General features: G+C 45.6%; 1 protein-coding gene across 2 annotated transcripts; it reads right to left on the reverse strand.

The window, feature by feature from the left end:
* Positions 1–14464: 14464 nt before the first annotated feature.
* STX16 (syntaxin 16) lies at positions 14465–44322 on the reverse strand. 2 transcript variants are annotated; one of them, XM_069751235.1, is made up of 8 exons: positions 44013–44322; positions 29397–29504; positions 27905–28045; positions 27667–27829; positions 27304–27395; positions 20662–20805; positions 17506–17586; positions 14465–17089 (listed from the first exon to the last, which is right to left on the reverse strand). In XM_069751235.1, exons 1-8 carry the CDS (start codon positions 44136–44138, stop codon positions 16985–16987), a joined length of 960 nt encoding a protein of 319 aa, XP_069607336.1. In that variant the 5' UTR covers positions 44139–44322; the 3' UTR covers positions 14465–16984. The 2 variants fall into 2 exon arrangements, with proteins under 2 accessions (XP_069607336.1, XP_069607338.1); XM_069751237.1 differs by having other exon boundaries at positions 44058–44293.
* Between the last annotated feature and the right edge of the window lie 27767 nt (positions 44323–72089).

Genomic DNA, 72089 nt, shown 5'->3' on the forward strand with positions numbered 1-72089 from the left:
ATGCGACTGATGTCATGTTGTCTGACAAAATTCTGGTATGTGTTCTGTGTAGCGGCGGAAGGAATTTACACACAGCATGATAGATAGCTTTTAGCTCTCTTTTATTAGATTATTATTATTATTTATTTATATAGCACCATTGATTCCATGGTGCTGTACATGAGAAGGGGTTACATACAAGTTACAAATATCACATACAGTAAACAAACTAACAATGACGGACTGATACAGAGGGGCGAGGACCCTGCCCTTGCGGGCTTACATTCTACAGGATTATGGGGAAGGAGACAGTAGGTTGAGGGTTGGTTAGATGAATTGTTTGATTCTCTGATAGACCATAGACCTTGAACTATCTGATCCCCTAAGTGTGCTCCCCAACCACTAGGACTAGCATCAGTAAAAATTGCCTTTGAGGGTTTAACCACCCAGGGGACACCACTAACAAAGTGATTCGGTTCTAGCCACCAGGTCAGGGATTGGATTACTTCTGTTGGAAGGGATAATCGACCATCTAAATGACCCTGTATAATTGTATACTGTAATCGCCTAGTATGAAATTGAGCCCATGGGACAGCCAGAATGCATGATGTGAAAGAACCAAGAAGGGACATACCTTCTCTTAGGGAAATTAGGGTGTTATTAATCACTGACTGTACTTTTTTCTAATTGTTAATTGTTTAGATTCTGGAAGAAAACATCTTTGGCTTACGGAGTCTAATATAAGACATAGGAATGTTTGGCGAGTTGTTGGAGACAATCTGGATTTTTCCCAATTTATTAACCACCCCAATTCCTGCAGGGATGAAATTATATTAAACAGACGTTGCAGACATTGTGAAGGAGAATTCCCCACAACCAACAGGTCATCTAAGTATGGTATTATGAGGGTGTCTTTTAACCTTAAATATGACATCACTTCTGACATTAATTTGGTGAAGACTCTCGGAGCCATCGACAGTCAAAACGGCATTGCTGTATATTGAAAATGCCGTATCTGCCCTTTCAGCATGATCGCCACACGCAGATATTGCTGATGTTCGATAAAGATTGGTAGATGGTAATATGCATCTTTTAGGTCAAGTACTGCCATAAAGCAATGGGGAAACAGAAGTTTTATAGTGGATCGATAGACTCTGAAAGTTTGATTTTCTAAAAAGATATTTAATTTTTTAAGGTTTATTATGGTTCTGAATGACCCGTCTGGTTTTGGAACCAAAAGCAAAGGGGAATAAAATCCCTTTCCTTTCTGATGAAACGGAACTTCCGCTAATACCCCTTTGGATGGGAGATTTATTATTTCTTGCTCTAAAGCCTCCTGTTGTGATTGAGACTTTAACCCCTTAATGACAACCAATACGTCTTTTAACTGACCTGAGATATAAGAGAATAGCGTGCCCATACAGGTGACAGTCCAGCAGCTGTCGGTTGTACACTATAGCTGACAACTTGTTGCATCAGCCATGATCAGTGTTTGCACCCTCCAAATCTGTTTAACCCCTTAGTTGCTGCTATCAATAGTGACTACATCAATATAAATGGTTAACAGAGTGTGGGGGCTTCCTCTTTATCACAATTGGTGCCCTCAGATTATGATTGTGTGGTCCTGATGTTTGCCGTGGCAATTCATGACCAAATAGCGGCCTTAGAGTCTGCCGGCTGTTGTAATCTGTTCAGAAGTTAGAGGCATTTAGGTGGTAAAAATACATTTTCATTTCTGTCATGCCACTTTGCATTAATTCCTGATAAGCACCTGAAGGGTTAATAAACTACCTGACAGCAGTTTTCAATATGTCAGGGGGTGCTGTTCCTAAAATGGTATCACTTTTGGGGGTTTCCCATTATATGAGACCCCTAAAGTCACTTCAAACATGGATAAGTTCGTATAAAATAAATTTTGTAAAATTTCCATGAAAAAAATGAAAAATTGCTGCTGCTACATTTTTAAACCTCCTAAAATGCTAAAAAAATAAAATAACATTTTATAAATGGTGCTGATGTAAAGCAGATATAAGGGAAACGTTATTTATTAATGTTTTGCTGTAATATGCTTATCTGAATTAAAGGGATAATCATTCAAAGTTTGAAAATTGCTAATTTTGTAACATTTTTCTCAAATTTCTAATATTTTTTATAAATAAACAAAATATCAAACTAAATTTACCATTATCATAAAGTATAATGTGTCACGAAAAAACAATCTGAAAATCACTGGGATTTGTTGAAGCGTTCCAGAGTTATTACCACATAAATTGACACTGGACAGATTTCAAAAATTTGGCTCCGTCACTAAGGGGTTAAGGAAGTCAATAACAATGAGTTTGTGGGACTCGGGCAAATTTTAATTTTAAGCCAGAAGTTATGAGGCTAGTTGCCCAAGAGTTGGAGGTTATTGCTTGCCATTGCCTAGAGAAAAAAGACAATCTAAACCTACGGGTAGACCTGCTCTAACGGGGTTTCTCTCCAGTTTTAAATGTATAGGAGAAAAACAGCCGCACTCAAGTCTTTGCGTTTATGTAGAAAATGTAGTTGCTTTTATTCACGTGTACAAGCACCACCAAAAAGTTTTCAGAGAAAAAGAGAAGCGATTGCGGGCAACAAGGTTAACGTTTCCACCAGGCACGGTCTTTCTCAAAACCTCACTTTTGGGAGAGGAGTAGATAGGAAAAAAGGGAAGAAGTATAGGAGTCTCCGAAGGCGGTTATAAGCAGAGTACAAGGTAGAGTTTCCGTGCACCACCAATGAAACGGACACTCTACCTTGTACTCTGCTTATAACAGCCTTCGGAGACTCCCCTCCTATACTTCTTCCCTTTTATCCCTATCTACTCCTCTCACAGAAGTGAGGTTTTGAGAAAGACTGTGCCTGGTCAAAACGTTAACCTTGTTGTCCGCAATCACTTCTCTTTTTCTGTGAAAACTTTTTGGTGGTGCTTGTACACGTGTATAAAAGCAACTAAATTTTCTACATAAACGCAAAGACTTGAGTGCGGCTGTTTTTCTCCTGTATATTTGACTTTGAATGTCCAGCTGGTACCTCCTTCCCTGAATTCTACAGTGTGCGCATCATCTCTCTCTGGATTCAGTTTTAAATGGGCGCTTCCCGAAAAATTCACCTGTCTGGTGTCTCTATTGGCCCTGCGGTCCTGGTTTTTAAAATCCTTCCTTTTATTAAATACGGGCTTCCGGAATGCTCTCCTATAGGATGGAAAATAATTATTAGGGAACCCCTTTTTCCTTTCACCCGCTTTGGTTAGGATTTCATCTAGTTTAGTACCAAACAGGTACTCACCCTAACATGGAAGGCCACATAATTTAGAATTTGTTTGGGGATCTCCTTTCCAGCCCTTTAGCCAAAGAGCCCGGCGTGCTGCGTTTGTCAGGCCTGCCGATTTGGCTGCTAACCTTATGGAGTCAGCAGATAATCCGCCAAGGCTGTAGCACCTCTGATCAAGGTTATAGAATATCGTAGTTACTTACCGATAACGGTATTTCTCTGATCCCATGACACCACGGAGAGAGGGATCCGCCCTCAGGGACAGGAAACCCACAGGTTAAAAAGGCGGGACCTCTCCTCCACCTCAGTTTGGTTTATAGAGCCTTGCAGGGACTTTCTGCTGTAACTTAATTGGTTATTTATACACAAGAAATCATAACTACATATGTATCTATATAAACTTTTTTTTTTCTCTGCGACACCGCGTGACTTAAAACATTAGTAGTGTGAACACCCATACGTGAAGGGAGGGAATGTACGGGTGCCGTCATGGGATCAGAGAAATACCGTTATCGGTAAGTAACTACGATATTCTCTTACCCCACGACGGCACCACGGAGAGAATTTCAAAGAATCAGTATTTAGGGTGGGACTACTGCCTCAAGAACTCTCCTACCAAAAGTTAAGTCTGAGGAAGAAGATAGATTAAGCTGATAGTGCTTGAAGAATGTAGAGGGGGAAGACCAAGTGGCTGCTCTATATATCTGATCTATTGATGCTCCACCACGTTCTGCCCAAGAGGTTGCCACCGACCTGGTTGAATGGGCCTTAATGGTGTCTGGAACTTGTTCCCCGGATGAGGTATACGACATCGTGATGGCATCTCTTACCCACCTTGCCAACGTGGCTTTCGATGCTTTGTGACCCTTATTTGGTCCCTGAAAGCAGACAGAGCCCTCCCTTTCCTACACTGCCTTGTATCTGATAGTGTGTTAGGCATCTCTTTATATCTAGTGTGTGTAGAGCTTCCTCTTTTTTTGTTTTTAGGATTTGGGCAAAAGGATGGTAAAGCTATCTCCTGAGATCTGTGGAATTTTGACGCCACTTTGGGGAGGTAGGATGGGTCAGTTCTAAGGACCACTCTGTCTTCTAATATTTGGGTTAGAGGTGGGTAAGCTGATAAGGCTTGCAGATCACTAATTCTGCGAGCTGAAGTTAGGGCCACCAACAAACAGGTTTTCAGAGATATTTTTAAAGAAGCCTGAGATAAGGGTTCAAAAGGTGCTTTAGTTAGTGCCGAAAGGACTAGGTTCAGATCCCATGGAGGTGCGGTGAGATGTATAACTGGTCTGGTCCTAGTTGATGCTTTAATAAACCTTTTTACCCAGTGATTCCCCGCCAAATCCTGGTTATAAACGGCACCTAATGCTGCAATCTGAACTTTCAGAGTGTTTGTTGCCAGGCCTTTCTCTAGCCCTTTTTGAAGAAATTCTAGAATTTCCTGAATTGGGATCCGTTCTGATAGTGTAACCCCTGAAGTGGAGAGGAACTTTTTCCAGACTGTACCGTACGCTCTGGTAGTTATTGGTTTTCTACTGGCCATCAGGGTTGAAATTAGATTTGAAGAAAACCCCCTTTTTGTTAACCCTCTGTCACATACAACTGATCTGACAGGCGCTTCTCTTTTACTTTCATTTCTCCTTCCTCACCAGATTGTGAGGAAACCCCCTCCCTCCAGGTAGTCTCCTGTCTCTTGAAGGTCTGTGAAACCTGATATCACAGTTGGATTTCAGAGCTTCAGGGGAGAGGATATAGCTGCACAGATCTCTCAGGCTCATTGTATGTGAATACGTCACATTCAGTAAGGTTGGTATTTTATGTTTTTATTCATCACAATAGTTTATTTAGCTTGTTTTATGAATGTATAGCACAAAATGTGAAGATATTTCATAGAAATAAGGGAGATTTTATAAAAGAAAGTGTGCTGCTCAGGCATATACAGTAGTTCCCTAACATATTCCTTCTCTTGCTTCAGATTATCTGCTGAAATGGAGAGGAAAATGTACAATTTATCCAAACAACTTGATGTTGAGGAAGTAACAAACATGCTGTTAGATGATAGAGACCTCACACTGAATGAGGATTTAGGAGAGGAAAGTGAGATTGATTCTCATGATGAGGTGGAAGAATGTGTCCTGGATTCTGAAACAGAGCAAGATGGTGACAGTGGTGAGGATGAAGAAGTTGGATCATATTATATTGGAAAAGATAAAAATACTAAATGGAACAAGAAGCCATTCCAGAAAAAACGTAGGGAACCTTTAAACATTATTACTCACCTTCCTGCAGTAATAGGAACTGCACGTAATGCAAAAACTGCAGTTGAATGCTGGAACAGTATATTTACAGATGACATTCTGGACTCTATTGTCACATATACCAACCAATATATAGACATTATAAAGGACAAGTACATCTGCAACAGAACCATCAAGCCCACAGATGAAATAGAACTGCGTGCTTTTTTTGGATTACTGTACCTTGCAGGAGCTTATAGGGCAAATAGACAAAGTTTGGAGGAACTTTGGGGTAAAGATGGGGATGGAGTTGAAAAATTTAGCCTTGTTATGTCCATAAACAGATTCAAGATTCTAATTCGTTGCCTTCGGTTTGACGACAGAACTACCCGAACCGAACGCAAAACACATGACCGACTTGCTCCAATTCGTGATATATTTCAAAGATTTGTTGTAAACTGTAAACAAAGTTATTACCCTGGAGAGAATCTCACTATTGACGAAATGCTCCCTGGTTTTCGTGGTAGATGTGCCTTTCGTCAATATATTCCATCAAAGCCAAACAAATATGGAATAAAAATTTATGCCCTTGTTGATGCCAGTAAGACCTACACTTACAACCTGGAAGTTTATGCAGGAAACCAACCAGAAGGTCCTTACTGTGTGAGCAACAAACCCATTGATGTTGTAAAAAGACTGGCTGAACCCTTATTTGGATCGGGTCGCAATATTACAGCTGACAATTGGTTTACAAGTTGTGATCTGATTGATTATCTGAAAATTCAGAAGCGGTCATATGTTGGAACTGTAAGAAAAAACAAAAGGGAATTGCCGCCACAGTTTGTAAGTGTGAAAGAGAGACAACAGTACAGCAGTATGTTTGCATTCCATAATGGAAAGGCTTTAGTTTCCTATGTACCACATGCCAAAAAAATCGTACTTCTTCTATCAACACTTCATGATGATGCTGCCATCGATCCTGGGACTGGGGCAGAAAAAAAACCGGAGATAATTACATTTTACAATGCCACCAAAGGGGGTGTGGATACAGCAGATCAAATGTGCTCCACTTTCAACGTCAGCAGAAACATCAAACGCTGGCCAATGGTCATATTTTTTGCTATGTTGAATTTGAGTGGTATAAATTCACAAGTAATTTATCTTGAAAACAAGCTTGAACCACTCCGTAGACGATTGTATCTGAAAAAATTGGCCCATGAACTAGTACTTGGAGAGCTACGCAGGAGAAGCGTGAAAACAATCGGTATCCCCTCTCGCCTTCAAGTTCAGCTCAAAAGGTTCCGCCCAGAAGATGATGGTGAAAAGTCACCATCTGCACCACCTCACAAAAGAAGGAGATGCACCACCTGCCAAACGGAAAGCGGCTTTCAAATTATGAATGTCTCAAATGTCATAAAGCAATTTGCCTGACACATGCAAAAATGGTGTGTAATTCTTGCTATTTGCTCTGCAAGTGTGACTTTTCTGGGGAAACCTCAGCATATAATTCTGATTGAATATGTTTTTAATAGTACTTAAGGTACCTTAAAATTAAGTTTGTGTTCAAAAATTTTCTTTGTACATTTTTTTGAGAGAGTCGAACTGGGGACTATTTGGCGGGAGTTTTGAAAAGTTTGTATTTCATAGTTATTAGTTTTATGTTAAGTAAATGTTTTTTTTTGCAACTGATTATGTGTAGTCTCTTTTATTACATCCCTATGAAGGTCACTGATCACTTTTAGAGCACTGAAATTGCAAACATTAGATATTATAGGTATTTTTCCAGCAGGCGCCTGACAGGCACATTGTATGTGAACTCGTTAGTCCGAATATTGTATGTGACAGAGGGTTAACAGTTCCCTTTCAAAAGCCAGGCCGTCATATGTAAACTTTTTATTTGTGGGTGATTCACCGGCCCTTGGTGCAGAAGGTCTGGGATATCTGGGAGTACCCATGGATCCGCTATGGACATTAGGCGTAGCCATGGGAACCATATTCTTTTCGGCCAGAACGGGGCTATCATTATCACTTTGGCTCTGTCCTCCCTGATTTTTTTCAAGACCAAGGGAATTAGAGCTATCGGAGGAAAAGCATAAGCTAGATGGAAACTCCATGGAATTAGCAACGCGTCTAGAGCCACTGGACTCCCTCGTGGATCTATTGAGCAGAAGGCCTTCGTTTTACGGTTTTGATGGTTTGCGAATAGATCTATATCCGGGACCCCCCATTGATCCACTATGCGTTTGAATATTTCTGTATTTAACTCCCATTCCCCCTGTTTTAATTGTGTTCTGCTCAAAAAATCTGCAGTCTGATTTTCTGACCCTTTGATGTGAAGGGCTGTCAGGGAGGACAAGTTGGCTTCTGCTTGTGACAGGATGACATTTGTTACTTTCATTAGGGATTGAGACCTCGCTTCCCCCTGATGATTTAAAGGGACACTGTCACCTGGATTTGGAGGGAACAATCTTCAGCCATGGAGACGGGGTTTTGGGGTTTTTGATTCACCCTTTCCTTACCCGCTGGCTGCATGCTGGCTGCAATATTGTATTGAAGTTCATTCTCTGTCCTCCGTAGTACATGCCTGCGCAAGGCAATCTTGCCTTGCGCTGGCGTGTACTATGGAGGACAGAGAATGAACTTCAATCCAATATTGCAGCCAGCATGCAGCCAGCGGGTAAGGAAAGGGTGAATCAAAAAACCCCAAACCCCGCCTCCATGGCTGAAGATTGTTCCCTCCAAATCCAGGTGACAGTGTCCCTTTAAATACGCTACTACCACCCTGTTGTCTGTCAGTACTCTCATGTGGTGGGAACGGAGGGAAGTTAAAAAGTGATTGACGGCGTACTGAACTGCTAAAAGCTTTCATGTTTGAAGAGCCTTTTCCTCCCTTGACCAAGGACCTTGGGCAATTTGACTGTTTAGGTGGGCTCCCCACCCCCAAGGGCTTGCGTCTGTGGTCAGGATTACTGAAACCGGCCACACCCATGGAACCCCCCTCCTGAGATTGGACGGATCTGTCCACCAAGCTAGCGAAGCTTTTGTCCGAGAGGATATTTTTAATCGCTTCTCTAAAAATCCTCTTGTGCGGGGTTCCGCCTCTAGTATCTCCCACTGGAGATCTCTCGAGTGGCTCTGAGCCCACTGAACCGCTGGGATACACGCTGTCATTGACCCCAGTATGGACATGGCTTTCCTTAAAGTGATCAGTGGAGAGAGACTTAAATGGTCCACTAGGTGTATCATGTTGGATACTTTTACTTCCGGCAGACGACACTCTTGCTTTGTTGAGTCTATTATTATCCCTAAGTACTGTTGTACTTGAGACGGGATAAGTCTGGACTTTTCCAGGTTCAATAACCATCCTAGATTCGATAGGGCTACCATCACTCTGTCTAGTTGCTGACTGCAATGCAAAGAGGAACTGCCCATCACTAGGAGGTCGTCCAGATAAGGGACAATCAATATATCTTGTTCCCTTATGTGGGCCATTACTTCCGCCATTAACTTTGTAAACACCCTCGGGGCAATGGCTAGACCAAACAGAAGAGCCCTGGTATTGGTAATGTTTTAGTTTCCCTTGTATCATCACCGCCACTCTGAGGTATTTTTGGAAATCCGGATGGATTGGCACATGATAATATGCGTCTTTTAGGTCTATAACAGTCATGAAACAAGATGGGATAAGGGATCTGACACATGATTTTATTGTTTCCATTTTGAATTTCTCTATCACCAGGTATTTGTTTAATTGTTTCATATTTATTATTACTCTGAAAGTTCTGTCTGGCTTTGTTCGGAGAAAGAGCGGAGAATAGAATCCCGTTGTCTCTTCCTGTTGTGGTACTTCCTGTATAACCTTCTTTTCCAGAAGACTGAGAACTTCTTTCTGGATGCTCAGTTGCTCGACCTCCGACTTCCTTTGTGGTGTTACCACAAACTGACTGTGTGGTATTGTGTGAAACGTTAGCTTTAGGCCCGTCTTTATAATATTTAAAGTCCAAGCACTTCCAGAAATTTTTTCCCAGGTTTGAAGAAAGTGCGTCAGTCTCCCTCCTACCTGGGGCGCACCCTCATTGTGGCTGTTTTTTATTATCCGGTTTGTTAAACATAAAACCTCCTCTTTTGAATTTCCTGTCTTCCCACCCCTCCTTTTGGTTTTTTGGGGGGCGCCTTTGTGTGAACCTTCTCCCTCGAAAGGGTCGCCTATTGCAGGGGTCCCCAACTCCAGTCCTCAAGGCCCACCAACATGTCATGTTTTCAGGATTTCCTTAGTCTTGCCCAGGTAATAATTGCATCACCTGTGCAATGCAAAGGAAATCCTGAAAACATGACCTGTTGGTGGGCCTTGAGGACTGGAGTTGGGGACCCCTGGCCTATAGGACTGATTTGGAAATCCTGGAAAGGCTTTCTTTTTATCTACTGCTTTCTCGAGGACATCATCCAGGGTGGGTCCGAACAAAAATTCACCTTCACACGGTATGGAACATAACTTAGCCTTAGTCTGCAAGTCCCCCGGCCAGCACTTCAGCCATAGTGCTCTCCTGGCCGCATTTGAGAACGAAGCTGATCTTGCCGTCAGTCTTAACGAATCTATGGAGGCATCTGCTAAATATGCAGCAGCTCCTCTCATAGCAGACACGGAGTCCAATATAGACTCTCTAGGGGTTTTATTTTTTAATTGAGTTTCTAAGTGATCCAACCAGACCATCAGCGCTCTAGCTGTATATGTAGCAGCTATACCGGGTTTCAATCCCCTGCTGGCGGCTTCCCAAGACCCTTTTAAGAAGACGTCGGCCTTCTTATCCATAGGATCCTTGAGGGTCCCCATATCCTCAAAGGGCAGGGCGAATTTTTTAGAAGCTTTCACAATACCGATGTCTAATTTTGGCGCCTTTCCCCATGAGGCACAGGCTGGGTCATCAAATGGATACTTCCTTTTAGGTGTCAATAATACTTTTTTATCCGGCCTTTTCCACTCCTTTTTTATTAGGGCCTGTATTTTTTCGTTTAATGGAAACACACTATATTTCTTTTGTTCCAGGCCACTAAACATAAGATCTTGCACAGATTTTTTAGAATGAGTGTCTGCCAGACCCATGGTTGCCCTAACCATTTTTACCAGCGCATCTGTTTCTTCAATTGGGAAACAGTTGCGGCCGCTTTCTGAAGATGCGGAGGAGGACGCTGAGGCTGAAGAGCTATCCGAATCATCATTCGTGCTATCTTCCTCGCTGGAACTATAATCTGGGTTTTTTTCTTTAGGTTTCCTCTTACGGCTTTTTACGCTTTTTAGTGCGTCTGCCACTTGGGTTTTAATTAGGTCTTTAAGCTCAGACGTGAATCTCGGAGTCTCCTCATTAATGGTGTTCTCTATGCATAAAGCACAGAGTTTTTTGACCCAAGTATCTGGCAAATCTACTAAGCAAAGCGGGCATACTCTATGCTTATTTTTCGTCTGGCACTTCTTTCCCTAAGAAAACAATAAACCCCTATTAAAATATACACTTTCACGGAGGTCACTTACCCTCCTAACGTGAGGAAGATACCGGTTCTGGTCTTGGGGACGCCTCCTCCATTTGAACCACGGTTTTCCTCCTGGATCCCTCAGAGCCTCTGCTGCGCTGGGATCCTGAACTGCTGCGCTGTGTAGGCCTTCCTTTCTGCGAAGAACGGCGCTCCTTCGGGTCTTTCCTCACAGGGGTCTGTGAAATTTCTTCCACCAACTGCTCTATTCCACTCATGGTGGTGTTTTTTTTGAGCAGCGGTATGCCTCTTCCCTTCCGGTTATATCCTAATAGTGCGGCGCAAGGCAACATCCGGATACCCAGAGGTACCCTGCGCCGCCCCGGAAATGACCCCCGCGCCTGCGCAGTAAGTATCCGGGCCTCGCGCGCGCTCACTATCTGCTGGCTCACAGGAGGAACGGAGCTGCCACAGCCGCCGCTGCTTCCTGCATTAGGCCACCTGTCGGTGACCGGCGTCACCTTCTCCTGTGAGCCCCGTGGACCGGCGGAGTTACTCCAGGTAACCGCCGCTACCTATTACCGGCCGCTTTAAAAGAAGAGGAGAGGCAGACTCGGTCCTCTTCACTGCCTCCCCTCCCGCACATATCTACGAGGCCCGCCGACCCCGGAATGCGCCCTCAGGGAGGAATCCACCCGCGACCGTGGCAAGGTCCCCCGCTGCCTGTACTGGTCCCTGGAATCCTGGATGTGAGCTGTGGGATCCCCGTCAGGGACAGGAAACCGAACTGAGGTGGAGGAGAGGTCCCGCCTTTTTAACCTGTGGGTTTCCTGTCCCTGAGGGCAGATCCCTCTCTCCGTGGTGCCGTCATGGGGTAAGAGAAAAGATCAGTTTATCTCTGGAAAGCCCGCTTTTTAACCCCTCTTCCAGGTCGTTTAACCAGACTAACATGGACCTAGCCGTACATGTAGCTGATATAGCCGGTCTGAATGCTCCTGTACAAGATTCCCATGCTTTTTTTTTTTTTTAAGAGAGAGTCAGCTTTACGGTCCAGTGGGTCTTGTAAAGGACCTAAATCCTCTACTGGTAGCAAGGATTTTCTAGACGTGGATGCTACCGCCGCATCTACTTTTGGTGCTTTTGACCATGTGGAGAAATCTTCATCATTAAAGGGATAACGTCTTTTTGATGATGGTGGTAACCCTCTTTGCCCCTGGCCTCCCATTCTTTTTTGACCAAATTTTTAATTGCTCCTATTACTGGAAAAGAAGGTCTTTTCCTTTCTGATAGGCCAGCAAACATTATGTCCTGTGGCGTTTTAGGGTCTTTAGTGTCTTCAATGCTCATGGTGTTACATACAGATTTAACTAGATTATCAACGCTATCTGTGGGAAAGCATGTACTGTATCTTGTTCGCCGTCTGAGGAAACGTACAAATCTCTATCGTTAATATCAGTAGATTGGTCAGATTTAGGCGAATTGTATTTCCTCCTATCTTTACTTTCAGGAATACTCTCAGAACCACGTAAGGCTCGTAATTCATCCCTAATCATTTTTCTAATGTTGTCCGACCTTACTGAGGATTCTTCACGTAATGTGGAATCAATGCATGAGTGACACAATCTCTTTTTATGACTATCCGGGAGGGGCTGGGAACAAAGCACACTGTTTGTGTTTTGTTTTTTCAGTTCTTTTGCCTAGGGTGTACAGAAGAAGAGGGAATAATAATCAGCTTAATTAGGGTAGATACACACTCACCCCAGAGAAGCTATTTGCCAAGGTACCGGCTGACGAGGAGGAGACGGAGGCACAGGCTGAGGAATAGATCAGTCCGATCTCTTATCCTTGGTGCTTTTTGTGGAAGACCTGCTCTGTTTGGAGAGTCCGCTGCTTGTACGGCTGCCAGGCGTAATTGCGGTGACTTCTATAGAAGACATTGCAGGGTCCTGTGGAGACTCCATATTGGACGCCGGAGTATCAGCGCCGGCGTCCTTTTGATAATGGGGGCCACCATCTTCTTCCTGTTGCACCCGGAAGTGATAGTCTTCCGGGTCGCGGCCATGCTGTATGCACCTGCGCGCCCACCGGTGTCAGCGTAGGCGCCGTCTATCCTCCTTCCCCCCCGGAAGTTCTAGCTTTCACTTCTGGGGGAAAATACACTTGGGCCCCACGCAGCCTGTGCGCCCGCCGAGGAAGGCGCAACGACACACTCACCCGAGCGCTTTGCTCCCCGCAGACTACCCGGATGGATCTCCGTGAGCCAGGTGACTCCCCCGGTCCTGGCCTCACGGCGCCTGCCAGCAGGGGGGGAAGCTGAGACCAGGACCCCCGACGCTGCTTCCAGCTCTGGAGCCCTTGCCGTCCTCAAGGTAAACTGCGCAAGCGGCATCCAGGCTAGACATACTCTTCTCTCCATGAGTTCCCGTAGGAACAGGAAACCAACTGTGGGAGCGAGGGGGATCGCCCCTTTTATCTCTCCATAGGGTTTCCTGTTCCTAGGGGCGGATCCCCTCTCTCAAGTGGGTGCTGTCGTGGCGAAGAGAAAAGATCAGACTGAGATCTGGGGAACATGGAGACAAGTAATCACCTTTGGCTTAAACGGACACGTTCCTAAAACCATTAATGACTGATTTCATCATTGTGGCAGGTGCATAACCGACTGAACGAGGTCATGCATTTACAAAATACCCATGCCATAAAGGGGTGACTTGGTCAGTCAGTTTAGTTAGATGGTACACGTCAAAGTAACTTTTCCATGAATGCCAGGGCATGAGGCTTCCCAGCTGATCATTGCTCAGAATATCATGATGCTGCCTCCAGCTTGTCCTCTTCTCATAGTGCCCTGGTGCCATCTCTTCCGCACCCAGTCATCCACCTAATGATAAAGAAAATGTAATTTATCAGTCCAGACATCTTCTTTCATTACTCCGGGGTCCAGTTCTAAAGCCATCATGCCGCTAGAGGCGCTTTCGGAAGTGGAGACGGGTCAGCATGGAACTCTACTCTGCAGGTTCCCATCAGCGCCAGAATTACCTTCTCAGCAGTTTGCACTTCCGTAGCTTTCCTATGGGATCAGAGAAGTCAGCAGCTATCACTCCCACAAGAGCGAGTGAGTCTGGAGCGCCCATTACCCTTATTGCTGGTCACTTTTGGTGGGTACCAACCACTGAATACTGGACACAACCAACATGGGCTTGTGCTTTGTAAATGTCCTGACCATCACAATTTGGTCAAAGTGACCACATCCTTACCCCTTGCTCATTGTTCCTGATTACAACACATCTACTTCAAGAAAAAAACTGTTCACTTGGCGTGAAATAGATTCCATTACTTGAGCAGTGATAATGTCCTTCACACTACCAATTTTAATCAATATCCAATTATTGGAGTTAAAGTGCTCGTCTATACTGCAGATTTCCACAAATTGCCACCCAGCACCTGCCCTTGCAACATGGACTGACATTAAGTAAGAGAAAATACACATGGACGACAATCACTCCAACAGTTTAATGAGAGAAATAAACGAGATGATAAAAGAAGAGGCTCCGAGAACGATCCCGCGAACATTAGGGGCATGCACTCTGCAGGGCACTACTCCCGCTATGCACTGAGGATTTCATCATCTTGTACATTTTTTTTTTTTTTGCTACACGGAACATACAGCAGCTTTTCCCAATAAAATAGGCTTGTTACCCCCCTCAATACTTACAGTTTTATAAATTACAAATATACAGACATCTCATCACCACCTTTATGGGTAAAGCCACAAACTGATCCAGAAATGGGAGTCACCATTTTTTGGTTTAGGATTTGCAGCCACAAAGAGCAGATGTGAAAATGACAATGAAATGCAAGAAAAGAAGCAACAACTGTCCGAGTCTGTGCTCGTCCTGCCCATGATAAATAATAATACATCTCTTATATCACCGTATTTACACTGTGTCAGAACTGTCACAAGTTTGGATAATTCTAGAATCTAATGCAAGTTGCAGGCAGAGGCGTCGGGTGACCGCGCCAGGGCAGGGGGTGACCGCACCAGGACAGGGGGTGACTGTCTTCAATGCCAGGCTGACAGCTACCAGGGAACGTCCTCATTTTCACATTAGTGCCAAATCGTGAATGAGCCATCAGGCTGGTCAATCTAGCGCACATTTAATCAAAACTGGTATGCAAAAGTCCAGACTTTATAAATCAAGGCTTGTGGGTATTAATTGGACACCATTTTTAGGTGATCCAATGGTTATGGTATTCTGCCAATCAGATATGGGGGCGGGATTAAAGATTAGCTGGACCGTCCTGCACATGAGACCTAGTCTGCATTGATAATCTGCTGCTCATAAAACAATGATTGTAGTGAAACTACAGCACACAGCCTAATAAGTGACACAGCTCTGGAATCAGGCTCTCTTGCCCTATATTATGTTGTTCTCAGATTAAACTGAAACCTGCTGATAGATTCCCCTTCAATGGGTCTATCTGGGCACAGATTATTTCAAATGTATGACAACGGTCCTTTGAAAGAGAAAAAATCCTGCACCTATGTGAACAGTACTAGGTAAAAACAGGGACCAAAATAATATATAATGGACAATAGAGTTGGTGAGATTTGTTTCACCAGACCAGCGGCCAAGTAAGTAGCCTGTGGTCACTGGGCCACAGCCCTGGGAACCACCTCCAACTTGACAATATCCACGACTGCTCTTTTCATTGGCCGGTCTGGTGTGACATCACATGTATGTATGCCACAAGGATGACGCCACGGCTGCCTGGCTAATCAAAAGAAGAGTCACGGATGGTGTCAGATAAGAGGCGGTTCTCAGGGCTCCATTCCAGTGACCATGGATTACTGACATTCTATAGGTCTGGGTTCTGCAAAGTGATTTGCATAATTTACATAAATCTGGTGGATTATCGCTACAATGTGCAATCACTGAATGATCCTTGGCGAGTCCTCTGGGACCCCCACATATCCTGAGATTGAAGGGGCCACAGTGTTGCTTCCACTTCACAGTTTTCCCCCATAGACAGCGGGGGAACTTTTCAGGTGAATAGAGGCGGCTGCAGCTCCTTGCACAGTTAGGTGACCAAGGAACAAACTATTGAAGAAGCATTGCCATCCTTTCCTTCTCAGGATCCGGAGAGGTCCCAGGGATGGGACCCCCCAATGGTCAATTTGAAAAAGGAAAATAGTTTTTTAATAGGAATCTGTCAGGTTGGTTTTCCCACTGATCGGCGTTTGCTATTGACTATGGAAGTCACAGTTTCGGCAACTGGTACAGATACAAAAGTCTCAGGTAAAGGCCAAGTAGGGTGGGGTGCAGGAGTATTAATCCCACCTAGGCTCAGGGGCCCATAGACCACTACTCCACAAGATTCAGAGTAGTGCTGACCCCAGCACCTCTGACACACCATACAATTACATGGTCCATATTGGAACAAGTTGGTCCGATGTGACACTTAACAGTTTGTAGTATGTAGTAGTGATGACCGCCATACTGCGAGCCTGCCCAGTATGACACAACATGTTTGGGATCCTCCATTCCAGTCCCAGGTAACAATAACCAAAGGAGGGTCCCAACATCACTGTAACATCCGAGAAAAAAACCTCTCCAACACAGTAATTCAGATTAGCTACCCCCCATTACCCAGCGCTCGCTCTAGGTCAGTCCTCAGACTGCACTCTTTCCATCTGCTCCAGAAGTCGGGTCAAACAATAGTGTTCTTTTCAAGCAGATTGTGCAAAATTGTAGCCCACCATCATTGCTTTGGTCCATACTCCATTGTATGAAAACCCCCGGTAAGGATCAGAAATCACAGCAACCAAGTCAAAGAGACATTGAGTTTTTCGATCAGAAACTTCGGTGTTAAAAAGAACTTCAGCTTCCCGTCAGAAAAAAAAAAAAATTAAATAATCATTTTGATGAACACATGGGAAGGCACGAGGGAAAAAGAAAATAACCCTCTGAAATCACAGGAGTGTCCGAACTAACAAAGGAACGGAATATGGCCTATTTAGACTTTACACCAATGAGCACAACGATTAGAACAATCACAAGGACAAACAGAATTAAAATGGCGACCATCTTGCGGTTCTTCTTCTGGTACTGCTCCGCCTGTAAAACAAGAAGACGACATGGGATAAAGAGAAGTACAAAACAATCCAACAAGGGACATATGGGGGCTTCTCCCACCTCCTGCTCTGCACAGTCAATGGTGCAGACCGCATGGAGTTACTGTCACACTACAGCACACAGACGGCATGAGGACAATTGTTGTGTATGCTCTCTAGAAGCAGCAACCACTAATCATTTGTCACCTTATGTACTGAGGTCATATGACATGGTAGATTTTTGCTATACAATCCACTTCCCTTCTGCGCTTCACAGACTTTTTTGAGTGAAACAAGCAAGACCGAGAGGAAAAGAGCAAGAGGAAGAAACTGTATGTTGTACATTGTCAGAATACTGTGATGGGAGACATGCGGAGGAAACGTAACATGGGTGGCATTAATCACTGGAGAGGCACTCACCTTCTGCAAATGTTTTAACCCCTCCTCTGTTTTAACACAGGACTGCTCAACATTGTAGTCAATCCTGTCAAGAACTGTGCCCTATAACAAAACAAGAACAAGCTTAGGAGAAAAAAAAGAAGATGGGCAAGTGTCATGGCCACCATAAAAAATAAAAACAACCATAGGAAAAAAGCAGGATCCCTAAAATATAACTTTTAATAATTAACGTTTAAAAAAGTATTCCAAAATTGGAGACAAGTAGCAAAAATACAAATATATATATCATAGGGGAAAGGAGGATATGTACCAATAATATATTCTGTTGGGCCCTATAAATACACTAAAATGACCCCTACCTGACAGTGGAGGTTGGCACCCTAAGTTTCAGCGGCAGGCGCCCCCACTACACGGCGGCTTGCACTCCTGTCCCTACAAATCAGGGAATGTTGGCCATCACAATGGAATAGAGCTACTGTATATGCAATACCCTATATAAATAGACACTATGGTTATTATTGGTGACTCATAATGTATATACATTTCTCCATAAGTGGTATAGAACGCGGAGTTTCTTTGCTTTTCCCTAGTAACACTACAGAACAAATGAGACAAGTCTATAATTTGACACCTTATATGCCTACACATTGATATTTTGGTATAGAGGGGATATTACTCCCTAGTGTTCCCCATTTGGGAGCTGAATAGAGCATTCATCATTGTGGGACTTACTTGCTCTATTTACCACTGATATATACATTTTTTATACCATTTGTACCTATAGACTATTTTCTGGGTATAAAGGGGATACGATTTCCTATTTTTCTCCCATTTGGGAGGTGTTTAGAGCATTTATTATTGTGGGAAATACCCGCTCTACTTATTATTTAATTTTTCATTTTTTATTTTGTAATTTTTTCTGGTTTTTTTTCACGTGGGTAATGGGTGTATTGGGACACATTTTTTGATCATAGGGATTTGTAGGGACAGGAGGGCAAGCCGCCGCGGAGTGGGGGCGCCTACCGCTGAAACTTAGGGTGCCAACATCCACTGTCAGGTAGGGGTCATTTTAGTGTATTTATAGGGCCCAACAGGATATATTATTGGTACATATCCTCCTTTCCCCTATGATATATATATTTGTATTTTTGCTACTTGTCTCCAATTTTGGAATACTTTTTTAAACGTTAATTATTAAAAGTTATATTTCAGGGATCCTGCTTTTTTCTTATGGTTGTTTTTGTCGAATAGGATCTTGACGTATTTGTTTTTGGTGGATCACCATACAAAATAGTCACGAACAAACATTTTGGAAAAAAATCATCCATTTCATTAAAGGGGTTATCCAGAACTATTTATTTTGTTTTACTATGGGACTATAAAAAAAAAAAAAACCCAAAAAACAAAAAGGCAGGGAGTAGCTAACAGAAGCAACTACCTGTCTGTTCGACCCACCACCAGCTCAGAGCAATTTAGCTGCTCCATGTCAGCAGAGTAGTACCGTATTTTTCGGACTAAAAGACGCACTTTTTCCCTCCAAAAAAAGGGGGGAAAATGGGGGGTGCGTCTAATAGTCGCAATGCAGGCTTACCTAGGTGGCAGAGGTGCGGTGGCAGAGGTCCGGTGGCAGAGGTGCGGTTGCGGGGGTGTGGCGGCAGAGGAGGCGCAGTAAGCGGGGTCCCTTTCCCCGGTATGGTGATGCAGCAGGCCCGGTATGCAGCAGAGCCGGGTGAATCCTCTTGTTATCAGTGGTGGCGGCCATTTTCCGGAGGCCGCGCGTGCGCAGATGGAGCGCTCTGCTTCCCGGGGCTTCAGGAAAATGGCCGCCGCGATCTCCATCTGCGCACGCGCGGCCATTTTCCTGAAGCCCCGGGAGCAGAGCGCTTCATCTGCACACGCGCGGCCTCAGGAAGATGGCCGCGCCCACCGATAACAAGAGGATTCACCCGGCTCTGCTGCATACCGGGCCTGCTGCATCACCATACCGGGGAAAGGGACCCCGCTTCCTGCGCCTCCTCTGCTGCCACACCCCCGCCACCGCACCTCTGCCACCTAGGTAAGCCTGCATGGTACGCCAGGGACCTCTCTCACGCCGCACCTCCTCATCCCAGCACCTCCTCATCCCAGCACCTCCTCATCCCAGCACCTCCTCATCCCAGCACCTCCTCATCCCAGCACCTCCTCATCCCAGCACCTCCTCATCCCAGCACCTCCTCATCCCAGCACCTCCTCATCCCAGCACCTCCTCATCCCAGCACCTCCTCATCCCAGCACCTCCTCATCCCAGCACCTCCTCATCCCAGCACCTCCTCATCCCAGCACCTCCTCATCCCAGCACCTCCTCATCCCAGCACCTCCTCATCCCAGCACCTCCTCATCCCAGCACCTCCTCATCCCAGCACCTCCTCATCCCAGCACCTCCTCATCCCAGCACCTCCTCATCCCAGCACCTCCTCATCCCAGCACCTCCTCATCCCAGCACCTCCTCATCCCAGCACCTCCTCATCCCAGCACCTCCTCATCCCAGCACCTCCTCATCCCAGCACCTCCTCATCCCAGCACCTCCTCATCCCAGCACCTCCTCATCCCAGCACCTCCTCATCCCAGCACCACCCCACCTTGCCTCCTGTGACCCTGCTCTGCCACCGCCATAAGATACTGTAAATTCGGACAATAAGACGGACCCCCATGTTATAAAAAATCTTTTTTTCTGCAATTTTCACCCCAAATTTGGGGTGCGTCTTATGGTCCGGTGCGTCTTATAGTCCGAAAAATACGGTAATTCCTCTTCTGGGCTGCTCTGGTGATGGACATGACGGCAGACATCATGCCGACTGCAGCCGGCTCCCTGCAGTTAGGTAGCGGAGAGCGGGCTGTCAATCAGAAGGATGTCAGCATCCATTCCCGTCAACAGAGCAGCCCGGATGAGAAGCCACTGCTTTGTCAATGTGCTGTCCGCAGCATCTGCTGAATCGCCGGCAGGAGCGGTCTGTAACTGCTTTGCGCCGGCAGAGATCAGCGCCAGGCCCAAAGGGCAGGTAGTTACTAACTACCTATCTGTTAGTTCTTAGGCCTATAGGAAACAAGTAAAATAAATATTAGTGCATAACCCCTTTAAACCTTGAGTCAATGTGAATGAGCATCATAAGACAACAGGGAAAATGGGCAGGTGCCTACCTGTTCCACCACCATGGTCGCAAGCTCCCTGAAGACCTCATTCAGGTCAGAGATGGACTGTACGATCTGACGGATCTCCCGTTCCCGCTCCTCCACAATTAGTGTATTCTGCTGCACTAGAACCAGCTGGTCATCTGTAAAACCCTGAGCACCAAACAGAAGACACGTCTCAAGTCCTTCATCAGCAGAGGGTCACTTCCAGAGATCAGCTCTGCCTAGGATCACAGGGGCTGTATATTCACCTATAAATACTTCTTCCAATGAATATCTCAGTGACACTGAAGAAGTTAAGTAATGATGTGAGACTTTTTGGAGAAATTATGTATTTAACAAAATAATAAATTATATTTTATTTAATTTCTCTGAATAACCACAGCGTTAAGAGTAAAGGATAGATGCCTGTGATAAGACAGGCAAAAAAAAGTGTACAAAACTTAAAAATATCTTGTAGGACAACATATAAAAAAAATTAAGAAGTTAAATGGCCGTGTGTGGACAATTGCGAAATGGTGTCTGGTCACTTAAAAACAAACACCCTGGTCCTTGTGGGTTGAAAAAAATATATTGTAGAATTATGTATTCAGGGTTAAAATGGATCTTTCTCTAGCTGTATACATTCTTACATAGATCCTTTATACCAGATAGGTCTAGTGTACGTACTTTGAATCCATGTCAAAATGACTGTGGAATCCTGATCTTAAAATTAATATTTTAGGATTCCAGACCTATGCTAATATCCAGCTGGAAAACGTTCAAGAAGGATTTTCAATGTAAGAACACCAGCCTCATTGGGTCTAATATCTACAGGTGCTCCTCACAAAATTAGAATATCACCAAAACGTTAATTTCAGTTCTTCAATACAAAAAGTGAATCTCACATATTATATAGAGTAATTACCAACAGAGTGATCTATTTCAAGTGTTTTTTTTTCTGTTAACCCCTTCATGACCCAGTCTATTTTCACCTTAATGACCTGGCCATTTTTTTGCAATTCTGACCAGTGTCCCTTTATGAGGTAATAACTCAGGAACGCATCAACGGATCCTAAAGATTCCGAGAATGTTTTTTTCGTGACATATTGGGCTTCATGTCAGTGGTAAATTTAAGTCGATTATTTTGCGTTTATTTGTGAAAAAAATGTAAATTTGACAAAAATTTTGAAAATTTCACAATTTTCAAATTTTGAATTTTTATTCTGTTAAACCAGAGAGTTATGTGACAAAAAATAGTTAATAAATAACATTACCCACATGCCTACTTTACATTAGCACAATTTTGGAAACAAAATTTATTTTTGCTAGGAAGTTATAAGGGTTAAAATTTGACCAGCGATTTTTCATTTTTACAGCAAAATTTACAAAATCATTTTTTTTTAGGGACCACCTCACATTTGAAGTCAGTTTGAGGGGTCTGTATGGCTGAAAACACCCAAAAGTGAAACCATTCTAAAAACTGCACCCCTCAAGGTACCCAAAATCACATTCAAGAAGTTTATTAACCCTTCAGGTGTTTCACAGCAGTGGAAGCAACATGGAAGGAAAAAATGAACATTTAACTTTTTAGTCACAAAAATGATCTTTTAGCAACAATTTTTTATTTTACCAAGAGTAAAAGGAGAAACTGGACCCCAAAAGTTGTGGTCCAATTTGTCCTGAGTACGCAGATACCCCATATGTGGGGGGTGAACCACTGTTTGGGTACACGGCAGGGCTCGGAAGGGAAGGAGCGCCATTTGACTTTTTGAATGAAAAATTGGCTCCAATCTTTAGCGGACACCATGTCGCGTTTGGAGAGCCCCCGTGTGCCTAAAGATTGGAGCTCCCCCACAAGTGACCTCATTTTGGAAACAAGACCCCCTAAGGAACTTATTTACATGCATAGTGAGCACTTTAAACCCCAAGGTGCTTCACAAATTGATCTGTAAAAGTGAAAAAGTACTTTTTTTTTTTTCACAAAAATGTTTTTTTAGCCTCCATTTTTTCATTTTCACATGGGCAACAGGATAAAATGGATCCTAACATTTGTTGGGCAATGTCTCCTGAGTACACCGATACCTCATATGTGGGGGTAAACCACTGTTTGGGCGCACAGCAGGGCTCAGAAAGGAAGGCGCGCCATTTCACTTTTTGAATGTAAAATTAGCTCCAATCGTTAGCGGACACCATGTCGCGTTTGGAGAGCCCCTGTGTGCCTAAACATTGGCGCTCCCCCACAAGTGACCCCATTTTGGAAACTAGACCCCAAGGAACTTATCTAGATGTGTGGTGAGCACTATGTGCTTCACAGAAGTTTATAACGCAGAGCCATGAAAATAAAAAATCTTTTTTTCTTTCTTCAAAAATGATTTCTTAGCCCGCAATTTTTTATTTTCACAAGAGTGACAGGAGAAATTGGACCCCAAAAGTTGTTGCGCAGTTTGTCCCGAGTATGCTGGTACCCCATATGTGGGGGTAAACCACTGTTTGGGCACACATCAGGGTTTGGAAGGGAGGGAGCACCAGTTGACTTTTTGAACGCAAGTTTGACTGGAATCAAGAGTGGCATCACGTCGCGTTTGGAGACCCCCTGATGTGCCTAAACAGTGGAAACCCCTCAATTTTAACTCCAACACTAACCCCAACACATCCCTAACCCTAATCCCAACTCTAACCATGACCCTAATCACAACCCTAACCCCAACACACCCCTAACCACAACCCTAACCCCAACACACCCCTAACCACAACCCTAACCACAAGCCTAACCCTAACCCCAACACACCTCTAACCCTAATCTTAACCCCAATTCCAACCCTAACCCTAATTCCAACCCTAACGTGCCCACGTTGCGGATTTGTGTGCGGATTTTTCCGCACCATTTTTAAAAATCCGCAGGTAAAATGCACTGCGTTTTACCTGCGGATTTCCAGTGTTTTTTGTGCGGATTTCACCAGCGAATTCCTATACAGGAGCAGGTGTATAATGCGGCGGAATCCGCACAAAGAATTCACATGCTGCGGAAAATACAACGCAGCGTTTCCGTGCGGTATTTTCCACATCATGGGCACAGCGGATTTGGTTATCCATAGGTTTACATGGTACTCTAAACGTGATGAAAAACCGCTACAATCCGCAGCGGCCAATACGCTGCGGATTCGCAGCCAAATCCACACCATGTGTACATAGCCTAATTCTAACCCTAATGGCAACCCTAACCCTAATGGCAACCCTAACCCTAATTGCAACCCTAACCCTAATTGCAACCCTAACCCTAATTGCAACCCTAACCTTAGTTCTAACCCTAACCCTAGTTCTAACCCTAACCCTAGTGGAAAAATAAAAATAAATACTGTATATACTCGAGTATAAGCCGAGATTTTCAGCTCAAAAAAATGGGCTGAAAGTGCCCCTCTCGGCTTATACTCGAGTCATGGAAGGCGGGGGGGGGAGCGACCCCTGTCAAATACTCACCTGCTCCCGGCGCTCCTGACGCAGTCCCTGCATGTCCCACGGTCTACAGGCGCGGCAGCTTCTTCCCCTGTTCAGCGGTCACTGGTACCGCTCATTAAAGTTATGAATATGGACTCCACTCCCATAGGGGTGGAGCCGCATATTCATTACTGTAATGAGCGGTGCCACGTGACCGCTCACTACAGGAAGAAGCTGCCGCTCCTGGAGACGTGGGACATGCAGGGACCGCGCTGGGAGCAGGTGAGTATGTCATATTCACCTTTCCACGTTCCACCGCTGCCTCGTCTTCCGCGTCCTCTGCAGTAACTGTTCAGGTCAGAGGGCGCGATGACGTATTAGTGTGCGCGCCGCCCTCTGCCTGAACAGTCACTGCGGAGAGACGGGATGCTGAGGAGCAGTGGGCAGCGACGAGAGGGGAGTATGTCATTTTTTTTTATTTTTTTTTTAGTGCAGCAGCAGCATTACATGTGGCACAATGCTATATGGAGTGTCTATGGGGCCATAAAGAACTGCATGGAGCATTATATGGAGGATCTATGGGGCCATAACTGCATGGAGCATTATATGGGTCATCTATGGGGCCATAACTGCATGGAGCATTATATGGGTCATCTATGGGGCCATAACTGCATGGAGCATTATGTGGGTCATCTATGGGGCCATAACTGCATGGAGCATTATGTGGGTCATCTATGGGGCCATAACTGCATGGAGCATTATATGGGTCATCTATGGGGCCATAACTGCATGGAGCATTATATGTGTCATCTATGGGGCCATAACTGCATGGAGCATTATATGGGTCATCTATGGGGTCATAACTGCATGGAGCATTATATGGGTCATCTATGGGGCCATAACTGCATGGAGCATTATATGGGTCATCTATGGGGCCATAACTGCATGGAGCATTATATGGGTCATCTATGGGGTCATAACTGCATGGAGCATTATATGGGTCATCTATGGGGCTATAACTGCATGTAGCATTATATGGAGCATCTATGGGGCTATAACTGCATGGAGCATTATATGGGGCATCTATGGGGCCATAAAGAACTGCACGGAGCATTATATGGGTCATCTATGAGGCCATAAAGAACTGCATGGAGCATTATATGGGGCATCTATGGGGCCATAAAGAACTGCATGAAACATTATATGGAGCATCTATGGGGCTATAACTGCATGGAGCATTATATGGGGCATCTATGCGGCCAAAAAGAACTGTATAGAGCATAATATGGGGCATCTAAGGGGCCATAACTGCATGGAGCCTTATATGGAGCATCTATGGGGACATAACTGCATGGAGCATTATATGGGGTATCTATGGGGCCATAAAGAACTGCATGGAGCATTATATGGGGCATTTTATGGGGCCATAATGAACTGCATGGAGCATTATATGGGGCTCCTGATTCAACATGGATTTTCAAAAACACTTAACCTACTGATGTCTCAATTAATTTTACTTTTATTGGTATCTGAGTAAATGCACTCAATATTTGGCTGGGGCTCCTTTTGCATCAATTACTGCATCAATGCGGCGTGGCATGGAGGCGATCAGCCTGTGGCATTGCTGAGGTGTTATGGAAGCCCAGGTTGCATTGATAGCAGCCTTCAGCTCGTCTGCATTGTTGGGTCTAGTGTCTCATCTTACTCTTGAAAATACTTCATAGATTCTCCATGGGGTTAAGGTCAGGTGAGTTTGCTGGCCAATCAAGCACAGTGATACTGTTGTATTTAAACCAGGTATTGGTACTTTTGGCAGTGTGGACAGGTGCCAAGTCCTACTGGAGAATGACATTTCCATCTCCAAAAAGCTTGTCGGCAGAGGGAAGTATGAAGAGCTCTAAAGTTTCCTGGTAGACGGCTGTGCTGACTTTGGTCTTGATAAAACATAGTGGACCTACACCAGCAGATGACATGGCTCCCCAAACCATCACTGATTAAGGAAACTTAACAATAGGTGTTAAGCAGCTTGGATTGTGGCCTCTCCGCTCTGCCTCCAGACTCTGGGACCTTGATTTCCAAATGAAATGCAAAATTTACTTTCATCTGAAAACAACATCTTGGACCACTGAGCAACAGTCCAGTTATTTTTCTTCTTGGCCCAGGTAAGATGCTTCTGGTGTTGTCTATTAGTCATGAGTGGCTTGACACAAGGAATGCGACACTTGTAGCCCATGTCCTGGATACGTCTGTGTGTGGTGACTCTTGAAGCAATGACTCCAGTAGCAGTCCTCTCCTTGTGAATCTCCCCCAAATTTTGATTGGCTTTTTCTTAATCCTTTCCAGGCTGCGGTTATCCCGGTTCCTTGTGCACCTTTTTCTACCACGCTTTTTCCTTCCACTCAACCTTCCATTAATATGCTTGGATACAGCACTCCGTGAACAGACAGCTTCCTTAGCAATCACTAATGATGAGCGAGTGTACTCACTGCTGCGTTTTTCTCGAGCACGCTCGGGTGACCTCAGAGTATTTATGACTGCTCAGAGATTTAGTTTTCATCCTGGCAGCTGAAAGATTTACAGCTAGTAGCCAGCCTAAGTACATGTGGGGGTTGCCTGGTTGGCAGGGAATCCCCACATGTAATCAAGCAGGCTAATACCTGTAAATCATTCAGCTGCCAGGATGGAAACAAAATCTCTTAGCAGTCATAACTACTCGGAGGTCACCTGAGCGTGCTCGGGAAAACCCGAGCAATGAGTACACACTGGCTCAGCGCTAGCAATGACCTTTTGTGGCTTACCCTCCTTGTTGAGTGTGTCAATGACTGCCTTATGGATATCTGTCAAGCCAGCAGTCTTCCCCATGATTGTGGAGCCTACTGAAACAGACTAGGGGACCTTTTTTAAATGCTTAGGAAGCCTTTGCAGGGGGTTTTTGTTAATTATTTTAATTTACTGAGATAATGACTATTGGGTTTTAATTGGCTGTAAGCCATAATTACCAACATGAACAGAAATAAAAACATGAAACAGATCACTCTGTTTGTAATGACTATAAATTATATGAGTTTCACTTTTTGTATTGAAGACCTGAAATAAATTAACTTTTTGATGATATTCTAATTTTGTGAGAAACATCTGTATTTAATATCTATAGTTAGTACAGTGAAGCCTGGTGACAGATTCCCTTTAAATGCTTCAAAAAGAATTCTGAATGTGACTCAAGATGGCCCTTACCCTATCATATAACGTATTGTCCTCTCCATCGTCCATGAGGGGAACAGAGGTGTCAAAGAAATGCTTTGATCTTTCTTCCCGATTCTTTATTCCTGCAAGGGAAAGAGAGGTTAATGTTGAATCACTTAAGGCGCAGGTAGATTGACCATACAAATTAGACCAAAATGTATGGACCGGCTGGCGGGTCACTCAACCCAAGCGTGACAGCTTCATATAATCCTATGAAGACGTAAAACTCAGGACAGGAGACCTGCTGGCAAGTCCCTGCACTGTGCTCCCACCTCTAGTCTGATATACATGGTCGTCCGACTGCACCCTAATGATCTGACTACATGAGGCTCAGATCCTCCTAGCAGCTCTTACTTTTGAGATAATCAGACTGGGCATGTCTGAAGTTTGTGGAGAGGTCCTGGAGAGACTGTGCCAGTGAGGAGACCACATTACGTAACACGCGCTCCTCCTGCTCTGTGCAGTTCCTTGCTCGACTCTGTAAGGCCTGCACTGCCCTCTGACACCGGTGGAACATCTACAAGACAACGTGCCCGGTAAGAAAAGGACAACAGAAGGGTATACGCCTGTGTGTGATAATCCTGCCCTGTACCTGCGTGACCTCCTGGGTGGTGATTTCGATGGCGTGCTCCTCCTCTGTGCTGTCATCTAATGTAGGTCGGTTTAGGTGCTTGTCATGCAGGCTGGCCAGTTCCTTCATCTTTTGTTTAATACGTGTGACGTCATACTGGATCTGGGGCAGAAGGTGTGAGAAGGTGTTAGGGGCTTACTGCTGGAGGCAGCGTGAATGGCATTATTTAATGGGGGTGTAAAACCCTTTAAAAAAAAATGGTTTGGATCTTAAAGAGAAGCAGTGTTACATGTGCTAGATATGAAACAAAAAAAATTGACAATATTTTTTCTTCATATCATGATCTTTATTAAAAAAAGGGGAAAAAAAGCAATCTTGCAATTCTCACACTAGACATGGAGGATTTTCTTTAAGCTTATCGGTCCTGATTCATCAAGACTGATGTTGTTCAGGCCAGTATTGATGACATGCGCTGGGTCAGACGCTCCCCATTCATGAGGAGGTGCACAGATCTTTATCAATCAGATGCGTCTGACAGCTGTCATGCATCTCTGTGTGCACCTCGCCAGCCATCCGACTCCAGTCCCTGCTGGAGTATGATTTATAGTGTAGGGAATGCCGACGCTCATCATGAATTTGACCAGTGCCGTTGCTGTGCCCATTCCACCTATTTTTTTATTTTTAAAGCTGGGCTCGGTTGTGAGAATCACAAAAGTTGCAAAATTTTAGTGCAGCCACAAGTTGCGCCAAAATGATGCGACTTTTCAAAGCATTTAAGCCAGAATACTGGCAATAAAGCTTTGATGAATCCCGCTCATACTTTTTGTCCTTGCTGGAAGAGTTTTCAGTAGTTTCATCAGAGGCAATAATACATAACTGGTGACTCCAATGAAATACACAGCTGATAACACAGGGTCCAACAATCACAATAGGCGATGTCACAGCTCCCCTCTCTCTTCACAATAACCTTTGCACATGCTCATTAGATGCTTCAATATAATAGAGTAAGCATCTGTTCATTGTGGCTAATGTATATGTGGATTTCCTGAAACAGGAAGTTAAGAGTCTAAAACAGCCCTAGTGGCCAGTATGGAAACTGCAAGATGTCATTTTTACTAGTTTGTAATCTGAAAAAATTAAATATTTAACACAAAATGTTAAAATTTATATTGCAAGTCATTTTCTGATGATAGCTTCCCTTTAAAATGACAAATTTGAGGAACCTAATAGGGCTGTCATCACCGACCTTGGTCACCCACCTTTCCTTGTTTTCTGGTTCCTGACAGTATGGCTGCAAACCCAACCACTCAGGTGCCAAGGAAAGCTGGGTGACAACCTTGCAATGTCATATTGGTGGTAAGTTGGATTAACAAACTATACTGGAGAAGATCAGAAGTCGGATTTATATTGGCTGTAAATCTGATTATTTTAGGGAACATTATGGGTAAGTGATGACGATTGTGGAACTATTAGACGCATTTCATTGAACCATATGTGATCGTTTGTATCTTACTTCTTGCACGCCATCCACCCATTTTGGAGACAGTCGTCTGGTGACTCCGATGGCAGCTTCTGGGTCCAGACTGATGTCTGACACCAAGGCCATACGATCATCTGCCAACTAATAAGAGAAGAGGACATGGTCAAGCATGGGCAGTAATGCACGGCAAAACAAGAAGCCTGATGCTCGTCAGGCCCTAACATACATATAGATCTGATGGACCCTGACTCAGCCTTAACGCTGAAAAAATGGAAGATATAATAGCAATGAAAGTCTAACCGACTGGATTTGCTACAATGAATTTAATTAAAAAAAGAATGATGCAAATCTGTGAATAGTCGGATTAAAAATCTACCATTTTTGTGTATACAAGTCCTAGGCAAAACAATGTGTTTCCATGGTTACAGACTATAAACAAACCCTAGGAGATCAGATAGAATATCAATTAAAATGGAAAAATTAAACACCCACATAGAATTTGGATTAGGTGGGGGAGACTGTACCTCATCGAGCTCCTGGATGGGCATTCAGTGGGCGCAGGCAGGGGGACAAGAGAGAGACAGAAGAGAGACAGAACACAGATCATCAGTGCTGATTAATGGCAATCACCGACACTACTGATTCTTGGGCTGAGACAGAAATCTTTGATTTTCCATGCAGAACGAGCAGAGAGATTCCCCCAAATCTTTGTTAGAAGCCGAGTAACTATTCACGGTTCACAGAAGTGGTCACCCATCTTACCTGGCACCCTGACCAGGCTTTGCCCATTACCCAGAAAGCATCAGCATATCTACAGACATAGTAAGTTCTATTTCCCAGGAAGTCTGGTAACCTATCAGTATGTTTTGTTCTTGTTCAGATTTGGACCCACAATCCCTGTGCTGCAAGCAAACGAGCCACCCTGGCAGAGGTGCCTTTCAGGAATCTGGTAAAGTGCCTTCTCTTCCCCTCTGGCCATACTGGTTACCAAACAGCCTGCCTTATAAACGGATACTGCAAAGATAACAATTTTTAGCAAGACGTATGTATGAATGATCATCATGTCTACATGACAGGTGATAAATGTACCATCACTGGAGGTGCAACACCTGGGACCCTTATCGATTGCAAGGGGTCCGAAAGTCACTGCATGAATGGGGAGGTAGTGCACATGCGTGACCCCGGCCCATTCATGGGTAACATGTGCACAGTGCATGCACTGAAGTACTGACCCATCCTGCATCTCCAGTGCTGTTCCGGTCCTCTCGTGCACAGCTTTGACTTCCCAGCTCAAACATCGTCTCATCAGCTGCTTTCTCATTGTAAGTCTATATGAGGATCATAAGCGTAAACTGAGAAAATGCCAAGTGAGCTGGCCTGTCAGTACTGCGGACACAGGGTGAAAAGGACCAGAGCATCAGTGGAAACGAAAAAAGGGGGTCAAAAGAGGATTAAAAATGCTTTAACCTCTTAAGGACTTTTGCGCTTTTTTTTTCCTCCCCTTTTTCCAAGAACTATAACTTTTATTTTAGCATCAAAATACCAGTATGAGGGTTTGCCTGTTTGCAGAAACCATTCATTTTACCATGCAATGTATTGGAAAAAAATTCTAAGTGCAGTGGAATCGCGGGATCAAAACCGCATTACTGCAATTGTTTTAAAAATTGTTACACATTTTTTAAAATTCAGAAAACACAACTTTTTTTTGCTTGTCACTTTTTTCCCCGAAACCAGTAATGTTTTTATTACATATTACAATATTTTGGTTGAAGGAATAGTGTGATGCCTTGTTTTTTTGTTTGGCGAGCTGAAGTTTTTACTGATGACATTTTGGGGTAGATACATTTTGAGTGCTTGTTATTGCATTTTTATAAAGGAGTGGTAGCGACCGAAAAGCCATAGTTCAGCAATTTAAATTTTTTTTCCTCTTTAAAGCTTTCTACAGATCGCCTTAATTTAATACCTTGATTGAACTTTTACAGACATGACAATGCTAATTATGTATATTTTTTCATATTTTTTTTACTTAATGGTGGAAGGGGAGGAAAGAGGTGATGAGTAATTTTTTATTTTTTTTGTTTCAGTCTCCTTAGGGGACTTGCATCTTATCATTCGATTGACTATTCAATATACTGGAATATAAAGAAAAAAAATATCACTTTTCATAGAAGTACGGTCAATATCATAGCGGGTAGGGGTGGGGCTGTTAGGTCAAACCATCAACACCCCACAATCACATCACGAGGTAGCAAATGGGCACATGGAACGGCACGCTCCAGGCCGCGTGCTCTTAATGCCGCTGTGAGAGATTGACAGCGGCATTTAACAGGTTAAAAGCAACGGACCTAGCTCTGGTCCTCTCATGGTTAGAGGTACTTAATGGTGGAACACAACCAACATCTGATGGAAATAGTGCAGGCTCAAATCCTGAGCCCGCTCCTGAGAAACTTTGGACATGTACAGTGCTCGTCGTTAAGGAGTTAAAAAAGAAGTTATCCTGACGAAAATGCTTCATTTTGGATATAACAGTGTCTGTAAAGACAATATATTAAGCAATCACATTTAACCCACCAAATTGCTCCTTCTGTGCTCACTGTGCCTACCACACAAAAGATCAAAAAGTGACATGTACCCTAAAATTGTACTAATGAAAACTCACCCCACATAAAACAAACCCGCTTATAGCTTCACCAATAAAAAATAAAAAAAAAGTAATCTCAGAGTATGACACAAAAAGGAATGGTTATTTCTTCCAGTAATTATATTGTGTAAAACAAAACAAAAAAAACAAACCGTATACATATTTGGTCTTGCTGTGATTACACCCCACCACAGTATAAAGGTAACATGCTAGCTATATACAGTGGGGAAAATAAGTATTTGATACATTGACGATCTTGCAGATTTTCCCACCTACAACGAATGGAGAAGTCTGTAATATTTATCATAGGTACACTTCAACTGAGACAGAATCAAAAATAAAATCCAGAAAATCACATTGTATGATATTTACATAATTAATTTGCATTTTATTTCATTAAATAAATATTTGCTACAATAGAAAAACAGCACTTAATATTTGGTACAGAAACCTTTGTTTGCAATTACAGAGGTCAGACGTTTCCTGTAGTTCTTGATCAAGTTTGCACACACTGCAGCAGGGATTTTGTCCCACTCCTCCATACAGATCTCTGGATCTTTCAGATCTCGGGGCTGTCACCGGGTAACATTGAATTTCAGCTCTCTCCAAAGATTTTCTATTGGGTTCAGGTTTGGAGACTGGCCAGGCCACTCTAGGTCCTTGAAATGCTTCTTACAGAGCCACTCAGTTGCCCTGGGTCATTCTCATCCTGGAAGACCGAGCCACGACCCATTTTCCATGCGGTTACTGAGGGAAGGAAGTTGTTGGCCAAAATCTTGCGTTACATGACCCCATCCATCCTCCCCTTCAATAGTCATTCAGTCCTCTTTACAAAAAGGCACCTCCAAAGTATATTTCCCCCAATATGCTTCACGGTTTGGACAGTATTCTTGGGGTTGTACTCATCCTTCTTTCTTCAAACTTGGCAAGTGGAGTTGATACCAAAAAGTTCTATTTTGGTCTCATCTGACCACTTGACCTCCTCTGGATCATTTAGATGATCATTGGTAAACTTCAGTTTGGTCTGGACATGTGTTGACGTAAACAGGAGGATCTTGCGTGCCCTCCAGGATTTTAATCCATGACGGTGTAGTGTGTTACTAACGGTAATATTTGAGAGAGTGGTCCCAGCTCTCTTCAGGTCAGCGACCAAGTCCTCCTGTGTAGTCCTGGGCTGATTCCTGACCTTTCTCAGAATCATTCTTACCCCGCAAGGTGAGATCTTGCATGGAGCCCCAGACCGAGGAAGCTTGACAGTCATCTTGTGTTTCTTCTATTTTTGTTTTAATAATTGTGCCAACAGTTGTTTCCTTCTCACCAAACTGCTTGCTTATATTGTCCTGTAGCCCATCCCAGCCTTGTGGAGGTCTATAATTTTGTCCCTGGTGTCCTCAGACAGCTCTTTAGTCTTGGCCATGGTGGAGAGCTTGGAGTGTGATTGATTGAATTTGTTACCTGTATAAAGAACACCTGTCCACACACTCAGTGGTCTGTGAGAGCCACAATTCTTGCTGGTAGGTAATCAAATACTTATTTCATGCAATAAAATGTAATTTGATAATCAAACAATATGATTTTCTGGATTTTTAGATTCTGTCTCTCAGTTGAAGTGTTCATATGATAAAATTACAGACCTCTCTGTTCTCTGTAGGTGGGAAAACTTGCAAAATTGGCAGTGTATCAAATACTTATTCTCCCTAATAGTTTTGTTTTTGCACACCAAATTGAACAGGAGCTTGCAACCCTCTGCCTTACAGTTTGACACTGCTATACGAGGAGCTTTGCCTCGGCAGTAAGGGAGGAGAACAATGAAACTAGAGTTAGCAGAGAACGAACAGTGACCTCCAGCCATACGGCCTGCTTCAGATCAGTGCTTACAAGTTCTAAGGGTATGTGTCCACGTTCAGGATGGCTGGTGCTTTGGACGGAGTGGAAAACTCGCTCCGCCGAAAGCGCCGCCCCCTTCTGTAGACGCGATGATTCCGGATATGTTCATTGCATACATCCGGAATCATCATACCCCACACATAGGGCCCTGTGTTTTACCTTGCGGCGGCGCAGCGTTGCCGCAAGGTAAACGGACATGCTGCGCTCTAAAAAGACGCGCCGCATGTCCGGAAACGCAGGGCCGCCGGTGCGTGTTCGCACGCATAGTGGAGACGGGATTTCATAAAATTCCCTGCACTATGCTGTAACATCTGGACGCTGCGGATTGAACGCTGCGGCTCTACGCAGCGTTCAATCCACAGCTATTCTGGATGTAATATGGCCCGTGGACACATACCCTTATAGAAAAAGCTTGGAAACACTGCACAGACTGCAGCAGTGGCCGGTAACCTAGGTAGTGAATAGTGATGAGCGAATAGATTCGGATAAATGCTTATGCAAATAGCTATATCGGAAACCCGGATACCTGGAGCGCTCCCGATATTCAGCTGTTTAGTTACATGTGTCACAGAGCTGTGACAGTAACAACACATGCACGGAGAACCTGTGTGTTGGGTACTTGTCACACAGCCGCGACACATGCAACTGCAGAGCCGAAGAGCTGATCAGCAGGGGCGCTCCAGGTATCTGGGTTCCTTATCCAAAGCTATTCGCTCATCCCTAGTAATGAACAGTGAAAAATAAAATAAAAATTTGCTCCATAAAAATGTCAAAGTTCTTTGTTTATTCAAGCAATTTGCAATTTTACCCATTTGAGATCGTGATAAAAAAACTTTAATAAAAGTTGCCCAATAAGTTTTATGTATCCTGAAATGGTGCCACTGAATAATTCAACAGATTCAGCAAAATACTAGCCCTAACTTGCCTACGCCGATGGAAAAAATAAAGAGGAAAATGACGATGAGTTAACAAAAGCTTAACCGTTTAAGAGTTAAGGTGCACAGCCGATTCACAAAAGGTCACCATTGTGCACTCAGAGAGTCGCATAATGACATCTGTCAACAGCAGCTTGTAGAAGGGTTTCAGACTTTTCCCCACAACTCTCGGGACAGGCCTGGGCACATGATCTAATACCCTTGTGAGAAATAAGTGGGAAAGGCAAAAAAAAGTGTAAAAGAAAATTAAAACCTAGCTGGCAAAGACTACAGATTTCACATCTACTAACTATAGAGATCCAATAGGAAGGGAAAGTGACGGCGATTGTAAGTCATCATACATAGGACCATGTCACTTGGCATCTCACAACTGGGTGGTTGATAATTGTCCTGTTAATAGTTCTCAGGCTATATTAACACTGCATATGAGTCCCCGTCATAGAATGCTTCTGTGCATGAAGCTCCTAAAATAAACTGATGAACCCCAGTACACATACAGGCATCTGTTCTTATGAACAGTGGTGATGTAAAATACTAACTAAAAACTCGAGGTATGCCCGTGGCCTTATAGTTCCTGTCCATATACTGGATAGGGGGCTCTCATACTGGGCTGCGGTGTGGATCCATGCTTCCCTATCAAGCTTGTTGGCAGACATCTCTAAAAGCTAGGTGAGAAGTTATTTTAACCCCTTCACCACCGTGGGGTTTTCTGTTATTGAGTTTCCGTTTTTTGCTCCCCTCCCTCCTAGAGCCATAACTTTTTAATTTTTCTGCCAATATGGCCTTGTGAGGGCTTGTTTTTTGTGGGACGAATTGTACTTTTGAACAACATCATTGGTTTTGCCATATAGTGCACTGGAAAACAATTCAACGTTTGGTGAAATTGCAAAAAAAAAAAAAAGTGCAGTTCCACAATTTTTTTGGTTTTGCTTGTTACTTGCTTCAATAGCCTCCATGGGAGACTAGAAGCTGCGATCATACGATCGCTTGTCCTACACACAGCAAGGCTTCAGCCCTCATCTGTGTAGCAGAAATGCTCACTTGCTATGAGCTCCGACTGCTGGGCGGCGCTCATAGCATTCCGGAAATGATGACCACAGGGGTCTGCTGCAGACCCCAAGTCGTCTTGGCAACCCATGGTCTTGGCACAATCCTCTAAATGCCGATGTCATTGATTGACAGCTGCGGGTGGATTGCGATTCCACCCTTGGCTGTTAGGGGCACATGTCACCTGACGTGCAGGAAAAGTTGAGGGCTCATCGCTAGCAGCAAACAGGAGGAGGCCTCGTTAGAAGTAAATATACACCTAAGGTTTTAAAGGGGTTAATATAAGGGGGGATAGTTGCTTTCCTCTATCATATAATTGTATAGTAATTTACATAAAGATGATCCAACCCAAAATGCAGATCACCACAGAAAGTCCAGAGCAGACACCGAACCAGCAGGGAAAATTTAAGAAGGTTGTCTGGGACTTTCTGAAGACAGACTATCCTTCCTAAAAGTCGTGACTATCCGATCGGTTGTGCTCTGACACCCAACATCTGTTTCCTGGCAAATTGTAAACACTGTACAGAGCGTGGAAACAGCAACTCGGCACTGTCAGATCACGTTCACGTCAATGACAGCAGAACTGCAGCATCAGAGAACAGCCATTATACAGCGCAAATCTTACTCTACTGATGGACGTCACACCCTCACAGGTTTTATTTTTTATGATGACCTTATCCTAAGGAAAGGTCGTCAATATTAAAATTCTGGACAACGTTTTTAACATCTTAGGCTGCAAAATAGTGAGCACAGCTCTGGAGTATAAAATAGGTTTCAACTTAGGATCAGTACAGGATAAGTAATGTAATGTATGTACACAGTGACTGCACCAGCAGAATAGCGAGTGCAGCTCTGGAGTATAATACAGGATGTAACTCAGGATCAGTACAGGATAAGTAATGTATGTACACAGTGACTGCACTAGCAGAATAGTGAGTGCAGCTCTGGAGTACAATACAGGCTGTAACTCAGGATCAGTACAGGATAAGTAATGTATGTACACAGTGACTGCACCAGCAGAATAGTGAGTGCAGCTCTGGAGTATAATACAAGATGTAACTCGGGATCAGTACAGGATAAGTAATGTAATGTATGTATACAGTGACTCCACCAGCAGAATAGTGAGTGCAGCTCTGGAGTATAATTCAGGATGTAACTCAGGATCAGTAATGTAATGTATGTACACAGTGACTCCTCCAGCAGAATATTGAGTGCAGCTCTGGAGTATAATACAGGATGTAACTCGGGATCAGTACAGGATCAGTAATGTAATGTATGTACACAGTGACTCCACCAGCAGAATAGTGAGTGCAGCTCTGGAGTATAATACAGGATGTAACTCGGGATCAGTACAGGATAAGTAATGTAATGTATGTATACAGTGACTCCACCAGCAGAATAGTGACTGCATTTCTGGGGTATAATACAGGATGTAACTCAGGATCAGTACAGGATCAGTAATGTAATGTATGTACACAGTGATTCCACCAGCAGAATAGTGAGTGCAGCTCTGGAGTATAATACAGGAGGTTATAAGGATCAGTACAGGATAAGTGACGTAATGTATGTACACAGTGACTGCACCAGCAGAATAGCGAGTGCAGCTCTGGAGTATAATACAGGATGTAACTCAGGATCAGTACAGGATCAGTAATGTAATGTATGTACACAGTGATTCCACCAGCAGAATAGTGAGTGCAGCTCTGGAGTATAATACAGGAGGTTATAAGGATCAGTACAGGATAAGTAATGTAATGTATGTACACAGTGACACCACCAGCAGAATAGTGAGTGCAGCTCTGGTATATAATACAGGATGTAACTCGGGATCAGTACAGGATAAGTAATGTAATGTATGTACACAGTGACTCCACCAGCAGAATAGTGACTGCAGCTCTGGGGTATAATACAGGATGTAACTCGGGATCAGTACAGGATAAGTAATGTAATGCATGTACACAGTGATTCCACCAGCAGAATAGTGAGTGCAGCTCTGGAGTATAATACAGGAGGTTATAAGGATCAGTACAGGATAAGTAATGTAATGTATGTACACAGTGACTCCACCAGCAGAATAGTGACTGCAGCTCTGGGGTATAATACAGGATGTAACTCAGGATCAGTACAGGATCAGTAATGTAATGTATGTACACAGTGATTCCACCAGCAGAATAGTGACTGCAGCTCAGGAGTATAATACAGGATGTAACTCAGGATCAGTACAGGATCAGTAATGTATGTACACAGTGACTGCACCAGCAGAATAGTGAGTGCAGCTCTGGAGTATAATACAGGATGGACCTCAGGATCAGTACAGGATAAGTAATGTAATGTATGTACACAGTGACTCCACCAGCAGAATAGCGACTGCAGCTCAGAAGTATAATGCAGGATGAAACTCGGGATCAGTACAGGATAAGTAATGCATGTACACAGTGACTCCACCAGCAGAATAGTGAGTGCAGCTCTGGGGTATAATACAGGATGTAACTCAGGATCAGTACAGGATCAGTAATGTAATGTATGTACACAGTGATTCCACCAGCAGAATAGTGACTGCAGCTCAGGAGTATAATACAGGATGTAACTCAGGATCAGTACAGGATCAGTAATGTATGTACACAGTGACTGCACCAGCAGAATAGTGAGTGCAGCTCTGGAGTATAATACAGGATGGACCTCAGGATCAGTACAGGATAAGTAATGTAATGTATGTACACAGTGACTCCACCAGCAGAATAGCGACTGCAGCTCAGAAGTATAATGCAGGATGAAACTCGGGATCAGTACAGGATAAGTAATGCATGTACACAGTGATTCCACCAGCAGAATAGTGAGTGCAGCTCTGGAGTATAATACCGGATGTAACTCGGGATCAGTACAGGATAAGTAATGTATGTACACAGTGACTGCACCAGCAGAATAGTGAGTGCAGCTCTGGAGTATAATACAAGATGTAACTCGGGATCAGTACAGGATAAGTAATGTAATGTATGTACACAGTGATTCCACCAGCAGAATAGTGAGTGCAGCTCTGGAGTATAATACAGGATGTAACTCGGAATTAGTACAGGATAAGTAATGTAATGTATGTACACAGTGACTGCACCAGCAGAATAGTGAGTGCAGCTCTGGAGTACAATACAGGATGTAACTCAGGATCAGTACAGGATAAGTAATGTATGTACACAGTGACTGCACCAGCAGAATAGTGAGTGCAGCTCTGGAGTATAATACAAGATGTAACTCGGGATCAGTACAGGATAAGTAATGTAATGTATGTACACAGTGACTGCACCAGCAGAATAGTGAGTGCAGCTCTGGGGTATAATACAGGATGCAACTCAGGATCAGTACAGGATAAGTAATGTAATATATGAATGTATGTACACAGTGACTCCACCAGCAGAATAGTGACTGCAGCTCAGGAGTATAATACAGGATATAACTCAGGATCAGTAATGTATGTACACAGTGATTCCACCAGCAGAATAGTGAGTGCAGCTCTGGAGTATAATACAGGAGGTTATAAGGATCAGTACAGGATAAGTGACGTAATGTATGTACACAGTGACTGCACCAGCAGAATAGTGAGTGCAGCTCTGGAGTATAGTACTGGATATAACCCGGGATCAGTACAGGATAAGTAATGTATGCACTCCAGGATCTAACTTGATAAGGCTACGTTCACATTAGCGTCGTGCGCCGCTGCGTCGGCGACGCAACGCACGCAAAAACGCACGGAAAAACGCTGCGCTTTGCGACGCATGCGTCGTTTTTTGCCGAAATTTGGACGCAAGAAATATGCAACTTGTTGCGTTTTCTTGGTCCGACGCTTGCGGCAAAAAAGACGCATGCGTCGCACAATGCAACAAACAAAGCATGCGTCCCCCATGTTAAATATAGGGGCGCATGACGCATGCGTCGCCGCTGCGTCGCCCGACGCAAACTCGACGCAAACTAGCATAACGCTAGTGTGAACGTAGCCTAAGTAGTCATTTTATCCAGGCAGTAAAATAGTGTGTACAAGACATTACCCTTGAAAGTAGATCAGTCAAGAAGCTTCACCTTTCTAATTGTAGTCTTTACAAGATGATTAGTACAAAAGCATTAACAGAATGCTAATAAAAATGTAATTTATTAAAGGATCCCTCAGTGACCGGGTCCTGATGGAAGTTTATAACTCTGTTTCCTTCCTCTAAGCTCATCTCAGCTGATTTATGACCACAAGTTTCAGCTCAACTTTCAAGTCTTCATAAATCAGCTGAGAGAAGCTGAGAAGACAGACTACTGTAACTCCTCTCTGGTAAGAACCAGCTCACTGGTGGATCCTCATTCTGCAGCCAGCAAGAGACTTTACAACACAGACTATAGAAGGCAAACAGCAGAATATTCAATGAAACCCAAATGCAAAAATGATTTTTATTCAACAATGCATGCAGTAAAAAGAGAGAAAAAGGGACAAAAGGCACCACAGTAACCAAAGAAAGGACCATGGAGTCTGTGAGGAGACTTGGGGTCATCTATTTGTCTACAGCAGCACAACAGTAAGGCCATGTGCACACGTTGCGGATTAGGCTTAGGAATTTTTGGTGCGGATTCTGCATCTCTTGGCAGAAAACGCAGATGCGGATTTGACGCTTTTTTTGTGCGGATTTTATGCTGATTTGCTGCGGATTTACTGCGTTTTTACCCCTGCGGATTTCTATAATGGAATGGGTACAAAAACGCAAAAAAAAGTGACATGCTACTTCTCTTAATCCGCAGCGTTTCCGCACAGAATTTTCCGCACCATTAGCACAGCATTTTTTTTTTTACCATTAATTTACATTGTACCGTAAATCACTTGCGGATCTGCAGCGTTTCTGCACCGCAAAAAACGCTGCGGATCCGCAGGAAATCCGCAACGTGTGCACATAGCCTAACTGTTGGTCTGTGCATCACTGATAAATATTGGGGTGGGATACTGCACTATAACTCTGTATACAGTTCTGTAATAGCACAGCAGTGTAATACCTCAGAGCAGAAAGCAAAACGGAGCAAGAAACAGAACTTTACGAGTCAGTATGTCATGCGTACACAGACGTCTGCCACCTACACCAGGCCTCAGACCAGAAGGGAGCACGTCAGCAGCAGGCAGAAGAAAACGGAAAAGCCAGAATGACAAGAGACTGGACACACATGCAACAAACAAGACAAATGGAGGGATGCCTGTAACTAGACCAGCCCACCATCAACAGCCACCGGAGGAGACAGGACAACCCTGAGGCACAGGGAGGCATTATATATACCAGCATTAAGACACAGCAGACAGCTCCCTGTATACAGGTGATATATACTGTATACAGTATATCTCCTTGTATATAGGTGATATATACCATACTACGCAAGAGTCTAAAGACAAGTGTGGAAAAAATGCTGAAAAGAATGCTTTAAAAAGTGTTACCGTAATAGTTTTTTTTTTATCAATTAACAAAACCGCAAAGTGAATGAACAAAATTCATAAAACATCAATATTTGGAGACCGCCCTATGCCTTCAAATCAGCATCCCTTTTTCCAGGTACGCTTGTTTTTATATACAATTTTTGAAGGACCTTGGCATGGAGGTTGTTCCAAACATCTTGGAGAACTAACCACAGATCTTCTACGGATGAGGCTTGTGTAAATGTTTCGGTCTCTTCGTGTAATACTAGATAGATTCAATGATGATGAGATCAGGGCTCTGGGGGCCATATCCTCACTTCCACTTGTACTTCTTTAGGCTGAAAATAGTTTTAAATGACAATGACTGTATGTTTAGAGTATTTGTCCTGGTGCAGAATAAAAGTTGGAGCCAGACGCCTCCCTGATAGGATTGCATGATGGATAAGTATCTGCTAGTGATGAGCGAATATACTCGTTGCTCCAGATTTCCTGAGCACGCTCGGGGGTCCTCCGAGTATTTTTTAGTGCTCTGGAGATTTAGTTTTCCTCACCGCAGCTGAATGATTTACATCTGTTAACCAGCATAAGTACATGTGGGGATTCCCTAGCAACCAGGCAACCCCCACATGTACTTATGCTGGCTAACAGATGTAAATCATTCGGCTGCAGCAAGAAAAACTAAATCTCCGAGCACTAAAAAATACTCGGAGGACTCCCGAGCGTGCTCAGGAAATCTCGAGTAACGAGTATATTCGCTCATCACTGGTATCTGTTAGTATTACTCAGCATCGAGAACTCCAAGCAGTGGACCATGTTGACGACCATAGACACAGTGGTTGACCAAGGAAACTTAGTCCAGCAGTTGAAGGGCACAACATGTTTAATTCTCTTTGAAATTGAAAGATGTCCAGCAGTGCCATCAGCACTGGTAGAAACCAGTGGGACCAGCTCCACCCATCTACTGTCCGGAGAAGTGTGGCAAAAAAAAAAGGTCTTGGTTGAAAAATGTAACAAGTGAGGTTCAAAATAACATCAGCAGATGCTCTCAAGTGAGGAGTCAAAATGTGAAATATTGGGCTGTAAGAGGAGACCGTTTGTTCACTGAAGGGCTGGAGATTGGTACAATGATGAGAGTCTGCAAGCAACAGTGAAGCCTGGGGGAGGGTCCTGGAAAGTTTGAGGATGACTTCAGCAAAATGGAGTTGGAGAATTGGTCCAGATTAATGGTGACTTCAGTGCTAAGAAATACAGGCAGATACATCGACATCATGGAGGCATCTGATTGGCTCTAAATTTATTGTGCAGCAGAACAACGACCCCAAACATACAGCCAATGTAGTTAAAAGGCCTCTCCACTACTAGGACAACGCCTTCTCGATCTGAATGTTTGGTGCCAATAAAATATACACACTTACACTCCCCTCCCGTACCGGCACTGTTCCAGTCGTATAGTCACTTACATTCCTGGGACTCTCGTGCGTTTTTTGTGGCACATGATATTCAATACTTCTGAAGGCAGGGACAGTAACGCCAGCGCCGACTGTATGCCAGGATCATGTGTCACAACAACCACACGAGAGTCCCAGGAACACGAATTGGCACTGGAGGCGAGAATAAGTGTATTTATGTTATTGGCACCAAACATACAGATTGAGAAGTTGTCCTGAGAGTAGACAACCCCTTTAAGAAGTATACTCAGCGTAAAGAAGAACAAGGATTGCCCGAATCTTATCATCCAGTCTTTCTGGGATTACATGAATAGACGGAAGGGTTTGCACAAGCGACTTCCAGAGAAGATCTGTGGTTAGTTCTCCAAGATGTTTGGAACAATCTCCCTGCCAAATTCATTCAAAGACAGTGAGCTTGTGACAAGTGTGCCTAGAAGAAGTGATGCGGTTTTGAAGAAAGACAAGTCGCTCCAAACATTGATCTGATATTAGATTCACTTTGTATTGGTAATGGATAACATTATTGGGGTGCTTTAACATTGCATTGTGTGTCCCCATTGGGGCATATGTCCGAACATGTGTGCTAACAGGGCCAACAGACTAATGGTAATGGCAGAACAAACGTGCGCTCTGACATGCATCATTTTCAGGGTTGAACCACTACAGGAGACAGAGACACAGTATACTACATCCAAGTGTCAGCCTCCTCTAGGCGTACACTGCCGAAAAAAAGTGCACGGCAGAGTGCATGTTCGTTATTCCATCACCATTATAGTCTATAGCCGTGTTGGCGCATACGTCCGGACCCAGTTATGCGGGGGATTTCGGACATATGCCCCAATGGGGACACAGAACACAATATGAGAGCACCCTGCAGAAAACCTTTGCACAGTATAGTATCATACACAGTATATTGCTCCATATATCCAGGTGACATTCATTACACAGTACATGGCAGTACATGGCATTACACGGGAGTTCAGGCCACACACCTCCCCCGGTCATACACGTTACACGGGTGTCAGGCCACACACCTCCCCCGGCCACACACAGTACACAGGTGTCAGGCCACACACCTCCCCCGGCCACACACAGTACACAGGTGTCAGGCCACACACCTCCCCCGGCCACACACAGTACACGGGAGTTCAGGCCACACACCTCCCCCGGTCATACACGTTACACGGGTGTCAGGCCACACACAGTACACAGGTGTCAGGCCACACACCTCCCCCGGTCACACACCACCCCGGGGCCGGGACTCACCGCTCCGCGGCTCTGCGCGCTCCCCGGGCGGCCGGGGTTACTCACTTGCTCGGCCAGAATGTGCCGGTTATGGGCGGCATTGTTCCGCAATAATAAGAAGGCGTCGGTCAGGCGACGAGTGGCCATGTTCCCAGCCGGCCCCACGGGCCACTAACCCTCCCGCCCGATAACCGCCGCTCACACACTCCGGCCACACGGCCTACTACACCCGCCGCCGGACACCACGGCACCGACAGCCCGCATCCCAGCACTTCCGCCAGGAGCCTCAACCTGGGAAACACGTCCGCCAATTCCGCCAGAACCGGGGTGTGAGTAGGAATAATGCCCTCAACTTCCGGCAGACAAAACTAAAGTCTCCATTTTCTTGTAGACAGTGTGCCTTCTATATCTTATCTGTAGGTAATGGCAAAACATGACTGTGGACAGAGACGGACAAGAAGAAATCTGATTTGACCTCTTGTGATTAAAACGTTAAGCCACACCCTTTATCCCTGATTGGCTGGTGGAAGTGACAAGTGTCTGTCAGTGTCAGGTGACTTGTAGTGGTTGTGCTGCTGTGGCTCCACAGTCATGTCCCCCCATTCTCTGTAGTCCTTGGTAAGAGTAGGGTGACGCCATTATTTAATATGTATTTTCTCAAGGTACTGTTATCATTATAAGGGCCCCTTTCCACTTGTGTGAGAAAAAAACGGTCCGATTTACAGACCGAAAAAACTGATGTAACGTCTGCGAGTGTCATGCGAGTGTCATGCGATTTTTTTATCGCAACATCCGTATGACATCCGTATTGCTGTCCGATTTTTACGCACGGGTCTCCTTTGAAAAGTCGGTAATTCAGCGCAGAGTACAGTAAAATCACAGTGACAGGTTAGATTAGAGTAGATATATACACATAGAATAGGTATATATACATATATATATATATGTCAGGGAGACACCTATATATATATATATTTATATTTAATGCAGCGCTAGATAGCTTTAAAGCTGGTAATTCAATTACCGGCTTTTGCTTTCTCCTTCACAAACCCGACATGATATGAGACCTGGTTTACATACAGTAAACCATCTCATATCACCATTTTTTTTGCATATTCCACACTACTAATGTTAGTAGTGTGTATATGCAAAATTTGGGCGTTCTAGCTATTATATTTAAGGGTTAAATGGCGGAAAAAATTGGCGTGGGCTCCCGCACAATTTTCTCCGCCAGAGTAGTAAAGCCAGTGACTGAGGGCAGATATTAATAGCCTGGAGAGGGTCCACGGTTATTGGCCCGCCCCTGGCTAAAAATATCTGCCCCCAGCCACCCCAGAAAAGGCACATCTGGAAGATGCGCCTATTCTGGCACTTGGCCACTCTCTTCCCATTCCCGTGTAGCGGTGGGATATGGGGTAATGAAGGGTTAATGCCACCTTGCTATTGTAAGGTGACATTAAACCTAATAATGGAGAGGCGTCAATTATGACACCTATCCATTATTAATCCAATTGAAAGAAAGGGTTAAAAAAATACACACACACATTATTAAAAATTATTTTAATGAAATAAAAACAAAGGTTGTTGTAATTTTTTATTTAACGCCCAATCCAGTCACTGAAGACCCTCGTTCTGTGACAAAAAAATAAAAATAAACCAACAATATACTTACCTTCCACAGATCTGTAAAGTCCAACGATGTAAATCCTTCTGAAGGGGTTAAAACATTTTGCAGCAAGGAGCTTTGCTAATGCAATGCTACTCCTCCAAGGAAAGTTCCCACGATCTATGAACAGCCAGCAGAGGGCGCCTCACCGCAAATGAAGCTAAATATAGATCATTGATCTATATTTAGACTCATTCTCCGGGGTTTTGCATCGAGGAGCAGCCTGCATTAGCACAGCTCCTGGCTGCAAAATGTTTTAACCCCTTCAGAAGGATTTACATCGTTGGACTTTACAGATCTGTGGAGGGTAAGTATATTGTTGGTTTATTATGTTTTTTCTTTCACAGAACGAGGGTCTTCAGTGATTGGATTGGGCGTAGAATAAAATACTCCAACAACCATTGTTTTTATTTCATTAAAATAATTTTAAATAATGTGTTTGTGTTTTATTTAACCCTTTCATTCAATTGGATTAATAATGGATAGGTGTCATAATTGACGCCTCTCCATTATTAATTAGGCTTAATGTCACCTTACAATAGCAAGGTGGCATTAACCCTTCATTACCCCATATCCCACCGCTACACGGGAATGGGAAGAGAGTGGCCAAGTGCCAGAATAGGCGCATCTTCCAGATGTGCCTTTTCTGGGGTGGCTGGGGGCAGATATTTTTAGCCAGGGGGGGGCCAATAACCATGGACCCTCTCCAGGCTATTAATATCTGCCCTCAGTCACTGGCTTTACTACTCTGGCGGAGAAAATTGCGCGGGAGCCCACGCCAATTTTTTCCGCCATTTAACCCTTTATTTTAAGAGCTAGAACGGCCAAATTTTGCAGATACACACTACTGACATTAGTAGTGTGGAATCTGCAAAAAAAATGGAGAGAAGACATGGTTTACTGTATGTAAACCATGTCTCAAATCATGTCGTGTTTTAAGAAGGAGAAAGAAAAAGCCGGTAATTGAATTACCGGCTTTCAAGCTGTATAGCGCTGGAATAAATATTAATATATATACATATATGTGTCTAATGACATATATATATATATATATATATATATATATATAGACAGTATATATATATTTTTTTTTCTTTTTGGGACACATGGATCATTTCTATAGCGGTATGTTGGTTTTGCAAGCCTGGGAGAAAACCACGCAGTACGGATGCCATACGGATTACATACGGAGGATGCCATGCGCAAAAAACGCTGACACACCCTGCCTACGGAGGAGCTACGGACCACTATTTTCGGGACATTTCAGCGTATTACGGCCGTAATATACGGACCGTATTTTCATACGCTGAGTGTGAAGCCGGCCTTACACTGCCGCCATCATGCTTGGTCAGTGATTCCTGACTGGCGTTTATAGCTGTGAAGTGATCTAGTTTTGGCAGCTCATATTGCAGGAAGGACTTTCCATAGCCACAGAGCTCTGTCTGAAGCTTGACATGGAGGACAACAAGACCGTGCACTACAGGTGGAGGACAGGTAGAGAGCGACAGACCCCGCACTACTCATTGAGGACAGGTAGAGAGCGACAGACCCCTGCACTACACATGGAGGGCAGGTAGAGAGCGACAGACCCCTCACTACACATTGAGGACAGGTAGAGAGCGACAGACCCCACACTACACATAGAGGACAGGTAGAGAGCGACAGACCCCGCACTACAGGTGGAGGGCAGGTAGAGAGTGACAGACCCCGCACTACACATAGAGGGCAGGTAGAGAGCGACAGACCCCGCACTACAGGAGGAGGGCAGGTAGAGAGTGACAGACCCCTCACTACACATTGAGGGCAGGTAGAGAGTGACAGACCCCTCACTACACATTGAGGACAGGTAGAGAGCGACAGACCCCACACTACACATTGAGGACAGGTAGAGAGCGACAGACCCCTCACTACACATTGAGGACAGGTAGAGAGTGACAGACTCCACACTACAAATTGAGGACAGGTAGAGAGCGACAGACCCCTCACTACACATTGAGGACAGGTAGAGAGCGACAGACCTCGTACTACACATTGAGGACAGGTAGAGAGCGACAGACCCCTCACTACACATTGAGGACAGGTAGAGAGCGACAGACCTCTCACTACACATTGAGGACAGGTAGAGAGCGACAGACCCCTCACTACACATTGAGGACAGGTAGAGAGCGACAGACCCCGCACTACACATGGAGGACAGGGAGAGAGTGACAGACCCCGCACTACACATTGAGGACAGGGAGAGAGTGACAGACCCCGCACTACACGTGGAGGACAGGTAGAGAGTGACAGACCCCGCACTATACGTGGAGGACAGGTAGAGAGTGACAGACCCCGCACTACACATGGAGGACAGGGAGAGAGTGACAGACCTGTTATGTTTGCTAATGACAGGTGTTATGAAGGCAATCCAGAAACACAGTGTGCTTAGCGATCAGAGCGCAACAGTGATCTGACAAATACCCAAAAATACAAGAACGAGCTCTGAGACGTGGAAACTCTGTAGACTGCACACCTGATCCTATCCTAAACACAACTAAAAGCGGCTGTGGATTGCGCCTAACAACTACCTAGGCAACTCGGCACAGCCTAAGAAACTAGCTAGCCTGAAGATAGAAAAATAGGCCTGACTTGCCCCAGAGAAATTCCCCAAAGGAAAAGGCAGCCCCCCACATATAATGACTGTGAGTAAGATGAAAAGACAAAACGTAGGGATGAAATAGATTCAGCAAAGTGGGGCCCGATATTCTAGGACAGAGCGAGGACAGTAAAGCGAACTTTGCAGTCTACAAAAAACCCTAAAGCAAAACCACGCAAAGGGGGCAAAATAAACCCACCGTGCCGAACTAACGGCACGGCGGTACACCCTTTGCGTCTCAGAGCTTCCAGCAAAACAAAAGACAAGCTGGACAGAAAAAAAGCAACAAAAAAGCAAAAAAGCACTTAGCTATACAGAGCAGCAGGCCACAGGAACAATCAGGAGAAGCTCAGATCCAACACTGAAACATTGACAAGGAGCAAGGATAGCAGCATCAGGCGGAGTTAAGTAATGAAGCAGTTAACGAGCTCACCAGAACACCTGAGGGAGGAAGCTCAGAAGCTGCAGTACCACTTGTGACCACAGGAGTGAATTCAGCCACAGAATTCACAACAGTACCCCCCCCCTTGAGGAGGGGTCACCGAACCCTCACCAGAGCCCCCAGGCCGACCAGGATGAGCCGCATGAAAGGCACGAACAAATTCGGAAGCATGAACATCAGAGGCAAAAACCCAGGAATTATCTTCCTGAGCATAACCCTTCCATTTAACCAGATACTGGAGTTTCCATCTAGAAACACGAGAATCCAAAATCTTCTCCACAATATACTCCAATTCCCCCTCCACCAAAACCGGGGCAGGAGGCTCAACAGATGGAACCATAGGTGCCAACCCACCACGCGATGCTTAGCTCCTTCAAGCCAATGACGCCACTCCTCAAATGCCCACTTCATGGCCAGCAACTCTCGATTGCCCACATCATAATTACGCTCAGCGGGCGAAAACTTCCTGGAAAAGAAAGCACATGGTTTCATCACTGAGCAATCAGAACCTCTCTGTGACAAAACCGCCCCTGCTCCAATCTCAGAAGCATCAACCTCGACCTGGAACGGAAGAGAAACATCTGGCTGACACAACACAGGGGCAGAACAAAAACGACGCTTCAACTCCTGAAAAGCTTCCACAGCAGCAGAAGACCAATTAACCAAATCAGCACCCTTCTTGGTCAAATCGGTCAATGGTTTGGCAATGCTAGAAAAATTACAGATGAAGCGACGATAAAAATTAGCAAAGCCCAGGAACTTTTGCAGACTTTTCAGAGATGTCGGCTGAATCCAATCCTGGATGGCTTGGACCTTAACTGGATCCATCTCGATAGTAGAAGGGGTAAAGATGAACCCCAAAAATGAAACTTTCTGCACACCGAAGAGACACTTTGATCCCTTCACAAACAAAGAGTTAGCACGCAGGACCTGAAAAACCATTCTGACCTGCTTCACATGAGACTCCCAATCATCTGAGAAGATCAAAATGTCATCCAAGTAAACAATCAGGAATTTATCCAGATACTCACGGAAGATGTCATGCATAAAAGACTGAAACACAGATGGAGCATTGGCAAGTCCGAACGGCATCACTAGATACTCAAAATGACCCTCGGGCGTATTGAATGCAGTTTTCCATTCATCTCCTTTCCTGATTCTCACCAGATTATACGCACCACGAAGATCTATCTTAGTGAACCAACTAGCCCCCTTAATCCGAGCAAACAAGTCAGATAACAATGGCAAGGGATATTGAAATTTAACAGTGATCTTATTAAGAAGGCGGTAATCAATACACGGTCTCAGCGAACCATCCTTCTTGGCTACAAAGAAGAACCCTGCTCCCAGTGGTGATGACGATGGGCGAATACGTCCCTTCTCCAGGGATTCCTTCACATAACTGCGCATAGCGGCGTGTTCGGGCACGGATAAATTAAATAATCGACCTTTAGGGAATTTACTACCAGGAATCAAATTGATAGCACAATCACAATCCCTATGCGGAGGTAGAGCATCGGACTTGGGCTCTTCAAATACATCCTGATAATCAGACAAGAACTCTGGGACCTCAGAAGGGGTGGATGACGAAATCGACAAAAATGGAACATCACCATGTACCCCCTGACAACCCCAGCTGGATACCGACATGGAATTCCAATCCAATACTGGATTATGGGTTTGTAGCCATGGCAACCCCAACACGACCACATCATGCAGATTATGCAACACCAGAAAGCGAATAACTTCCTGATGTGCAGGAGCCATGCACATGGTCAGCTGGGCCCAGTATTGAGGTTTATTCTTGGCCAAAGGTGTAGCATCAATTCCTCTCAATGGAATAGGACACCGCAAAGGCTCCAAGAAAAACCCACAACGTTTAGCATAATCCAAATCCATCAGATTCAGGGCAGCGCCCGAATCCACAAACGCCATGACAGAAAACGACGACAAAGAGCATATCAAGGTAATGGACAGAAGGAATTTGGACTGTACAGTACCAATGACGGCAGACCTAGCGGACCGCTTAGTGCGCTTAGGACAATCAGAAATAGCATGAGTGGAATCACCACAGTAGAAACACAGACCATTCAGACGTCTGTATTCCTGCCGTTCAACTCTAGTCATAGTCCTATCGCACTGCATAGGCTCAGGTTTAACCTCAGGCAGTACCGCCAAATGGTGCACAGATTTACGCTCACGCAAGCGTCGACCGATCTGAATGGCCAAAGACAAAGACTCATTCAAACCAGCAGGCATAGGAAATCCCACCATGACATCCTTAAGAGCCTCAGAGAGACCCTTTCTGAACAAAGCTGCCAGCGCAGATTCATTCCACTGAGTGAGTACTGACCATTTCCTAAATTTCTGACAATATACTTCTATATCATCCTGACCCTGGCACAAAGCCAGCAAATTTTTCTCAGCCTGATCCACTGAATTAGGCTCATCGTACAGCAATCCGAGCGCCAGGAAAAACGCATCGACACTACTCAATGCAGGGTCTCCTGGCGCAAGAGAAAATGCCCAGTCTTGAGGGTCGCCGCGCAAAAAAGAAATAATAATCAAAACCTGTTGAATAGGATTACCAGAAGAATGAGGTTTCAAGGCCAGAAATAGCTTACAATTATTTTTGAAACTTAGAAACTTAGTTCTATCTCCAAAAAACAAATCAGGAATAGGAATTCTTGGTTCTAACATAGATTTCTGATCAATAGTATCTTGAATTTTTTGTACATTTATAACGAGATTATCCATTGAAGAGCACAGACCCTGAATATCCATGTCCACACCTGTGTTCAGAATCACCCAAATGTCTAGGGGAAAAAAAAAAAGTGAACACAGAGCAGAAAAAAAAAAAAAATGATGTCAGAACTTTTTCTTTCCCTCTATTGAGAATCATTAGTCTGGCTCCTTGTACTGTTATGTTTGCTAATGACAGGTGTTATGAAGGCAATCCAGAAACACAGTGTGCTTAGCGATCAGAGCGCACACAGTGATCTGACAAATACCCAAAAATACAAGAACGAGCTCTGAGACGTGGAAACTCTGTAGACTGCACACCTGATCCTATCCTAAACACAACTAAAAGCGGCTGTGGATTGCGCCTAACAACTACCTAGGCAACTCGGCACAGCCTAAGAAACTAGCTAGCCTGAAGATAGAAAAATAGGCCTGACTTGCCCCAGAGAAATTCCCCAAAGGAAAAGGCAGCCCCCCACATATAATGACTGTGAGTAAGATGAAAAGACAAAACGTAGGGATGAAATAGATTCAGCAAAGTGGGGCCCGATATTCTAGGACAGAGCGAGGACAGTAAAGCGAACTTTGCAGTCTACAAAAAACCCTAAAGCAAAACCACGCAAAGGGGGCAAAATAAACCCACCGTGCCGAACTAACGGCACGGCGGTACACCCTTTGCGTCTCAGAGCTTCCAGCAAAACAAAAGACAAGCTGGACAGAAAAAAAGCAACAAAAAAGCAAAAAAGCACTTAGCTATACAGAGCAGCAGGCCACAGGAACAATCAGGAGAAGCTCAGATCCAACACTGAAACATTGACAAGGAGCAAGGATAGCAGCATCAGGCGGAGTTAAGTAATGAAGCAGTTAACGAGCTCACCAGAACACCTGAGGGAGGAAGCTCAGAAGCTGCAGTACCACTTGTGACCACAGGAGTGAATTCAGCCACAGAATTCACAACACAGACCCCTCACTACACATGGAGGACAGGTAGAGAGTGACAGACCCCTCACTACACATGGAGGACAGGTGGAGAGTCACAGACCCCGCACTACACATGGAGGACAGGTAGAGAGTGACAGACCCCGCACTACACATGGAGGACAGGTAGAGAGCGACAGACCCCACACTACACGTGGAGGATAGGTAGAGAGTGACAGACCCCTCACTACACATGGAGGACAGGTAGAGAGTCACAGACCCCGCACTACTCATTGAGGACAGGTAGAGAGTGACAGACCCCGCAATACACATGGAGGATAGGTAGAGAGCGACAGACTCCACACTACACGTGGAGGATAGGTAGAGAGTGACAGACCCCTCACTACACATGGAGGACAGGTGGAGAGTCACAGACCCCGCACTACACATGGAGGACAGGTAGAGAGTGACAGACCCCGCACTACACATGGAGGACAGGTAGAGAGCGACAGACCCCACACTACACGTGGAGGATAGGTAGAGAGTGACAGACCCCTCACTACACATGGAGGACAGGTAGAGAGTCACAGACCCCGCACTACTCATTGAGGACAGGTAGAGAGTGACAGACCCCGCACTACACATGGAGGATAGGTAGAGAGCGACAGATTCCACACTACACGTGGAGGATAGGTAGAGAGTGACAGACCCCTCACTACACATGGAGGACAGGTAGAGAGTCACAGACCCCGCACTACTCATTGAGGACAGGTAGAGAGCGACAGACCCCACACTACACATTGAGGACAGGTAGAGAGCGACAGACCCCTCACTACACATTGAGGACAGGTAGAGAGCGACAGACCCCACACTACACGAGCCTTCTGATCGTGCACTCCCCGCCTCCTAGCTTCAGGTGTTTTAATTATAATAGGTCCAATACCCCTCCACAGTGAGAGAGAATTTGAGTCCAAGGAGAGGTTTCACATGTACCCATTCAGATGGAGACGTTTATTCTCAGAGAGGTAGGTCAAGCGTAGGGCCTCGTATAAGAGAGATGCCTTATCGTGGCTACGAGGTACACATAAAATTGGCCATTTTTATGCGCTAAAAGCTCTCATTTTTCATATTTTCAGTGCAGTAATGCAGTTCAAATTTTGTGTTTTCAAGTTTGCATGTTTTGGCGCTGCAGTGTGCTGCCCTATTTACTTAAATATATACGAGTTGGCGACTCTGGGTTCAGCACCTGTTCACACTGTGTCTATGTTTGGATGTGCAGATCAGGTTTTTTGAAATGTATTCTCTAGCCTTCTGATCGTGCACTCCCCGCCTCCTAGCTTCAGGTGTTTTAATTATAATAGGTCCAATACCCCTCCACAGTGAGAGAGAATTTGAGTCCAAGGAGAGGTTTCACATGTACCCATTCAGATGGAGACGTTTATTCTCAGAGAGGTAGGTCAAGCGTAGGGCCTCGTATAAGAGAGATGCCTTATCGTGGCTACGAGGTACACATAAAATTGGCCATTTTTATGCGCTAAAAGCTCTCATTTTTCATATTTTCAGTGCAGTAATGCAGTTCAAATTTTGTGTTTTCAAGTTTGCATGTTTTGGCGCTGCAGTGTGCTGCCCTATTTACTTAAATATATACGAGTTGGCGACTCTGGGTTCAGCACCTGTTCACACTGTGTCTATGTTTGGATGTGCAGATCAGGTTTTTTGAAATGTATTCTCTAGCCTTCTGATCGTGCACTCCCCGCCTCCTAGCTTCAGGTGTTTTAATTATAATAGGTCCAATACCCCTCCACAGTGAGAGAGAATTTGAGTCCAAGGAGAGGTTTCACATGTACCCATTCAGATGGAGACGTTTATTCTCAGAGAGGTAGGTCAAGCGTAGGGCCTCGTATAAGAGAGATGCCTTATCGTGGCTACGAGGTACACATAAAATTGGCCATTTTTATGCGCTAAAAGCTCTCATTTTTCATATTTTCAGTGCAGTAATGCAGTTCAAATTTTGTGTTTTCAAGTTTGCATGTTTTGGCGCTGCAGTGTGCTGCCCTATTTACTTAAATATATACGAGTTGGCGACTCTGGGTTCAGCACCTGTTCACACTGTGTCTATGTTTGGATGTGCAGATCAGGTTTTTTGAAATGTATTCTCTAGCCTTCTGATCGTGCACTCCCCGCCTCCTAGCTTCAGGTGTTTTAATTATAATAGGTCCAATACCCCTCCACAGTGAGAGAGAATTTGAGTCCAAGGAGAGGTTTCACATGTACCCATTCAGATGGAGACGTTTATTCTCAGAGAGGTAGGTCAAGCGTAGGGCCTCGTATAAGAGAGATGCCTTATCGTGGCTACGAGGTACACATAAAATTGGCCATTTTTATGCGCTAAAAGCTCTCATTTTTCATATTTTCAGTGCAGTAATGCAGTTCAAATTTTGTGTTTTCAAGTTTGCATGTTTTGGCGCTGCAGTGTGCTGCCCTATTTACTTAAATATATACGAGTTGGCGACTCTGGGTTCAGCACCTGTTCACACTGTGTCTATGTTTGGATGTGCAGATCAGGTTTTTTGAAATGTATTCTCTAGCCTTCTGATCGTGCACTCCCCGCCTCCTAGCTTCAGGTGTTTTAATTATAATAGGTCCAATACCCCTCCACAGTGAGAGAGAATTTGAGTCCAAGGAGAGGTTTCACATGTACCCATTCAGATGGAGACGTTTATTCTCAGAGAGGTAGGTCAAGCGTAGGGCCTCGTATAAGAGAGATGCCTTATCGTGGCTATGAGGTACACATAAAATTGGCCATTTTTATGCGCTAAAAGCTCTCATTTTTCATATTTTCAGTGCAGTAATGCAGTTCAAATTTTGTGTTTTCAAGTTTGCATGTTTTGGCGCTGCAGTGTGCTGCCCTATTTACTTAAATATATACGAGTTGGCGACTCTGGGTTCAGCACCTGTTCACACTGTGTCTATGTTTGGATGTGCAGATCAGGTTTTTTGAAATGTATTCTCTAGCCTTCTGATCGTGCACTCCCCGCCTCCTAGCTTCAGGTGTTTTAATTATAATAGGTCCAATACCCCTCCACAGTGAGAGAGAATTTGAGTCCAAGGAGAGGTTTCACATGTACCCATTCAGATGGAGACGTTTATTCTCAGAGAGGTAGGTCAAGCGTAGGGCCTCGTATAAGAGAGATGCCTTATCGTGGCTACGAGGTACACATAAAATTGGCCATTTTTATGCGCTAAAAGCTCTCATTTTTCATATTTTCAGTGCAGTAATGCAGTTCAAATTTTGTGTTTTCAAGTTTGCATGTTTTGGCGCTGCAGTGTGCTGCCCTATTTACTTAAATATATACGAGTTGGCGACTCTGGGTTCAGCACCTGTTCACACTGTGTCTATGTTTGGATGTGCAGATCAGGTTTTTTGAAATGTATTCTCTAGCCTTCTGATCGTGCACTCCCCGCCTCCTAGCTTCAGGTGTTTTAATTATAATAGGTCCAATACCCCTCCACAGTGAGAGAGAATTTGAGTCCAAGGAGAGGTTTCACATGTACCCATTCAGATGGAGACGTTTATTCTCAGAGAGGTAGGTCAAGCGTAGGGCCTCGTATAAGAGAGATGCCTTATCGTGGCTACGAGGTACACATAAAATTGGCCATTTTTATGCGCTAAAAGCTCTCATTTTTCATATTTTCAGTGCAGTAATGCAGTTCAAATTTTGTGTTTTCAAGTTTGCATGTTTTGGCGCTGCAGTGTGCTGCCCTATTTACTTAAATATATACGAGTTGGCGACTCTGGGTTCAGCACCTGTTCACACTGTGTCTATGTTTGGATGTGCAGATCAGGTTTTTTGAAATGTATTCTCTAGCCTTCTGATCGTGCACTCCCCGCCTCCTAGCTTCAGGTGTTTTAATTATAATAGGTCCAATACCCCTCCACAGTGAGAGAGAATTTGAGTCCAAGGAGAGGTTTCACATGTACCCATTCAGATGGAGACGTTTATTCTCAGAGAGGTAGGTCAAGCGTAGGGCCTCGTATAAGAGAGATGCCTTATCGTGGCTACGAGGTACACATAAAATTGGCCATTTTTATGCGCTAAAAGCTCTCATTTTTCATATTTTCAGTGCAGTAATGCAGTTCAAATTTTGTGTTTTAAAGTTTGCATGTTTTGGCGCTGCAGTGTGCTGCCCTATTTACTTAAATATATACGAGTTGGCGACTCTGGGTTCAGCACCTGTTCACACTGTGTCTATGTTTGGATGTGCAGATCAGGTTTTTTGAAATGTATTCTCTAGCCTTCTGGTCGTGCACTCCCCGCCTCCTAGCTTCAGGTGTTTTAATTATAATAGGTCCAATACCCCTCCACAGTGAGAGAGAATTTGAGTCCAAGGAGAGGTTTCACATGTACCCATTCAGATGGAGACGTTTATTCTCAGAGAGGTAGGTCAAGCGTAGGGCCTCGTATAAGAGAGATGCCTTATCGTGGCTACGAGGTACACATAAAATTGGCCATTTTTATGCGCTAAAAGCTCTCATTTTTCATATTTTCAGTGCAGTAATGCAGTTCAAATTTTGTGTTTTCAAGTTTGCATGTTTTGGCGCTGCAGTGTGCTGCCCTATTTACTTAAATATATACGAGTTGGCGACTCTGGGTTCAGCACCTGTTCACACTGTGTCTATGTTTGGATGTGCAGATCAGGTTTTTTGAAATGTATTCTCTAGCCTTCTGATCGTGCACTCCCCGCCTCCTAGCTTCAGGTGTTTTAATTATAATAGGTCCAATACCCCTCCACAGTGAGAGAGAATTTGAGTCCAAGGAGAGGTTTCACATGTACCCATTCAGATGGAGACGTTTATTCTCAGAGAGGTAGGTCAAGCGTAGGGCCTCGTATAAGAGAGATGCCTTATCGTGGCTACGAGGTACACATAAAATTGGCCATTTTTATGCGCTAAAAGCTCTCATTTTTCATATTTTCAGTGCAGTAATGCAGTTCAAATTTTGTGTTTTCAAGTTTGCATGTTTTGGCGCTGCAGTGTGCTGCCCTATTTACTTAAATATATACGAGTTGGCGACTCTGGGTTCAGCACCTGTTCACACTGTGTCTATGTTTGGATGTGCAGATCAGGTTTTTTGAAATGTATTCTCTAGCCTTCTGATCGTGCACTCCCCGCCTCCTAGCTTCAGGTGTTTTAATTATAATAGGTCCAATACCCCTCCACAGTGAGAGAGAATTTGAGTCCAAGGAGAGGTTTCACATGTACCCATTCAGATGGAGACGTTTATTCTCAGAGAGGTAGGTCAAGCGTAGGGCCTCGTATAAGAGAGATGCCTTATCGTGGCTACGAGGTACACATAAAATTGGCCATTTTTATGCGCTAAAAGCTCTCATTTTTCATATTTTCAGTGCAGTAATGCAGTTCAAATTTTGTGTTTTCAAGTTTGCATGTTTTGGCGCTGCAGTGTGCTGCCCTATTTACTTAAATATATACGAGTTGGCGACTCTGGGTTCAGCACCTGTTCACACTGTGTCTATGTTTGGATGTGCAGATCAGGTTTTTTGAAATGTATTCTCTAGCCTTCTGATCGTGCACTCCCCGCCTCCTAGCTTCAGGTGTTTTAATTATAATAGGTCCAATACCCCTCCACAGTGAGAGAGAATTTGAGTCCAAGGAGAGGTTTCACATGTACCCATTCAGATGGAGACGTTTATTCTCAGAGAGGTAGGTCAAGCGTAGGGCCTCGTATAAGAGAGATGCCTTATCGTGGCTACGAGGTACACATAAAATTGGCCATTTTTATGCGCTAAAAGCTCTCATTTTTCATATTTTCAGTGCAGTAATGCAGTTCAAATTTTGTGTTTTCAAGTTTGCATGTTTTGGCGCTGCAGTGTGCTGCCCTATTTACTTAAATATATACGAGTTGGCGACTCTGGGTTCAGCACCTGTTCACACTGTGTCTATGTTTGGATGTGCAGATCAGGTTTTTTGAAATGTATTCTCTAGCCTTCTGATCGTGCACTCCCCGCCTCCTAGCTTCAGGTGTTTTAATTATAATAGGTCCAATACCCCTCCACAGTGAGAGAGAATTTGAGTCCAAGGAGAGGTTTCACATGTACCCATTCAGATGGAGACGTTTATTCTCAGAGAGGTAGGTCAAGCGTAGGGCCTCGTATAAGAGAGATGCCTTATCGTGGCTACGAGGTACACATAAAATTGGCCATTTTTATGCGCTAAAAGCTCTCATTTTTCATATTTTCAGTGCAGTAATGCAGTTCAAATTTTGTGTTTTCAAGTTTGCATGTATTGGCGCTGCAGTGTGCTGCCCTATTTACTTAAATATATACGAGTTGGCGACTCTGGGTTCAGCACCTGTTCACACTGTGTCTATGTTTGGATGTGCAGATCAGGTTTTTTGAAATGTATTCTCTAGCCTTCTGATCGTGCACTCCCCGCCTCCTAGCTTCAGGTGTTTTAATTATAATAGGTCCAATACCCCTCCACAGTGAGAGAGAATTTGAGTCCAAGGAGAGGTTTCACATGTACCCATTCAGATGGAGACGTTTATTCTCAGAGAGGTAGGTCAAGCGTAGGGCCTCGTATAAGAGAGATGCCTTATCGTGGCTACGAGGTACACATAAAATTGGCCATTTTTATGCGCTAAAAGCTCTCATTTTTCATATTTTCAGTGCAGTAATGCAGTTCAAATTTTGTGTTTTCAAGTTTGCATGTTTTGGCGCTGCAGTGTGCTGCCCTATTTACTTAAATATATACGAGTTGGCGACTCTGGGTTCAGCACCTGTTCACACTGTGTCTATGTTTGGATGTGCAGATCAGGTTTTTTGAAATGTATTCTCTAGCCTTCTGATCGTGCACTCCCCGCCTCCTAGCTTCAGGTGTTTTAATTATAATAGGTCCAATACCCCTCCACAGTGAGAGAGAATTTGAGTCCAAGGAGAGGTTTCACATGTACCCATTCAGATGGAGACGTTTATTCTCAGAGAGGTAGGTCAAGCGTAGGGCCTCGTATAAGAGAGATGCCTTATCGTGGCTACGAGGTACACATAAAATTGGCCATTTTTATGCGCTAAAAGCTCTCATTTTTCATATTTTCAGTGCAGTAATGCAGTTCAAATTTTGTGTTTTCAAGTTTGCATGTTTTGGCGCTGCAGTGTGCTGCCCTATTTACTTAAATATATACGAGTTGGCGACTCTGGGTTCAGCACCTGTTCACACTGTGTCTATGTTTGGATGTGCAGATCAGGTTTTTTGAAATGTATTCTCTAGCCTTCTGATCGTGCACTCCCCGCCTCCTAGCTTCAGGTGTTTTAATTATAATAGGTCCAATACCCCTCCACAGTGAGAGAGAATTTGAGTCCAAGGAGAGGTTTCACATGTACCCATTCAGATGGAGACGTTTATTCTCAGAGAGGTAGGTCAAGCGTAGGGCCTCGTATAAGAGAGATGCCTTATCGTGGCTACGAGGTACACATAAAATTGGCCATTTTTATGCGCTAAAAGCTCTCATTTTTCATATTTTCAGTGCAGTAATGCAGTTCAAATTTTGTGTTTTCAAGTTTGCATGTTTTGGCGCTGCAGTGTGCTGCCCTATTTACTTAAATATATACGAGTTGGCGACTCTGGGTTCAGCACCTGTTCACACTGTGTCTATGTTTGGATGTGCAGATCAGGTTTTTTGAAATGTATTCTCTAGCCTTCTGATCGTGCACTCCCCGCCTCCTAGCTTCAGGTGTTTTAATTATAATAGGTCCAATACCCCTCCACAGTGAGAGAGAATTTGAGTCCAAGGAGAGGTTTCACATGTACCCATTCAGATGGAGACGTTTATTCTCAGAGAGGTAGGTCAAGCGTAGGGCCTCGTATAAGAGAGATGCCTTATCGTGGCTACGAGGTACACATAAAATTGGCCATTTTTATGCGCTAAAAGCTCTCATTTTTCATATTTTCAGTGCAGTAATGCAGTTCAAATTTTGTGTTTTCAAGTTTGCATGTTTTGGCGCTGCAGTGTGCTGCCCTATTTACTTAAATATATACGAGTTGGCGACTCTGGGTTCAGCACCTGTTCACACTGTGTCTATGTTTGGATGTGCAGATCAGGTTTTTTGAAATGTATTCTCTAGCCTTCTGATCGTGCACTCCCCGCCTCCTAGCTTCAGGTGTTTTAATTATAATAGGTCCAATACCCCTCCACAGTGAGAGAGAATTTGAGTCCAAGGAGAGGTTTCACATGTACCCATTCAGATGGAGACGTTTATTCTCAGAGAGGTAGGTCAAGCGTAGGGCCTCGTATAAGAGAGATGCCTTATCGTGGCTACGAGGTACACATAAAATTGGCCATTTTTATGCGCTAAAAGCTCTCATTTTTCATATTTTCAGTGCAGTAATGCAGTTCAAATTTTGTGTTTTCAAGTTTGCATGTTTTGGCGCTGCAGTGTGCTGCCCTATTTACTTAAATATATACGAGTTGGCGACTCTGGGTTCAGCACCTGTTCACACTGTGTCTATGTTTGGATGTGCAGATCAGGTTTTTTGAAATGTATTCTCTAGCCTTCTGATCGTGCACTCCCCGCCTCCTAGCTTCAGGTGTTTTAATTACAATAGGTCCAATACCCCTCCACAGTGAGAGAGAATTTGAGTCCAAGGAGAGGTTTCACATGTACCCATTCAGATGGAGACGTTTATTCTCAGAGAGGTAGGTCAAGCGTAGGGCCTCGTATAAGAGAGATGCCTTATCGTGGCTACGAGGTACACATAAAATTGGCCATTTTTATGCGCTAAAAGCTCTCATTTTTCATATTTTCAGTGCAGTAATGCAGTTCAAATTTTGTGTTTTCAAGTTTGCATGTTTTGGCGCTGCAGTGTGCTGCCCTATTTACTTAAATATATACGAGTTGGCGACTCTGGGTTCAGCACCTGTTCACACTGTGTCTATGTTTGGATGTGCAGATCAGGTTTTTTGAAATGTATTCTCTAGCCTTCTGATCGTGCACTCCCCGCCTCCTAGCTTCAGGTGTTTTAATTATAATAGGTCCAATACCCCTCCACAGTGAGAGAGAATTTGAGTCCAAGGAGAGGTTTCACATGTACCCATTCAGATGGAGACGTTTATTCTCAGAGAGGTAGGTCAAGCGTAGGGCCTCGTATAAGAGAGATGCCTTATCGTGGCTACGAGGTACACATAAAATTGGCCATTTTTATGCGCTAAAAGCTCTCATTTTTCATATTTTCAGTGCAGTAATGCAGTTCAAATTTTGTGTTTTCAAGTTTGCATGTTTTGGCGCTGCAGTGTGCTGCCCTATTTACTTAAATATATACGAGTTGGCGACTCTGGGTTCAGCACCTGTTCACACTGTGTCTATGTTTGGATGTGCAGATCAGGTTTTTTGAAATGTATTCTCTAGCCTTCTGATCGTGCACTCCCCGCCTCCTAGCTTCAGGTGTTTTAATTATAATAGGTCCAATACCCCTCCACAGTGAGAGAGAATTTGAGTCCAAGGAGAGGTTTCACATGTACCCATTCAGATGGAGACGTTTATTCTCAGAGAGGTAGGTCAAGCGTAGGGCCTCGTATAAGAGAGATGCCTTATCGTGGCTACGAGGTACACATAAAATTGGCCATTTTTATGCGCTAAAAGCTCTCATTTTTCATATTTTCAGTGCAGTAATGCAGTTCAAATTTTGTGTTTTCAAGTTTGCATGTTTTGGCGCTGCAGTGTGCTGCCCTATTTACTTAAATATATACGAGTTGGCGACTCTGGGTTCAGCACCTGTTCACACTGTGTCTATGTTTGGATGTGCAGATCAGGTTTTTTGAAATGTATTCTCTAGCCTTCTGATCGTGCACTCCCCGCCTCCTAGCTTCAGGTGTTTTAATTATAATAGGTCCAATACCCCTCCACAGTGAGAGAGAATTTGAGTCCAAGGAGAGGTTTCACATGTACCCATTCAGATGGAGACGTTTATTCTCAGAGAGGTAGGTCAAGCGTAGGGCCTCGTATAAGAGAGATGCCTTATCGTGGCTACGAGGTACACATAAAATTGGCCATTTTTATGCGCTAAAAGCTCTCATTTTTCATATTTTCAGTGCAGTAATGCAGTTCAAATTTTGTGTTTTCAAGTTTGCATGTTTTGGCGCTGCAGTGTGCTGCCCTATTTACTTAAATATATACGAGTTGGCGACTCTGGGTTCAGCACCTGTTCACACTGTGTCTATGTTTGGATGTGCAGATCAGGTTTTTTGAAGAGGTAGAGAGTGACAGACTCCACACTGCACATTGAGGACAGGTAGAGAGCGACAGACCCCACACTACACATTGAGGACAGGTAGAGAGCGACAGACCCCTCACTACACATTGAGGACAGGTAGAGAGCGACAGACCCCTCACTACACATGGAGGGCAGGTAGAGAGCGACAGACCCCGCACTACAGGTGGAGGGCAGGTAGAGAGTGACAGACCCCTCACTACACATTGAGGACAGGTAGAGAGCGACAGACCCCACACTACACATGGAGGACAGGTAGAGAGTGACAGACCCCGCACTACACATTGAGGACAGGTAGAGAGCGACAGACCCCGCACTACACATTGAGGACAGGTAGAGAGCGACAGACCCCTCAATACACATTGAGGACAGGTAGAGAGCGACAGACCTCGTACTACACATTGAGGACAGGTAGAGAGCGACAGACCCCTCACTACACATTGAGGACAGGTAGAGAGCGACAGACCCCTCACTACACATTGAGGACAGGTAGAGAGCGACAGACCCCTCACTACACATTGAGGACAGGTAGAGAGCGACAGACCCCGTACTACACATTGAGGACAGGGAGAGAGTGACAGACCCCACACTACACATGGAGGACAGGTAGAGAGCGACAGACCCCGCACTACACATTGAGGACAGGTAGAGAGCGACAGACCCCGCACTACACATTGAGGACAGGTAGAGAGCGACAGACCCCTCACTACACATTGAGGACAGGTAGAGAGTGACAGACTCCACACTACACATTGAGGACAGGTAGAGAGCGACAGACCCCACACTACACATTGAGGACAGGTAGAGAGCGACAGACCCCTCACTACACATTGAGGACAGGTAGAGAGCGACAGACCCCTCACTACACATGGAGGGCAGGTAGAGAGCGACAGACCCCGCACTACAGGTGGAGGGCAGGTAGAGAGTGACAGACCCCTCACTACACATTGAGGACAGGTAGAGAGCGACAGACCCCACACTACACATTGAGGACAGGTAGAGAGCGACAGACCCCTCACTACACATTGAGGACAGGTAGAGAGTGACAGACTCCACACTACACATTGAGGACAGGTAGAGAGCGACAGACCCCACACTACACATTGAGGACAGGTAGAGAGCGACAGACCCCTCACTACACATTGAGGACAGGTAGAGAGCGACAGACCCCACACTACACATTGAGGACAGGTAGAGAGCGACAGACCCCTCACTACACATTGAGGACAGGTAGAGAGCGACAGACCCCGTACTACACATTGAGGACAGGTAGAGAGCGACAGACCCCACACTACACATTGAGGACAGGTAGAGAGCGACAGACGCCACACTACACATTGAGGACAGGTAGAGAGCGACAGACCCCACACTACACATTGAGGACAGGTAGAGAGCGACAGACCCCTCACTACACATTGAGGACAGGTAGAGAGCGACAGACCCCGTACTACACATTGAGGACAGGTAGAGAGCGACAGACCCCTCACTACACATTGAGGACAGGTAGAGAGCGACAGACCCCGTACTACACATTGAGGACAGGGAGAGAGCGACAGACCCCGTACTACACATGGAGGACAGGTAGAAAGCGACAGACCCCGCACTACACATTGAGGACAGGTAGAGAGCGACAGACCCCGCACTACACATTGAGGACAGGTAGAGAGCGACAGACCCCTCACTACACATTGAGGACAGGTAGAGAGCGACAGACCTCGTACTACACATTGAGGACAGGTAGGGAGCGACAGACCCCTCACTACACATTGAGGACAGGTAGAGAGCGACAGACCCCTCACTACACATTGAGGACAGGTAGAGAGCGACAGACCCCTCACTACACATTGAGGACAGGTAGAGAGCGACAGACCCCTCACTACACATTGAGGACAGGTAGAGAGCGACAGACCCCACACTACACATTGAGGACAGGTAGAGAGCGACAGACCCCTCACTACACATTGAGGACAGGTAGAGAGCGACAGACCCCGTACTACACATTGAGGACAGGTAGAGAGCGACAGACCCCACACTACACATTGAGGACAGGTAGAGAGCGACAGACGCCACACTACACATTGAGGACAGGTAGAGAGCGACAGACCCCACACTACACATTGAGGACAGGTAGAGAGCGACAGACCCCTCACTACACATTGAGGACAGGTAGAGAGCGACAGACCCCGTACTACACATTGAGGACAGGTAGAGAGCGACAGACCCCTCACTACACATTGAGGACAGGTAGAGAGCGACAGACCTCGTACTACACATTGAGGACAGGGAGAGAGCGACAGACCCCGTACTACACATGGAGGACAGGTAGAAAGCGACAGACCCCGCACTACACATTGAGGACAGGTAGAGAGCGACAGACCCCGCACTACACATTGAGGACAGGTAGAGAGCGACAGACCCCTCACTACACATTGAGGACAGGTAGAGAGCGACAGACCTCGTACTACACATTGAGGACAGGTAGGGAGCGACAGACCCCTCACTACACATTGAGGACAGGTAGAGAGCGACAGACCCCTCACTACACATTGAGGACAGGTAGAGAGCGACAGACCCCTCACTACACATTGAGGACAGGTAGAGAGCGACAGACCCCGTACTACACATTGAGGACAGGGAGAGTGTGACAGACCCCACACTACACATGGAGGACAGGTAGAGAGCGACAGACCCCGCACTACACATTGAGGACAGGTAGAGAGCGACAGACCCCGCACTACACATGGAGGACAGGGAGAGAGCGACAGACCCCGCACTACACATTGAGGACAGGGAGAGAGTGACAGACCCCGCACTACACGTGGAGGACAGGTAGAGAGTGACAGACCCCGCACTATACGTGGAGGACAGGTAGAGAGTGACAGACCCCGCACTACACATGGAGGACAGGGAGAGAGTGACAGACCCCTCACTACACATGGAGGACAGGTAGAGAGTGACAGACCCCTCACTACACATGGAGGACAGGTGGAGAGTCACAGACCCCGCACTACACATGGAGGACAGGTAGAGAGTGACAGACCCCGCACTACACATGGAGGACAGGTAGAGAGCGACAGACCCCACACTACACGTGGAGGATAGGTAGAGAGTGACAGACCCCTCACTACACATGGAGGACAGGTAGAGAGTCACAGACCCCGCACTACTCATTGAGGACAGGTAGAGAGTGACAGACCCCGCACTACACATGGAGGATAGGTAGAGAGCGACAGACTCCACACTACACGTGGAGGATAGGTAGAGAGCGACAGACCCCTCACTACACATTGAGGACAGGTAGAGAGCGACAGACCCCTCACTACACATTGAGGACAGGTAGAGAGCGACAGACCCCGTACTACACATTGAGGACAGGGAGAGTGTGACAGACCCCACACTACACATGGAGGACAGGTAGAGAGCGACAGACCCCGCACTACACATTGAGGACAGGTAGAGAGCGACAGACCCCGCACTACACATGGAGGACAGGGAGAGAGCGACAGACCCCGCACTACACATTGAGGACAGGGAGAGAGTGACAGACCCCGCACTACACGTGGAGGACAGGTAGAGAGTGACAGACCCCGCACTATACGTGGAGGACAGGTAGAGAGTGACAGACCCCGCACTACACATGGAGGACAGGGAGAGAGTGACAGACCCCTCACTACACATGGAGGACAGGTAGAGAGTGACAGACCCCTCACTACACATGGAGGACAGGTGGAGAGTCACAGACCCCGCACTACACATGGAGGACAGGTAGAGAGTGACAGACCCCGCACTACACATGGAGGACAGGTAGAGAGCGACAGACCCCACACTACACGTGGAGGATAGGTAGAGAGTGACAGACCCCTCACTACACATGGAGGACAGGTAGAGAGTCACAGACCCCGCACTACTCATTGAGGACAGGTAGAGAGTGACAGACCCCGCACTACACATGGAGGATAGGTAGAGAGCGACAGACTCCACACTACACGTGGAGGATAGGTAGAGAGTGACAGACCCCTCACTACACATGGAGGACAGGTAGAGAGTCACAGACCCCGCACTACTCATTGAGGACAGGTAGAGAGTGACAGACCCCGCACTATACGTGGAGGACAGGTAGAGAGCAACAGACCCCCGCACTACTCATTGAGGACAGGTAGAGAGTGACAGACCCCGCACTACACATGGAGGACAGGTAGAGAGTGACAGACCCCGCACTATACGTGGAGGATAGGTAGAGAGTGACAGACCCCGCACTACACATTGAGGACAGGTAGAGAGTGACAGACCCTGCACTACACATGGAGGACAGGTAGAGAGTGACAGACCCCACACTACACATGGAGGACAGGTAGTGCGCGACAGACCCCACACTACACATTGAGGACAGGTAGAGAGCGACAGACCCCGCACTACACATTGAGGACAGGTAGAGAGCGACAGACCCCTCACTACACATTAAGGACAGGTAGAGAGCGACAGACCTCGTACTACACATTGAGGACAGGTAGAGAGCGACAGACCCCTCACTACACATTGAGGACAGGTAGAGAGCGACAGACCCCTCACTACACATTGAGGACAGGTAGAGAGCGACAGACCCCTCACTACACATTGAGGACAGGTAGAGAGCGACAGACCCCGTACTACACATTGAGGACAGGGAGAGTGTGACAGACCCCACACTACACATGGAGGACAGGTAGAGAGCGACAGACCCCACACTACACATTGAGGACAGGTAGAGAGCGACAGACCCCTCACTACACATTGAGGACAGGTAGAGAGCGACAGACCCCGTACTACACATTGAGGACAGGTAGAGAGCGACAGACCCCACACTACACATTGAGGACAGGTAGAGAGCGACAGACGCCACACTACACATTGAGGACAGGTAGAGAGCGACAGACCCCACACTACACATTGAGGACAGGTAGAGAGCGACAGACCCCTCACTACACATTGAGGACAGGTAGAGAGCGACAGACCCCGTACTACACATTGAGGACAGGTAGAGAGCGACAGACCCCTCACTACACATTGAGGACAGGTAGAGAGCGACAGACCTCGTACTACACATTGAGGACAGGGAGAGAGCGACAGACCCCGTACTACACATGGAGGACAGGTAGAAAGCGACAGACCCCGCACTACACATTGAGGACAGGTAGAGAGCGACAGACCCCGCACTACACATTGAGGACAGGTAGAGAGCGACAGACCCCTCACTACACATTGAGGACAGGTAGAGAGCGACAGACCTCGTACTACACATTGAGGACAGGTAGGGAGCGACAGACCCCTCACTACACATTGAGGACAGGTAGAGAGCGACAGACCCCTCACTACACATTGAGGACAGGTAGAGAGCGACAGACCCCTCACTACACATTGAGGACAGGTAGAGAGCGACAGACCCCGTACTACACATTGAGGACAGGGAGAGTGTGACAGACCCCACACTACACATGGAGGACAGGTAGAGAGCGACAGACCCCGCACTACACATTGAGGACAGGTAGAGAGCGACAGACCCCGCACTACACATGGAGGACAGGGAGAGAGCGACAGACCCCGCACTACACATTGAGGACAGGGAGAGAGTGACAGACCCCGCACTACACGTGGAGGACAGGTAGAGAGTGACAGACCCCGCACTATACGTGGAGGACAGGTAGAGAGTGACAGACCCCGCACTACACATGGAGGACAGGGAGAGAGTGACAGACCCCTCACTACACATGGAGGACAGGTAGAGAGTGACAGACCCCTCACTACACATGGAGGACAGGTGGAGAGTCACAGACCCCGCACTACACATGGAGGACAGGTAGAGAGTGACAGACCCCGCACTACACATGGAGGACAGGTAGAGAGCGACAGACCCCACACTACACGTGGAGGATAGGTAGAGAGTGACAGACCCCTCACTACACATGGAGGACAGGTAGAGAGTCACAGACCCCGCACTACTCATTGAGGACAGGTAGAGAGTGACAGACCCCGCACTACACATGGAGGATAGGTAGAGAGCGACAGACTCCACACTACACGTGGAGGATAGGTAGAGAGCGACAGACCCCTCACTACACATTGAGGACAGGTAGAGAGCGACAGACCCCTCACTACACATTGAGGACAGGTAGAGAGCGACAGACCCCGTACTACACATTGAGGACAGGGAGAGTGTGACAGACCCCTCACTACACATGGAGGACAGGTAGAGAGCGACAGACCCCGCACTACACATTGAGGACAGGTAGAGAGCGACAGACCCCGCACTACACATGGAGGACAGGGAGAGAGCGACAGACCCCGCACTACACATTGAGGACAGGGAGAGAGTGACAGACCCCGCACTACACGTGGAGGACAGGTAGAGAGTGACAGACCCCGCACTATACGTGGAGGACAGGTAGAGAGTGACAGACCCCGCACTACACATGGAGGACAGGGAGAGAGTGACAGACCCCTCACTACACATGGAGGACAGGTAGAGAGTGACAGACCCCTCACTACACATGGAGGACAGGTGGAGAGTCACAGACCCCGCACTACACATGGAGGACAGGTAGAGAGTGACAGACCCCGCACTACACATGGAGGACAGGTAGAGAGCGACAGACCCCACACTACACGTGGAGGATAGGTAGAGAGTGACAGACCCCTCACTACACATGGAGGACAGGTAGAGAGTCACAGACCCCGCACTACTCATTGAGGACAGGTAGAGAGTGACAGACCCCGCACTACACATGGAGGATAGGTAGAGAGCGACAGACTCCACACTACACGTGGAGGATAGGTAGAGAGTGACAGACCCCTCACTACACATGGAGGACAGGTAGAGAGTCACAGACCCCGCACTACTCATTGAGGACAGGTAGAGAGTGACAGACCCCGCACTATACGTGGAGGACAGGTAGAGAGCAACAGACCCCCGCACTACTCATTGAGGACAGGTAGAGAGTGACAGACCCCGCACTACACATGGAGGACAGGTAGAGAGTGACAGACCCCGCACTACACATGGAGGACAGGTAGAGAGTGACAGACCCTGCACTACACATGGAGGACAGGTAGAGAGTGACAGACCCCACACTACACATGGAGGACAGGTAGTGCGCGACAGACCCCACACTACACATTGAGGACAGGTAGAGAGCGACAGACCCCGCACTACACATTGAGGACAGGTAGAGAGCGACAGACCCCTCACTACACATTAAGGACAGGTAGAGAGCGACAGACCTCGTACTACACATTGAGGACAGGTAGAGAGCGACAGACCCCTCACTACACATTGAGGACAGGTAGAGAGCGACAGACCCCTCACTACACATTGAGGACAGGTAGAGAGCGACAGACCCCTCACTACACATTGAGGACAGGTAGAGAGCGACAGACCCCGTACTACACATTGAGGACAGGGAGAGTGTGACAGACCCCACACTACACATGGAGGACAGGTAGAGAGCGACAGACCCCACACTACACATTGAGGACAGGTAGAGAGCGACAGACCCCGCACTACACATTGAGGACAGGTAGAGAGCGACAGACCCCGCACTACACATGGAGGACAGGGAGAGAGCGACAGACCCCGCACTACACATTGAGGACAGGGAGAGAGTGACAGACCCCGCACTACACGTGGAGGACAGGTAGAAAGTGACAGACCCCACACTATACGTGGAGGACAGGTAGAGAGTTACAGACCCCGCACTACACGTGGAGGACAGGGAGAGAGTGACAGACCCCTCACTACACATGGAGGACAGGTAGAGAGTGACAGACCCCTCACTACACATGGAGGACAGGTAGAGAGTCACAGACCCCGCACTACTCATTGAGGACAGGTAGAGAGTGACAGACCCCGCACTACACATGGAGGATAGGTAGAGAGCGACAGACTCCACACTACACGTGGAGGATAGGTAGAGAGTGACAGACCCCTCACTACACATGGAGGACAGGTAGAGAGTCACAGACCCCACACTACTCATTGAGGACAGGTAGAGAGCGACAGACCCCACACTACACATTGAGGACAGGTAGAGAGTGACAGACCCCTCACTACACATGGAGGACAGGTGGAGAGTCACAGACCCCGCACTACACATGGAGGACAGGTAGAGAGTGACAGACCCCGCACTACACATGGAGGACAGGTAGAGAGCGACAGACCCCACACTACACGTGGAGGATAGGTAGAGAGTGACAGACCCCTTACTACACATGGAGGACAGGTAGAGAGTCACAGACCCCGCACTACTCATTGAGGACAGGTAGAGAGTGACAGACCCCGCACTACACATGGAGGACAGGTAGAGAGTGACAGACCCCGCACTATACGTGGAGGATAGGTAGAGAGTGACAGACCCCGCACTACACATTGAGGACAGGTAGAGAGTGACAGACCCTGCACTACACATGGAGGACAGGTAGAGAGTGACAGACCCCTCACTACACATGGAGGACAGGTGGAGGGTCACAGACCCCGCACTACATATGGAGGACAGGTAGAGAGTGACAGACCCCGCACTACACATGGAGGACAGGTAGAGAGCGACAGACCCCGCACTACACATAGAGGACAGGTAGAGAGTGACAGACCCCGCACTACACATTGAGGACAGGTAGAGAGCGACAGACCCCGCACTACACATGGAGGACAGGGAGAGAGTGACAGACCCCGCACTACACATTGAGGACAGGGAGAGAGTGACAGACCCCGCACTACACATGCAGGACAGGTAGAGAGTGACAGACCCCGCACTATACGTGGAGGACAGGTAGAGAGTGACAGACCCCGCACTACAAATGGAGGACAGGTAGAGAGCGACAGACCTCGTACTACATATTGAGGACAGGTAGAGAGCGACAGACCCCTCACTACACATTGAGGACAGGTAGAGAGCGACAGACCCCTCACTACACATTGAGGACAGGTAGAGAGCGACAGACCCCTCACTACACATTGAGGACAGGTAGAGTGCGACAGACCCCTCACTACACATTGAGGACAGGTAGAGAGCGACAGACCCCGCACTACACATGGAGGACAGGGAGAGAGCGACAGACCCCGCACTACACATTGAGGACAGGGAGAGAGTGACAGACCCCGCACTACACGTGGAGGACAGGTAGAGAGTGACAGACCCCGCACTATACGTGGAGGACAGGTAGAGAGTGACAGACCCCGCACTACACATGGAGGACAGGGAGAGAGTGACAGACCTCTCACTACACATGGAGGACAGGTAGAGAGTGACAGACCCCTCACTACACATGGAGGACAGGTGTAGAGTCACAGACCCCGCACTACACATGGAGGACAGGTAGAGAGTGACAGACCCCGCACTACACATGGAGGACAGGTAGAGAGCGACAGACCCCACACTACACGT

The sequence above is a fragment of the Ranitomeya imitator genome, chromosome 2 (genome assembly GCF_032444005.1).
Source record: "Ranitomeya imitator isolate aRanImi1 chromosome 2, aRanImi1.pri, whole genome shotgun sequence".
Classification (NCBI taxonomy): domain Eukaryota; kingdom Metazoa; phylum Chordata; class Amphibia; order Anura; family Dendrobatidae; genus Ranitomeya; species Ranitomeya imitator.

Coding starts and splice junctions, on each gene's coding strand:
- STX16 (XM_069751235.1), bottom strand. CDS start 44,138: ATGGCCACTCGTCGCCTGACCGACGCCTTCTTATTATTGCGGAACAAT. Junction 29,505..44,012: donor GCGCGCAGAGCCGCGGAGCG/GTGAGTCCCGGC, acceptor TTCTCTTATTAG/TTGGCAGATGATCGTATGGC. Junction 27,830..27,904: donor CCACCCAGGAGGTCACGCAG/GTACAGGGCAGG, acceptor GTTGTCTTGTAG/ATGTTCCACCGGTGTCAGAG.